The 72,089-nt window shown below is 46.2% G+C and overlaps 1 long non-coding RNA gene across 1 annotated transcript; it reads right to left on the bottom strand.

The window, feature by feature from the left end:
• Nucleotides 1–10,735: 10,735 nt before the first annotated feature.
• LOC148516945 (uncharacterized) lies at nucleotides 10,736–57,583 on the bottom strand. The gene is made up of 3 exons (XR_015879337.1): nucleotides 57,502–57,583; nucleotides 55,500–55,577; nucleotides 10,736–10,886 (listed from the first exon to the last, which is right to left on the bottom strand). It is a non-coding gene; the product is annotated as an uncharacterized LOC148516945 (long non-coding RNA).
• Between the last annotated feature and the right edge of the window lie 14,506 nt (nucleotides 57,584–72,089).

The following is a 72,089-nucleotide window of genomic DNA, read 5'->3' on the forward strand; positions in this document are numbered from 1 at the left end:
TAGATTTCCAAATATTACTGCCACACAACAATAGGGGGCACAGTATTACTAGCATGCATAGTATTACTGCCACACAACAATAGGGGGCCCAGTATTGCTAGGATGCATAGTATTACTGCCACACAACACTAGGGGACCCAGTATTACTAGATTTCCTAATATTACTGCCACACAACACTAAGGGACCCAGTATTACTAGGATTCCTAATATTACTGCCACACACACTAGGGGGCCCAGTATTACTAGGATTCCTAATATTACTGCCACACAACACTAGGGGGCCCAGCATTACTAGGATTCCTAATATTACTGCCACACAACACTAGAGGGCTCAGTATTACTAGGATGCATAGGATTAGTGCCACACAACACTAGGGGACCCAGTTTACTAGATTTCCCAATATTACTGCCACACAACACTAGGGGACCCAGTATTACTAGGATTCATAATATTACTGTCCCACAACATTAGGGGGCTCAGTATTACTAAGATACATTGTATTACTGCCACATAACACTAGGTTGCCCATTATTACTAGGATACATAGTATTACTGCCACACATCACTAGAGGACCCAGTATTACTAGGATGTATAGTAATACTGCCACACAACACTAGGGGACCCAGTATTACTACATTTCCTAACAGTACTGCCACACAAAACTAGGGGACCCAGTATTACTAGGATTCCTAATATTACTGCCACACACACTTTGAGGCCCAGTATTACTAGTACACTTAGCATTACTTCCACAAACACTAGGGGTCCAGTATTACTAGGATACATAGTATTACTGCCACACAACACTAGGGGGCCCAGTATTACTAGGATGCATAGTATTACTGCCACACAACACTAGGGGACCCAGTATTACTAGATTTCCTAATATCACTGCCACACAACACTAGGAGACCCAGTATTACTAGATTTCCTAATATTACTACCACAGACCACTAGGTGATCCAGTATTACTAGATTTCCAAATATTACTGCCACACAACACTAAGGGGCCCAGTATTTCTAGGATTCATAATATTACTGCCAGACACACTAGGGGCCCAGTATTACTAGGATGCACAGTATTACTGCCACACAACACTAGGGGACCCAGTATTATTACATTTCCTAACAGTACTGCCACACAAAACTAGGGGACCCAGTATTACTAGGATTCCTAATATTACTTCCACACACACTTTGAGGCCCAGTATTACTAGGACACTTAGCATTACTTCCACAAACACTAGGGGGTCCAGTATTACTAGGATACATAGTATTACTGCCACACAACACTAGGGGGCCCAGTATTACTAGGATGCATAGTATTACTGCCACACAACACTAGGGGACCCAGTATTACTAGATTTCCTAATATCACTGCCACACAACACTAGGGGACCCAGTATTACTAGATTTCCTAATATTACTACCACAGACCACTAGGTGATCCAGTATTACTAGATTTCCAAATATTACTGCCACACAACACTAAGGGGCCCAGTATTTCTAGGATTCATAATATTACTGCCAGACACACTAGGGGCCCAGTATTACTAGGATGCATAGTATTACTGCCACACAACACTAGGGGACCCAGTATTATTACATTTCCTAACAGTACTGCCACACAAAACTAGGGGACCCAGTATTACTAGGATTCCTAATATTACTGCCACACACACTTTGAGGCCCAGTATTACTAGGACACTTAGCATTACTTCCACAAACACTAGGGGTCCAGTATTACTAGGATACATAGTATTACTGCCACACAACACTAGGGGGCCCAGTATTACTAGGATGCATAGTATTACTGCCACACAACACTAGGGGACCCAGTATTACTAGATTTCCTAATATCACTGCCACACAACACTAGGGCACCCAGTATTACTAGATTTCCTAATATTACTACCACAGACCACTAGGTGATCCAGTATTACTAGATTTCCAAATATTACTGCCACACAACACTAAGGGGCCCAGTATTTCTAGGATTCATAATATTACTGCCAGACACACTAGGGGCCCAGTATTACTAGGATTCCTAATATTACTGTCACACAACACTAGGGGGCCCAGCATTACTAGGATTCCTAATATTACTGCCACACAACACTAGGGGGCTCAGTATTACTAGGATGCATAGTATTACTGCCACACAACACTAGGGGACCCAGTATTACTATAAGGATACTGGCTATATACCTTCCTACCTATACCTTCTAAAACCTGCCTATAACCTCTAAGATTTATGCTATTTGCGTACGCAGTCATACAGTAAAATAAAGACCTTAGACCTTGAACATGTGTTTCCAAAGAACAAAGTATTATTCAACCAAGGTACAGATAATACACGCTGTGATCTAAGTACAATTTAGCGCAAAGAAATTATACAGACCCAAGATACAGTCATACATACGCAAGCGCTCTGGAACCAGATTCCGGCATCAGCAAGAGACCTCCGTCAATCAGCAATCAGCAGAATAGACTAGAAACCCAGAGTCAGAGCACACATATTTATCCCCCCCCCAGAAATAAGCTGAACAAAAGAGAGGTCTTGTTGCGATTCCATTGGCTCTCCTTCACGGTGTGTTTGTTACAAGGCAGTTAACAGGTTGATTCAAATGGCCACAGTCCAGCCTCCAACAGCTGGTTGCCTTCGTTTTCCCACCTCATGCAAATCTAGACTGTTGGTTTTACAAAGTACATTTTGGTTCTTTTTGTCTTTACGGTCCATAAGTTGCGAACGCATGTTCCGATCTTCACACCGATGATACCAAAAAGCTGTGCATAAAGTGCAGATCAGTATAATACCAAACACAGTTTATTTATCATGTATTAAACCTTAGATACCAAATAGTCTTTATTTCACAGCATTTGTAATAAATTAATAAAACTTTGATCTTTTACTTTATAGCTATGGAACCTTTTGTGTAAGTGTGCATTATGTAAGTATTAGGGATATAAGAAAAGACGCCAGTTAGGTTTATCCGATTTGGGGCAGATGTGCACGCATGCAGCTAATAAACAGCGTTCGCATTCAGGATATTGTGCATTCGCTACTGTGCGTCATGTGTGGTGTTTATGCATGAGATTCTATTTATGATGGATTTTATATATATATATATATATATATATATATATATATATATACACACACACACATATCTCATTCCTTACTAACAGTTTCAAACTGTAATGCAAATGTGTTATGGGCAGTGAGCTTCACTTCTCAAACAAGGTGGAGACCCCCAGCTATGAAGCTGGGGCCATTCTGTCTGGGAGTGAGACTAAAACCTGCTTAGGATTCAGACAAATTCAATTGTGTAGATCAATGTCTGGGTTATATTACAATTGCCACAACTATACTTGTCTATATACAGAGATTCCCAATTTGTATGTAAAACACTCACAGTAGTCTGGTGTATTGTCTATTCTATATACTTTTCTCAGGAGGCTGTTTTTCTAGTTGTTTTGGTATTTATCTATGTAAGGTTGTCCCTAGAATGGGCCTGTCATGGCTTCTAAAAAGATTATCAAAAACATTGCCATCTGTACTTAGCTCGTGAGTTGTAACTTAAAATGGCGCTGGTCGCAAAATGGCGTCTTGAAGATTCTTGTTTCTAAAATGGAGTCTAGCTGCCGTTCTCAAGATGGTGTCACGCACGCTCATTTTTTACGCTGATTCCGTCTCAGCCACTAATCCAGCTTCGACTATATGATGGTATTCCCAAGTTTTCTTCCACATATAAAATATACATTATCGGGGAGAACATAAGGGATAGAATGCATCATTAAACATATTTCCCTTGCAAACAGTCCTATTTCAGGCTCTTCCATCTGGTACATGCAAGTTTTTGGTTGTATTATCTTAGCACAATATCCAACTGGTACCTTACCAATAATTTCTTTGGTGGAACTCAATGTATAACGATACCTAAAGCTTCTCCCATTAGATTTAATTGAGCGTAACAGATCATGATTCGTAGATTCATTATCAGCTCTCAGTGAGAAGGTCATCGTCTGATTATTCCCCGTCACTTCGCAATTCCCTGGTTTATTGGGGTTGGTTATGTTCAAACACAAAAGTGATCTATCTGCTTGGAATTGATATAATTTGAAATGAGGTGGTTTGGATGAGAGGAATTTTCCATCCAAGGTTTTCCCTTTTTGCAATTCTAAAATTTCCGTGGTATTCAGCGGAAATGGCACCAACCCTACATTATGTTGACGCTGTGGCACATGTGAGCACACCCAACAATCAGTTTGATTTAAAACTTTGCCTATCATGCTATGATAATCCTCTAAAGGATACCTACCCCAGTACGGGTTATATTTAGGTTGGCACATTTGGATACAGTTCTCATCAACTAGGGACCCACAAAACTCACAAATACAGGAATCTTCAGATGATAAACCTCCACACCGTTCCCGAGTATCTGAAATAACAGCTCTTTTAACAATTACAGTACTAAGATTGGTCAAACACTCCCCTGATTGGCATAGCACTCCTCCTAACTCCACTCCATCAGCGCTGCCATTAGCTCCCATCTCCTCTATCGGTCCCCCAACACAGAAACCGGACATTCCCGAACCAACCAGGATGGTGAACACTCTAGAAGAGAATATGAAAATGAACACAGCAGACCAGTCCATTGTCACAACAAAGACCTGCAAATTTCTTTTAGTTCAGGTATCTCACTACGACCTTTTCAATCCTCCCGGAACAAGCTTGCGATCGACAGGTCCATGTTATCAGCCTTGTCTCCGCCATGTTTCTCCACCGGTTGGTTGACCTTTTTGCAGTGAGTGGAATGGACCCAGGTATCTCTCTCAGCCACCTTCAAAGATATAGTACTTGTCAGCAGCACCTGGTACGGACCTTCCCACCGATCAGTCAAACAACCTGAACGCAAGAAATTTCTGATCATAGCATATTCTCCTGGTGCAACATCATGACAGTTTCAGGCATATCATGGGACAACAATTTCAGTTTCTGCTGTTGCTGTTTTAACTGTTGACTCATTGATATAAGATACTTTACAGTTACCTCGTTGTTACTCTTCAAGTCCTCCTGTAGACTTATAATCAAATGAGGTTGTCTACCAAACAGTGTTTCAAAGGGGTCAGATTTAGAGGGGGTCTAGGAGTGGTCCTTATACTATGCAGGACCAACGGTAATGCTTCGGGCCATCCTAGTCCACTCTCTGCCATGATTTTACTTAACTTATTTTTAATAGTCCCATTCATCCTCTCTACCTTGGCGCTGGCCTGCGGTCGGTAGGGGGTGTGAAGTCGACTATTGATACCCATCAGTTTACACATATTTTGAAAAACATCACCTGTGAAATGGGTACCCCTATCACTCTCAATAATTTTAGGGATACCATATCTGCATACAAATTCCTGTATTATTTTCTTGGCAGTAAACGCAGCAGTATTAGTGGCCGCTGGGTAGGCCTCGACCCAGTTAGAAAATACGTCAGTACACACTAATACATACTTGAGATTCCTGCAGGGTGGTAATTGGATGAAATCAATTTGTATTACCTGGAAAGGTCCATCAGTCGGTGGAATGTGGGATGGTTCGGTAGGGATCACTTTCCCTATGTTCTTCCTCAAGCAGGTCAGACAGGACATTGCTCTTTTCTGCTTGTGAAGAAAAACCCGATGTGCACCAGTATGCTCTCACCAATTTGCACATACCTTGCTTTCCCAGATGAGTCAGACCGTGTGCTGCCTCAGCTAGGCTGGGGTAATATGCTTTGGGGGCTACTGGCTTACCTTGTCTGTCCCTCCAGAGCCCGGAGGACTCTTGCCCACATCCCTTGGACTTCCAGATGGACTTTTCCTGGATTGAACACAAATTTTGCATCTCAGTTAGTTTCAGCATATCAATTGTTTGGAAAAGACATAATTTGTTCTGTTGGTAAAACCATTTTTAACCCTGCTGCCCATTTTGCAGCTTCATCGACTTTGTTGTTGCCTAGTGACACCGGGTCACTCTCACATGTATGGGCTTTGCACTTAATTACTGCCACCGTTTTGGGCAGTTGGATTGCTTTTAAAAGATGTTTTATGTATCTGGAATGTGCAACTGGTGTGCCTGCTGCTGTCATAAAATTTCTCAGATGCCATAGAGCTCCAAAATCGTGCACGACTCTGAATGCGTACCTAGAGTCAGTGTAAATGTTAGCAGATTTGCCTGCTGCTAATTCACACGCTCTTCTTAGTGCTACTAACTCTGCCACCTGGGCTGAGTGAAGAGGACCAAGAGGTTCAGCTTCTATGATGTCTGTGTCATTTAGAACAGCATAACCTGTACATAACTCACCTGTGTCTGTTTGTCTATGACAACTCCCGTCCGTGTAAAATGTCACATTCACATTCTCTTTACGGTGTGTCATGTATGTCAGGTCTAGCATACAATCGTGTGTATCATTGTGTCCGCTGAACTCACTTCCCACCAGCAACCCATCTCCTTCCAACATTTGTACATCATGTTGTACATATGGTAAATACGTTGCTGGATTCAGCGTATTGCATCGTTTAACAGTGATGTTTGCAGGTGCAATTAGATCTAGTTCCCATTTGGTAAACCTAGCTGAAGAGACATGTCTGGTTTGGGCAGAGTTCAGCAGAGCAGATACAGCGTGGGGAGTGTAGACAATCATATCATGGCCCAATACTACGTCCTCACTTTTACTCACCAATAGAGCTGTCGCTGCTACACTTCTTAAACACGTTGGGAGTGATCTTGTTATAGTGTCCAATTGGGCACTGTAGTATGCTACGGGCCTACTGGCATCACCATGTTTTTGTGTGAGGACACCTGCAGCACAAACATCGGCTTTCGTACAATACAAATCAAAGGGTTTTTCATAATCAGGTATTCCCAATACAGGTGCTTTTGTCAGACTATCCTTAAGATTAAGGAGAGCCTGCTCTGATTCCTCTGTGTGTATGACATGGTAGGGCTTTGAGGAAGAGACTAAGTCCTGTAAAGGCAAGGCCAGAATAGAAAAACCTGGGATCCACATTCTACAGTATCCACACATTCCCAAGAAGGTACGAATTTGCTGTTGGTTCTGCGGCAGTGTCATGTTTTGTATGGCCTGGGTTCTGTCATTTGTGAGATGTCGTAACCCCTGAGTTAGGCCCAAATACTTTACTCTGGATTGGCATGGCTGTAGTTTGTCCTTAGCAACCTTATGTCCTGTGTGCGAGAGGTGAAGCAAAAAAAGTTTAGTATAATTTAAACATGACATAAACGAATCAGAACATAGCAATAAATCATCCACATATTGGATTAGAAGAGACCCATTGGCAGGTTGAAAAAATTGTAAACAGTCGTGCAATGCCTGGGAGAAGATACTGGGGCTGTCTATGAAACCCTGGGGCAATCATGTCCATGTGTATTGTACACCCCTATATGTGAAAGCGAAAGGGTACTGACAGTCAGGATGAAGAGGTACAGAGAAGAAAGCAGAACAGAGGTCAATGACAGTGAAATGGGTTGCATTTGGTGGGATCTGCATAAGAATGACAGCTGGATTTGGCACTATGGGAAATTGGCTTTCTACCACCTTATTAACACCTCTAAGGTCTTGTACCAGCCTGTAACCCCTCCCACCACTCTTTTTCACCAGGAAGATGGGACTGTTGGCTAGACTAGCTGTACGAACTAAAATTCCCTGTTGTAATTATCGTTCAATTATTGGATAAACTCCTAATTCTACCTCCTGTTTTAGTGGGTACTGAGGAATTTTTGGAGCTTGCCTACCGCTTTTTAAGTTTACCATTACAGGGCTTACGTTTTCCATTAATCCAGTGTCCTGTCCGTCCTTGGTCCAAAGTGAATCTGGAATTTGGGATAACATTTGATCTACCTGAGATGGGTTTCCATTTACACTGGTAGAGTGATACATTATCCTTTGGGGAGTGTCCAACATATCCCTCACCTCATGCGCAACTCTCTCTGGGATATCTAGAAATACACCATCAGGGGTGCAATATATGACACATCCCATCTTACATAACAAATCTCTTCCCAGTAGGTTAGTAGGAGCAGCAGCAGCCAGAAGGAAAGAATGCCTGGTATGCAACGACCTGATAGTAACCTCTGTGGATTTTGTTAAAGGATAATGTTGCACTTTACCCATTACGCCCATTGCTGGTACTGTCTTGTTGGTTACCTGTAAATTAATGGGAGATTTTATCACTGATCTGGTCGCCCCTGTGTCTACAAGAAAAGGATATTTAGTATCAGCTACATCAACCATCATGACTGGCTCTTCCCTAGTACCTCCCATTAACCTGACTATCTGTAGACTACAGGTATGACCTGACCCCTAGCGTTGGCTCCCACTCTTCAATAAAGCATTAACGGCCGCGATTGGAGCTGGTGCCTGTTGGACAGTTGCTGGTCTCTGTGCATATTCCTTATGGGGATATCCAGGTTTTCCCTTTTTTCGGGGTCCTACCCTTTTTGCCGTACAGTTTCTACTTACATGTCCTGGCTGGTTACAATTAAAACACGTTTGGATGAAGAAAAGGGTTGTTGATTGGATGAAGAAAAGGGTTGTTGTGCGACTTGTGCAGAAGGAAGAGGTGGTGGGTACTAGTAAGGATATTGAGGGAAAGGATATGATTGGGGATATGTAGTTTGTGGATAGTATGGGACTTGTGGTTGTGCAGGGTAAGTGGGATAGGGTTGTGTTTGCAGTGGTGTGGGACTAGTGAGGGCGTGTTACTGTTCAGGTGTGTGTGTGGGTGCAGGTGTATCTGCTGGCTGTGATGTTACCGTCATTCTTTCCAGAGCTTGAATACTGACAGCCATTAGTTTCTCGCTCTTGGTCTCTCTCTTCTTTGAGATGTTTTTATCATGTTCTATGGTGGATTCTATGAGGGTATCTATTGTGACTCCCCTCCAGCCAGGCTGTGAGGTCTGAACCCGGGTTTTTGGGTTCTCATTAAGGCCATCCATGAGTATGGTGACAATCATTTCCCTGTGGTGAAGGCTATCTTTAATATCCTCTAACCCAGTGTACTGGGTGATAGCCTGCAGAGCCCGGTCGCAATAATCTTCTGCAGAATCACTCTTCTTTTGCTTTATGGTGAAAATTTTGTTCTAGTTAACTACTACTGGAAAATATATACCCAATTGAGTTATAATGCGGGAAATATTACCTTGGTTTACATGGTCTGTTAAAGGAACGTCACCATCCAAAACACAATCCGTGATAAATTTTGTCACGTCGATATTGTGTGGTAAACAGGCCCTTAACACCACCATGAGAACTACCCAAACTTCTCAAAAATCTTTGACATTTGGCTAATTCCTTTTTGGGATCAGGGAAATCATTTATAATGGAATTTAGCTCTGCTCTTGTCCTAGGACAATGCATTACCACATCCCTTGTAGGTACAACTCCGTTTGCGTCCGCATTCCCATTCGGAACAGTGATTGTCCGAATGGGATGCAGACTGGCCGCAGTACCATCTTTGACCTTATTACCTGGCTGGGGGTTTAATCTGTTGCTGCAACATATAGTATTAACAACTTCCTCCACGGGTGCAGAGGAGTTTAACACTTCCCGTGCTGTTACAGCTGGAGATGGTGGCACCACTTGAGCTTGTCGTGGTGTCGCATCTAACATGTGCACAGCATGGGAAACGGCAGACATAACAATAGGCTCATCATCCACATCATAAACATTTTCTTTATGGTTACTTAAAAGAGGGTACAAGTTGCTTGTTACATTTTTATGAGTTTTTTTCATGACTGTGGGGTAGAGGGTGTGGAGGGTGCGCTCGCCCTATGGGTGTAATGCTGGAGTAATAGTGTGTTGTGGTCTTTTGTGTTCGATGTTGTGTGTGGAGTGATGGGGTGTAGGGAGGGAAGGGGGTCTAATGGACTGGAGGTGGTGGGTGAGGAAATGAAGACAGAGGCAGAAATGGGGGCCAAAGGGTTTATTGGAAAAAAACAGTACTAATCCTGTTCGGTCCCAGGCACCCAGGTGGGGTGAGCGATCCACTTGGGGGTGTGCGTGGGTGGAGACTGGGGAGGTGAGTGGACCCCTTTTAGGGGGCTCCTTTCCATGCAGTTCAATAGACCGGCACGTTACCCCTGCTGGACCTTTGGTCAACAGTCTTAGGATGTCTCGGGGGGAGGGGAGTGGTGGGTTGGCAGCGGGTCTGGCGGTTGAGGATGTACACCCTGGTGGCCATCCAGCGCAGGGGTATAAGTCTCGGAGTCACTTACCAACCGGTAGGATTTGTTGGTGAAAAAGGCTTGGGCTGCTGGTAGCTGGTGTTAGTTTCCTTTTGCAGATGCGGTGTTGGATGGCTGCTGCGGTGTCAGCAGTTGGAGGAAGCTCTGTGTGTGGTAGTGGCTTGCTGGTGCACTGTGGGGCTTGGTGCACCGCGTTGCTGGCGTTCTGTTCCCGCTGCCTGGTGGGTGCCTGCTGGTGTGGATCGCTTAGGGATTGCAGCTGGACGAACAGCTGTGAGTGGAGCTGGTGTTGGTTGCTCCCAGGGGCGGTGCGTGGTCGCCTGGGTCTAGCAGGTGGAGTGGTGATCAAGAGGGGTGCGAAGGGCTTTGTTAGGTGTGATGCCCAGCGCGGCCCTGCGGGTGGTGGGTAGAGAGGGTTCTGGAAGCATCCAACGCGTTTCGGCAGGGGCTCTGCCTTCTTCTTCTACCTCCTTGAAGAAGGCAGAGCCCCTGCCGAAACGCGTTGGCGACCCCCTACATTCTGACACCACAGCCAGCTTACACCAGAGCTCTTCATTCCTGCGGAGAACTCGGTCGAGCCTTGCTGCTTTACGGTCCATAAGTTGCGAACGCATGTTCCGATCTTCACACCGAATATACCAGAAAGCTGTGGATAAAGTGCAGATCAGTATAATACGAAACATGTATTAAACCTTAGATACCAAACAGTCTTTATTTCACAGCATTTGTAATAAATTAATAAAACTTGGATCTTTTACTTTATAGCTATGGAACCTTTTGTGTAAGTGTGCATTATGTAAGTATTAGGGATATAAGAAAAGATGCTAGTTAGGTTTATCTGATTTGGGGCAGATGTGCATGCATGCAGCTAATAAACAGCGTTCGCATGCAGGATATTGTGCATTCGCTACTGTGCGTCATGTGCGGTGTTTATGCATGAGATTCTATTTATGATGGATTTAACATATATATATATAACACACACACACACATATCTCATTCCTTACTAACAGTTTCAAACTGTAATGCAAATGTGTTATGGGCAGTGAGCTTCATGTCAAACAAGGTGGAGACCCCCAGCTATGAAGCTGGGGCCATTCTGTCTGGGAGTGAGACTAAAACCTGCTTAGGATTCAGACAAATTCAATTGTGTAGATCAATGTCTGGGTTATATTACAATTGCCACAACTATACTTGTCTATATACAGAGATTCCCAATTTGTATGTAAAACACTCACAGTATTCTGGTGTATTGCTATTCTATTTACTTTTCTCAGGAGGCTGTTTTTCTAGTTGTTTTGGTGTTTCTCTATGCAAGGTTGTCCACAGAATGGGCCTGTCATGGCTTCTAAAAAGATTATCAAAAACATTGCCATCTGTACTTAGCTCGTGAGCTGTAACTTAAAATGGCGCTGGTCACAAAATGGCGTCTTGAAGATTCTTGTTTCTAAAATGGAGTCTAGCTGCCATTCGCAAGATGGTGTCGCGCACACTAATTTTTTACACTGATTCCGTCTCAGCCACTAATCCAGCTTCGACAACTAGATTTCCCAATATTACTGCCACACAACACTAGGGGGCCCAGTATTACTAGGATTAATAATATTACTGTCCCACAACACTAGGGGGCTCAGTATTACTAGGATACATTGTATTACTGCCACACAACACTAGGTGGCCCAGTATTACTAGGATACATAGTATTACTGCCACACAACACTAGGGGACCCAGTATTACTAGATTTCCTAATATTCCTGCCACACAACACTAGGGGACCCAGTATTACTAGATTTCCTAATATTACTGCCACACAACACTGGGGACCCAGTATTACTAGATTTCCTAATATTACTGCCACACAACACTAGGGGGCCCAGCATTACTAGGATTGCTAATATTACTGCCACACACACTAGGGGACCCAGTATTACTAGGATTCCTAATATTAAGGTCACACAACACTAGTTGGCTCAGTATTACTAGGATTCCTAATATTACTGCCACGCACACTAGGGGACCCAGTATTACTAGGATTCATAATATTACTGCCACACACACTAGGAGACCCAGTATTACTAGATTTCCCTATATTACTGCCACACAACACTAGGGGGGCCAGTATTACTAGGATTCCTAATATTACTGCCACACATCACTAGGGGACCCAGTATTACTATGATTCTTAATATTACTGTCACACAACACTAGGGGGCCCAGTATTACCAGGATTCCCAGTATTACTGCCACACAACAATAGGGGATGCAGTATTACCACACAATACTAGGGTGCAGAGATTAGTAGGATTACCTACTGAAATGCAAATGCACTTACATGAGCATATGGACCTGTGTTCAACTGTGCATAAGTCCCTTGCTCTTTAAAGTGAAATCCAATATTCCTATATTTCCCCATGTAATCTCTGCTGTCCATGACTCTTACTGTCACTTTGTCAATCACGTGTAATATTTTTTTTTCTTATATATCTGTCACAATAGCTATTGTGTTTTTCCATTGCACTCTGTACTCTTGCACAACAAATGTGACTAGTCAGGAATTTGCAAAACAAGTTACATAGCTGAATGTGGCTGAGGTCAGGCTGTCGTATGTTGTATTATTAATATCATGGGATACAACAGAAACATTCCTAGCTTCAGGCACTGGAGAAACATTAGAAAATGTGTCATTTAAACTGTTAACATTTATTTTATGTTTTGTGTGTTTTTTTTTTTCAATTATTTTTATGTTGTCCATTACAACCATTTGTGATACTGATAAACTGGAGACCACACCAGACACTGACATGGAGAAACAGCACAATAAAGATGATGGGAAGGGACTACACTCCTGCACAACCCCCTTTGTCAAACCCTATGAAAGTCAATTATATTTGTCCTATGTATTGACAGGGGCACTAACCATTGCATCACACTTACCTACTCATTCGGAATTTACGGGAGACTTGCACATTTTGAGAATCTCTCACAAGACACTAGACTAGCCTCCTGAATCCTGACCACTTCACTAAGAAAGTAGGCTGCCGGCCACCTGATGGCGCTATTCAAGGTGAAACGCGTCAATACAGCTCTGCTACCTACTGCACAATGGCGTAACTCATGGCATTGTTCAACGAGGTTCATGGCCACGATGATGCGTTTCACAGCACACCCCTTCCACCTGGATGTCCATTCAGGGATCTGTAAAAGGTAGGCTAGTATGATTTCTACTAAACGCTTCCAAATTTGAACATTGTTTGCACAACAAGTACCATAGTGTCTTTCCATTCTAAAGGGAAGTTTTGGTCCTGTCATCATGCAATATCAACAGGGACCACCCCCCCATTGATTGGTAAGTCTATGTACTTGCATGAGATGGATATGCTAGGTAGCTCATGCAGGACATTACTAATAGATTACATGTATGCAGATGATTGCTGTTTTAATCACCATTACAACCACTGTGTACTGAATCTATGTTGATGAAAATAGGGGAGTCCTAATTGAGAATCTGGTAACTTCTAACAGTTACTAAAATAACACAAGGAAAATGAAATATAAAACAGGTAAGAAAACTTACCCTGATTGTATAAAGACCTTTAGTAAAGTGCACATGTGGTATGCCTATAATATTTCAGAGTAATTTATGCATTTTATGCAGGAGAGGAAATCATGGCAAATCGTGGCAACAATTATATAGAATGATGTATAATCCAACGGGGTTGGGCACTGTTCTGGACACTATTTCCCAAAACTCCAAGCTGACTTGCCATAGATATAATCACGAAGAACAGCACTCACACATCTTATATGTCCCAAATGTACTGATTTAGATGGGGCAGTCCTGTTTCTTTGGGATTGTGTTGCAGGGTCACCGCCCAGAGGTTGAACACTTTTTCTAAAATGATATCACCATGGTGATCTGGAGATGCTGATGTGTGTGGCAATTTAAGAGTAGGCAGCATCCTACAGTAATAGACACGCCCCTGGGGTATGTGACACCCCCCCATCTATTATGACCACACCTCACTTAAACTGACATGGTCAGGCTCACTTGTGCCGATCCCAGCCAGAAGAGGCAAATGTTGTGAGATATGCTAACTTGTATTTTTACCATGACAAAGATATTATAAAAAACACATTTGTATATATCAGGATAGAAAACTCACATGAACATCATTGATGGGGGTCACATCCTGTCAAATGCAGCCTGTGCCCCCGCCCCTATCACTAAGGAGGAACATGACTAAAACCAAACAATATAAATATTAAATATATCATGAAATGTATTGAAAATCCAGCATTTTGTTACGTAATTATTAATTTTGCAGGTTGTAATCATGTATCTACTGTATGCCATTTTTTTTCTGTGTCTGTCTAATATTGTTCACTGTACTATATACATATGTAATCATGTATGAGAGAAGAGGTGCGGATAGACAGAGGAGACAGTGGGCAGGTACCCAATAGAAATAAATCAATTTAATTTGCATGCCCCTTGAGTCTTGGGAACTAAGGGCCTAATGCAGACCCACTCGCGAGCGCATAGTACTCGCAAGCGGGTCGATGGTCAGCCAGTGCGCACGCGCGAGCCCCGGAGCGAGTGAGAACCACTCGCTCCAGGGCTCGCTACAAAACGGGGCGGCTGTCGATGTTGATCGACAGCTCGCCCCGTTTTGTAGGCGGGGAGGGGGTTGGCTGGACAAAAGGAGGCGTTCCCGATGGAAAGCCTGCCATTTGTGGGCGGCCCTACTGACATCATTCATGATGTCAGTAGTGAACTTCCTGCTCTATTAGAGCAGGAAGTTCACTCGGGCTTGCGGGAACCGAGACCCTACCACAAGGATCTCGGCGAAAGCCTGATGGTCGCGATAATCACGACCATCGCCAGTCCACTCGCAAAAGCTGTGGGTGATCACCCACAGCTATGTGAGCGGCCTGGAGGCAGATTTTTTTTTTTTTTTAAATCCGCCCTGATTCAGAGCGAGCGCTCGCAAATAGCGATCGCCTCTGAATCAGGCGCTAAAACAATATTTGTCTTTAGCCAGATTGTATAGGTATAATAATGGTATAATCCAGTATGAGCTCATACAGTGTTGGACAACAATGCATTTTGCAGCTTTTTATTCTGCAAAAACTGTCTATTTTCCCTGCACATGAGTACATATGCTCCCGCTGTTTGCTGGAGTAAAGAGATACCATTTGCCAGGCATGCCGAACACGACGCATCGCAGGCAGCTCTGAATAGCTGGCAATTTTCCCGTTTTTTTGCAGCGCATTTTACATTTGTATATAGCGTCCGACTCAGCCTGAGCGATCACTATTAGCATGTACTATTTTATAGCTAAGACATGTGGTTTGATTCATTTTGTCAAAGAAAATTATGGCTGAAAATATAACTTTTTGTGCAGGTCCCTGGTCTCATAAACGGCATGGCGGTCTTTCTACTTTTTTTTATTAAAAACCCACTCAGAAGTGTTGCTGTGAAAAAATTTTTTTTTTATATTGGCCCACAAATGTTTAGTTATCACTTTTACATGTTTCACTAGGCATTTTTACAGTTATGTTTATTTTGTATTTACTGTATGTGATTGTATTTTATTTTTTTTGCATTTGGTTTCTTTTTACATTTCTGCATCATACTGGCCAATAGATTTAATAAAAAAAAAAATAATAAATTGATTGACAGGTGTGACCCTACAACAGTTTATGAGTAGACAGCCCAAAATGTTGACGACTTTGATGACTGCCGGCTAGAGCCGGTACAGTCAAGTGGTTCTGTTTACAATGTAACCAAAAGTTTGTTACAATTAAATATGCACAGTTTATTATACAGAGTAATTATGATTCTTTACTGTGACAGAGTGCAATATAAATGCAGAAGGTAAAGAATAACCTTTAATCTCTGTATCTCTGTGCTTTACTCCCTCTTTACATTGTGTATACATAAGTGAACACTGCATTTCTCTGTGTAAACACTATGTAAATCTGCTAATACAATCTACATTAGCATCTAGAACTGATGTTAATGCGCTTTGACAAATACATGCATTATGTTGATCTTTGTGTTTTTATATTGTCACTCACCACAGGATCTGCACTGGATATACAACATCAGTCTCTTCATATAAACTAACCACAGACTCATGTGTCTTGGAAAAACACTTAGCAGCTATGTCATCTCGCTGATATTTATGCAGTAGCTGGGAGCTATGTCTGTCATGTTTGCTGGTTTGTTTAAACGGAACAATGTACTGATCACTTAATTAATATTTTATATTATGATTTTTACTTAATGCTGCTTAAAATGTGGGTTCTCTTATGTGGCCATGTGCCCCTTTGGAGAAGAATACTATATAAATAAAATTAATATTATTATTATGCCTGAAGATTGTTGTATGATATTATTATTATAATAATATTTTATTTATAAGATGCCACAAGGTTTCCGTGGTGCCGCACAAGGGGCACACTCTAGTGCGCTGTCGGCAGCAGGTCTGAGAGGAGGTGGCCCGTGACGGAGACTGCACACGGGCCCCCTCCTACTCATGAAAGGCCCCTGTGCTGGGTACACACTTAACGATATGTACCCAGCCGATGTGTCGTGCGGCAGGTCCCAACACGGGTGCGTACACACTTGCCGATGCCGGGAGAAACGCTGGGGCCATGCTGCAAACTGGAGCGTGGATCGTCAGCGACATAGCGTGTGCACACTGCCCAATGTGGACGATATGTGATCCAATCCTACCGGATAGGACAACATATTGTCTGGTGTGCAGTGTGCACTCGGCTTAAGTGTTGCCACTAGGATTTTGATTACAAGACTGTATTTGTATTTGTACACGGCACTTACCTCACTTTTGTGTGTTATGTTTATGTATGATGTTCAGTTTTATGTGCTTGTTTGATAAATGTAAGTATCCTTGTTACACATGTTTCCAACTTGACATTATGAAGGTTAATAATATCCATATATCCGAGTAAGCCATGACCACAACACTGTTCACCACGATGTGAATGTTACAGCCTTGCTACTCCATTGTTCAATCGCCCACTGTACCCTCAATAGTTGCTTAGATACAAGATTTTTGTAATTTTGTATATTTGTTTTGTTTGAAAAAAATCTGAAATAAAGTAAAAAGATTTCTGAAAAAAAAAAGCAACAAAACAAAACCCAAGGTGTTTTTGCGCAGTGAACTGCAGCTCTCTGGATGTATTTTGCTTTGTGCACCAGTTTCTGGGATTTTGAAATCCCACTGTCTGGCAGCAATATTCTACAGACAAAGGCCCTGATTCAGAGCCGGACGCTCTGACCAGAGCGCTCGCTCTGAATCAGGGCCCACCTCCATAAATATGGAGCGTCCTCCTGGACGCTCGTATAGCTGTGGGTCACCACCCACAGCCTATACGAGCGTGCAGGATGATGGTCGCGATGGTCAAGACCATCGCGACCATCGCCAGTGCGAGCAGAAGCCTGCGGTTGAGTTTCTCAACCGCAAGGTCAGGAGTGATTTTGGCTCTATCAGAGCCAAAATCACTCCCACTGGCATCACTAGTGATGTCAGTGGGGCCGGCTTCAGACGGTAGGCGTTCCCTTGGGAACGCCTCCGTCTGGCAGGCACGCCCCCGGCACGCCCACCAAAGGGGGCGTGCTGTCAATCAACATCGACAGCACGCCCCCTTTGATCAGACACAACGAGCGAAGGAAAGTCCTTCGCTCGTCGCGTCTCGCGCATGCGCACGACGGAGCTCCCTCCGTCGTGCGCATGCGCAGTGCACACCATCGACCCACTTGCGAGTGGACAGCCGCTCACGAGTGTGTCTGAATCAGGCCCAAAGTCACTTAAGGAGCATACACACGGTCAGATCTGTCAGATGAACGATTTGAACAATTTTATCAAAGATTTGAACGATTTGAACGATTCTTGACTGCATTAAACTGAATGGAATCATCCAAGTCTGACTGCAAACACATCAGATGTCAGATATCGTTATCTGACCATCGGGAACACGCATCGTTCAAATCGTTCATCTGACAGATATGTCAGATTTTCCTTCAGATATGAACGATTGAATGATTTTTAAAATCATTATCGTTCAGATCTGAAGAAAAATCTGACCGTGTGTATGTTCCATTAAATCATATCCCTTCCCCATTCTGCTGTATGCTCTGGACAACAGCTGAACCTATTGGATTTGTATGCCTGCTTGTATGCATTGATTTGATGCCACATGATTGGTTCATGAGATATTTACACATTAATGAGCAGGTGAATTTGAAGATATAATTGACTGCCGAAGTACTAATTTCAATAACCCTACATCAATACATACAAATGTATGTGAATAAGCCATAGCACTAGTGGTGACCTATATCAACCATTTACCTGGATGCTAGTGATTTCTTTGTGGAACTACCTTCACTCAGTACCATACTCCAATCTATGACATAGGAGACGCCTTCTGCAGGGGTAATCTCCCGTGTCTTCTAAAGAGACATTTACACTGTATTGAACCAGTCTGCAATATATGTTTGTTTTTATTTTCTTTTTTTCTGTGTGTGGTTTTTTATCTAATTTTAGATTTACATGTCTACTTTTATTGTTGCATATTTACATGTAATAAATTGTTTACATAGCACTTTTTGTCTGGTTTAGTCAGAGTTCTGGAATATACTGTTGGGTCAACAGATATACATACCATTTATCGACATCAGATCCAGATTTCTGTGTTATCTATCTATCTATCTATCTATCTATCTATCTATCTATACATGCCCCTGCTCACATTTGCTCTTACTATTAGTGTCTTGGGGAGACAAGTGTTGAAAGCTTCAATCCACCGCCCTACCGCCAAAATGCAGATTATGTAAACATCATTTTTCTCATTTATAATAATATATTTAATAATATGTGCATTTAGGTTTTCCTGAAATACGAACACACCCGAACTTAGGGGTTCCAAGTGGAATCGAGTCAAAGTTCGAAATCACTTTGCAGTTCGGAGTCGAACCGAGTCCCGGTTTGGTTCTGCTGTCAGTTCGGAACTCCGATTTAAAAACCGAACTCAGGTTTGGATCGCATGTAAACAGGTCCAAATTACATGATTTTAGCTGTTTTATCGATTTTTCTCTATCGATTTTTAAGGACTCCAAAACCGAATCCGAACCAAAACACTTGAGGGTGGTTTTGTCAGAAACCAAAACACGATAATGAATAAATAGAACCAAAACCAAAACACGGGAGCCCGTGCACATCTTTAACATGTATTGTGTAGCATAGTCCCCTATACGGTAATGCTAGTGTTAAAAAAAGAAGTGTAATTAACAGAGAATTTGTCAACATGGTCTTTAAATTGCATTTTTTCTTTACTGAATGTCTCCATCCAATTGCCTTTGACTTAAACCTAACAGTGAGCCATTTATGGGCCCTGGGTAGAATGTTACATCCATTATGTCTCCTGTTTTATTACTTAGTAAAGGTGTATCTTAGTAACTCCAAGGTCAATCTGTTGTTAAAATACCAAAGTTAAGGAAATTATACTCTCACACTGTAAACAGTAAACTATGTTTGCAGATATAATTGCTTAATGGTTCTAGGTGAATATCAGGAGTCAGAAAAGGGAAGAGAGACATGCGTAGAGGAACAGTGTACAAGTAGAACTTTTTCTCACTGGAACTGTATGTTATGCTGTAAAGATGACCCATTTAGAAGGTTTTCTTTACTCTTTCACGATGCTTAAAAACCAATAAATAACCTCTGAACGTTACATAAAGAAACAGTTCCTGCACATTTCTGTTCAGAGGATTTGCTCGGTACTTTAGAATGTAAGCTCTCACGAGCAGGGACCTCTTCCCTCGTGTGCTTCTCTTTACATTTTCTTCTACTCCTTACTCCCCATAAGGGCACCTAACACATGACTGCCAACTCCCGGCTGCTTATTGTGAGTGCTTTAATCGCTATTGCAGCAATGTATATAAATCCTGTCCTTGTCTTGCACTGTAATGTACTGTAAGTTACTTGTTTCTTGTTCACTTATTAGTTCTATGTACTATGTAAGGCGCTGCGGAACACTTGTGGCGCCATATAAATAAAGGATAATAATAATAATAATAATAATAATAATAATAATACTTCTTTGCATTACTGGGCAAAAAAAAGGAACCAGTTCTAAAAAGGTACCAAAAGTGAGGGATCACGGATCAGGGACACGATGAGGGATGTGCGTCCTGTGCCGCTTCCCAGGGTATAAGGCCTAAGGGGCAAGCATTGTCGCTGCCCTAATGGCAACCTTTTCCGTATTGCCCAGTTCATTGACAGCAGAAGCAACCCACTACATAGAAATACGTAGGGGGCATCGTTCGAATTCGTCCGGCACACATCTTTCCTATTCCTCCAGCACTTCCTTGTAAAGTACACGGGGCGATGGGAGTGCCGACCCAGGGCGTCTCTGCATCCTGCTACGGCTCTGGCAGAGATGGGCAATTATTTCATCAATATATTACCCTCGCAGAGTTCACAGCTCCTATATTATGCACTGCCTTGCAACTCTCTTATCTATTTATTACCAGTTATTTATATAGTGCATACATGTTCTGCAGCGCATATTTGTCCATTCACATCAGTCCCTGCCCTAGTGGAGCTTACAATCTAAATTCCCTACCACATGCTCACACACTTACACATTATGATTCCTTTTGTTGGGACTCCATTAACCTACGTATATTTTTGGAGCATGGGAGGAAACCGGAGCACCCGGAGGAAACCCTATGCAAGCACAGGAAGAATATAAAAACACAGTTAGAGCCGTAGGGAGTAACAAGGCAGTGTGGATCATTACCAACTGTTTGCCTTTCTCATTACTGCTTATAGGTTGAGGTGGGATGATAGGCAATGGGTCGGAACCAGTTGCCTGGCGGGGCCACATATGTCGTATGTGCTCTAGAGCACTGGTCGGGGAACAGGGGTAAATTACCCCAAATGGGGTAAAAATGAAATTCCTAGGGGTAATGGACAGGCAGCCGGGCATGCATATTAATCATTGCATGCCCGGCTGTCCATCCATTACCCCCAGGAATGGAGGTCACTGGCGCCGGGTGCGGCGCCAGTATCCTCCAGCCCGGCGCCGCAGGGAGGCTGTAAGCCAGACGCCCGCTGAGATTTTATTACCAGCGGGTGCCCGGCGCCTTCCATGCAGCACTGCATTAGCTGGAGGCTGGAGTTCTCTTCTGAACTCCAGCTTCAGGCTCTCCCCATGCGTACTGTGGGAGAGAAGTCATGATGTTTCTCCCATAGTTCCGAGGAGCTGGCGGGCGGACAGGATGGCGGTGGATGCAGGAGCTGGGATTAAGGCAAGTGTTTTTTTTTCTTTGTAAAAGCGGCACTACAGGGGCACTATATGGGGGCACTACTAAAATGGCCATTATATGGTGACACTGCTAAAGGGACATTATATGGGGGCACTGCTACAGGGGAATTTTATGGGGGCTCTACTACAGGGGCATTATATGGGGGCTCTACTACAGGGGCATTATATGGGGGCTCTACTACAGGGGCCCTATATGAGGGCACTACTACAGGGGCCCTATATGAGGGCACTACTTGAGGGCACTACTACAGGGGCCCTATATGGGGGCACTACTACAGGGGCACTACTACAGGGGCATAACTACGGGGGCACAACTATGGGGGCACAACTATGGGGGCACTACTACAGGGGAATTATATGGGAGCACTACTATATGATTTTCTTCCCTTCAAATCAAGGGGGTAACGTCGGTGTAACTAAATATATTTTGGGGTAAAAGGCAAAAAGTTCCCTGACCCCTGCTCTAGAGTGTGGAAGTAGAGAGATAGGAAAAGCAAATTTTACTTTTCTAAAAAGTCTGAAAATAAGTTACAGACTATGAGGAAGATGTACAGAGAGGTGATAAGTGTCAAATGCACTTTATTACAACCATCATCATGTATGAAAGCAGATACTGTAGAGTTTCTCTCAGAACTGTTGATATGTGTGTACTATTCTGTGATGTACACAAGATGATAATTAGTGGACATCAGCGGAAATAACTTTTGGAGCACAACAGCCATAGAGACTTAACCATGAGTTTTATTTATTGCACAGTAATAGTACAGCCGTACTCACAGATACACATATGGGTAGTGGAGATGAAGCTGAGCATATAGTAGACCAGCAAGTCATGTGCTGTAGGCACTGGCAGCAGGATTTGTAGAATTCCCCATAGAGCCAAAATGGTACCCGCCATGTACTGCTGTGGTGATCAAACACAAGATGGCACCCCGCATGCGCAGACTAAGGTATGGTGGCCATCTTGGTTAGGTATGGGCAAATGCTTCAGGTGTGAAGCAATATAGAGGGAAGAACCTCCACATGACTGGTGCTCTGATTTTACTATATGTTCATCTTGAAGGAAAGAACTACTGGTTCCTACTCCCCTTGCTAACAGGTTTCTGCTGGTGGTCTATGTAATGAGCCAGTGCAATGTTGAGTCATTGGTGTGATGTGGTTGGAAATTAGAGGGAGGTTTCAATCAAAGTGCAGATCTGATGCCTGTTTCTGTGCTCCTGTTTTATTCCTCTGCACCCAATTAGTATTAATCCGGTTGGGTGATAAAAACACCCAAAGTACAATAATTGTTTAATTTCCCTGATGTGACCAAAACTGCATTGTGTCACAAACTATCAGGTGGATAATGAATGCAACTTGTATTTGGGGATTGACGAGACCTATTTCTGGTTTTAGGTGTGGAGTCTAATGTGCCGACGGTATTCACCAGGGACCCCTCACAAGAAGGTATGGACTGGGCTGCATCCAACACACAGGTCTCGGCACCTGTATAGGGGAACCTCAGGCTAGGTTCCCCTATACAGGTGCTGATAAACTCTGGATGGAGCAGAGAATACTTTCAGCGTAGTCAACAGCCCGGGTCAGAACCAAACGGACAAGATGGTACCAGGGAGCAGACATATGCAGGTCATGGAGGATAGCCAAAGTCAGAACCAGATTAATATACTGTATGCAGTACAAGGAGTTAGACGAAAATCGGAGTCACAAACAAGCCAAAGTCAAGATCAGGTAACAGGATATTAACTGGAACGCTGGAGTAAGGTAATGGAGCCTGTTACAGAGCCGCCGGGGGGAGAGAGCAGTTGACAGCAGATGCCGGGGATCTCCCATCTGCTGTCCTTCGCTAGCCTGGACCCCAGCGCCGCTAGACCCGGTAAGTGGCTGCATAGTGACATTACCCTCCCTTCTATGGGTGGGCACCGAACACCCCACAAACGGCTTGCCAGGGAACTTTTGATGAAACTTTCGAAGGAGTTGAGGTGCATGAATATCTGAGGCCTTATCCCAACAATGTTCTTCCGGATCGTATCCTTTCCAATCCACCAGGAATTGAACTGAACCTCGGGACATTCTGGAGTCCAAAATCTGTTTAACTTCATGCTCCTCTTGGTGATCCACTGGAATCACAGAGAGAGGTTTGCAATATCTCGAAAAATCTATTGAACACCAAAGGTTTGAGGAGAGAGACATGAATCACGTTGGGAATCCTGAGAGTACCAGGAAGTTTTCACATTTTTGCAACCTGGACTATAGGTAATATTCAGGTTAAAACGATAGAAAAACAGCGACCATCTGGACGGGCGATAATTCAGGACATGAGCAGTTTTGAGATAAGTGAGATTCTTGTGATCTGTATAAACCGTCACAGGAAATTTTGCCCCTCCCAGCAGATATCTCTATTCTTGCAAAGCCAGTTTAATGGCTAGTAACTCTTTAACCCCAACTGCATAGTTCTTCTCTGATGCAGAAAATTTATTGGAAAAGAAACCACAAGAGTACCATTTGCCCCCTTCCTCATTCTGGGACAAGACCGCCCCAACACCAAGTTTAGAGGTGTCCAGTTCTAGGGAAAAAGGTTGATCAAAATTGGGTTGTCTCAGAATGGAAGCTGAAATAAAACACTGCTTTAATTTAACAAATGCTTCCTCTGCATCCTGAGGCCAAACCCTGGTGTCCTTGCCCTTCTTGGTGAGTGCAGTGATAGGGGCTGCAATAGATGAATAGTTTCTGCTAAATTGACGATAAAAATTGCAGAAACCAAGGAAACGTTGTATTGCCTCTAGTCCTGTCGGACGCCGCCAACTGACGATGGCAGAAATTTTCTCTGGATCCATCTGGAGACTTGAACCTGAAAATATGTAACCCAGGAACTTCAACTCTGTTTGGTCAAAGGATCATTTCTCTAATTTGCTGTAAATCTGAATAGCGTGAAGCCGGGATAAGACTTCACAGACGTGCTTGCGATGACTTGGAAAATATCAAAATATCATCAAGATATACTACTGCATACTGGTACAAGATGTGGTTCATGAACTTATGAAAAACCGCAGGTGCGTTGCTTAACCCAAAAGGCATGACCAAATACTCGTAGTGCCCATCTTGAGTGTTAAAGGCAGGCTTCCATTCGCCCCCCGATCGGATTCTAATCAGATTGTAGGCCCCGCAAAGAACTAGTTTAGTAAAGATCTTCGCACCTTTTTTTCGATTGAAGAGCTCCGATATTAATGGTAGGGGATACCGATCCTTGATAGTAATGGCATTCAAACCCGGGTAATCGATGTACAGTCTCAAGCCTCCATCTTTTTCTTGACAAAGAATAGACCAGCACCTGCAGGTGACTTGGATTCTCTGATAAATTAGAGTTTGAGATTCTCCTTGATATACAGCCATGGCCAAAAGTTTTGAGAATGACACAAGTATTGGTTTTCACAAAGTTTGCTGCTTGTTTTATTAGACCTTTTTGTCAGATGTTACTATGGTATACTGAAGTAAAATTACAAGCATTTCATAAGTGTCAAAGGCTTTTATTGACAATTACATTAAGTTTATAGAAAGAGTCAATATTTGCAGTGTTGACCCTTCTTTTTCAAGACCTCTGCAATTCGCCCTGGCATGCTGCCAATCAACTTTTGGGCCACATACTGACTGATGGCCACCCATTCTTGCCTAGTCAATGCTTGGAGTTTGTCAGAATTTGTGGGCTTTTGCTTGTCCACCCACATCTGAGGATTGACCACAAGTTGTCAACGAGATTAAGGTCTGGGGAGTTTCCTGCCCATGGACCCAAAATGTCAATGTTTTGCTACCGAGCCACTTAGTGATCACTTTTGCCTTATGGCAAGGTGCTCTGTCATGCTGGAAAAGGAATTGTTCATCACCAAACTGTTCTTGGATGGTTGGGAGAAGTTACTCTTGGAGGATGTTTTGGTACCATTCTTTATTCATGGCTGTGTTCTTAGGCAAAATTGTGAGTGAGCCCACTCCCTTGGCTGAGATGCAACCACACATATGAATGGTCTAAGGATGCTTTACAGGTGTTGGCACTTTTTGTACAGCACATAGCTTAATGTGAGCTCTTATGAGCAGGGCCCTCTTTCCTTATGTGCTTCTCCTTTACCTTACTTATACCATCATATACTTCCTGAAACTGTACCTAATCCATGGTTGCTGCTGCCCTGCTGCATATTTCAGTGTTATAATCGCGGATGCAGCATTGTTTATAAACAATATCCTTGTTCTGCACTGTTTTGTACTGTGTCACCTTTTTCTTGTTTTGCTCATTTGTAAGGTACTGCAGAACCCTTAAAGGATAATAATAATAATAGCTTGCAATAAGGTACACGGAGGTGTTGTCACTGTGGGAACATCGCTTAGCCTGCAATGAGAGGCATGGATGTGTTGGCACTGTGAGAATATCCTGTAGCTTACAATGAGATACATGGAGAACATGCAATAACACTGCAGCTCAAAACCAGACAGCGAGTGTATCAGAGTAGACACATGCACATACTTTAGATCATAAACAGGTGAAATAAGAACCACCAAATACAGTGGCGCGGAGTCTAAGACCCCTACTGGACTTAACCAGGGATCTCCGCAAGAGGATATGGACTTTACTCAGTGAAGATCCAGGTGGCGGGTATGTATGTGCTGCTGTTGAGGAGACCGAACACTGGAGAGCTTTTATGGGGAGTCTGCCTGGAAACATCGCAGATGGAAATGCGGGTATGGATGTGCTGCTGAGGAGACCGAACACCAGAGAGCTTCTATGGGGACTCTGCTTGGAAACATCACAGATGGAAATGCGGGTATGGATTTGCTGCTGTCGAGGAGACCTTACACTGGTGTTGAAACAACACTGGAAGCAAACAATACTGAAAAGTATAGTTCTGAAGCAGGAGCATCTATGTTAACACAATTGATATTCAGGCACTGGAGAAATGCACTGAGCTGGCTTTTATAGTGGTTGGCTGATAGTGCTGGAGGTTTGTGGTAACACTTCAGACGTTATATGTCATCTCTAGCTTGAGGCTGAGCCCTGCTGGGTTCTGTTGATGATTCTGATTGAGAAGGCCAGCAATCAGTGACCTGCTGAGTGTTTTGAAGCAGACCAGTCATGTCCATGACTGCTGGTACTGACATAGATAATTGTGTCTTAATGCCCCATTGCCCCACCTCAATTTCACTGGTAAGCACTGGGGACCGTGTCCTTGCAGGAGAATGACCCACTTTTCTGGGACCCATTAGACTCTCCTCCTATTTTGAGAGTCTCCTAGATGATCTAGTAGATGGGCAAGTCTGATTTTGAGTCTCACGCATCTATGCCAACAATTGCGAGATATGGCGGCATTTGGACTTATGTGCAATGCAGAATTGGGCCCTCATTGCACATAGCCATTATAAGGCTGGGGACTAGCTTGAAAATATCCCTAACCTTAGTTTCCATGCAGAAATCTCTTACATGATCTGTAAGTGAGATGGTTTAGAACTTCCTGCATCATGTTCTGAAAACCAAGCAGGTAATTCATTGGCTGCAATATACACGTTCTCAGGAAAGACATACAACTCTTCTTAACTAGTGAGATCTTACTACCTTTTTAGGCATATGAATAAAAACGGATGGGGTTTCCTACTTTAGGGACGGAGTAGGAGAAATACAGGAATGAATCAGAGCCAAGAACTTGTAGCATTTGGCATTTTACTGACGATCACAGATTTCTGACCTTTAAACCTTAAAATGTCTCTCTGTGAACCTCTTAATATTTTATAGCTGTGCCTGGAATATTTCATCCTTATACTATTGATTCACAGATTGTTACACTTGACACCTCGTAAATGGGAGATAATTACAAGTATGAAAACACTATTATTTTGCTCATAAACTCAGGTTTTAGTGTTTAGAGACAGTATTTATGGCTTTTGTGTTTGTTGTTGTTATTTTAATGCTTGCCATACGTCTTACCAAGTTACCCATACCTCCATGACTGTCTGAGTTAAGTTAGTTTTTAATGATGACCCAAGCCATGTTTACCAGCTGTTATATGAGAAATACAAGCAATAGATCTAAAGTACACAAATACAAAAATCTAAATTATACAATGGACTGAAAGTGCATCAAAACACAAAACTATACTGTATATAACACAGTAAATACTATCTCCCATTTCAACTGAAAGTATCTCCTCCAGTGCCTGCTTTCACCCTTCCTGTTGTTCAGAGATGTTTAAAATCATCGTTATAAGAATGCTATATAAATTGCATCACATTATATTAATGGTGCATTTTCCAAACACCCTGTGCAGCATGTGAAACAAACACTGTTGTCAGTCGGTATTATTAATTGTTTATCCCATCTATGACGCTCTTTTAGTTAAATAGCGCTAACGTATTCCACAGTGCTGTTCAATTAAATGATCTTATTCAAACACACATGAGCCTGACCAGTGGAGCTTGCATTCTAACTTGCTGAACCACAGGCTCAGAAAGCAGTAAAGTTAAAATACAATTCAACTATCTTTTGGTAGAGATGAAATGATTATAAGTTTGGATGAAACAAAATGAATATATATATTTATTTCTAGAAGAGGAAAAATAGCTACCATACAAATATTATCTGAATACTGCTTGCCTGTTAGGAGATCTGATGTTGCCTGCGCGAATCGCTTCATCAGCCCGCTGTGGGAAAGGGCGGGGGATGTAGGGGGGTTCCGGGGGTAAGCGGCTGGCTGGGAGTCTTGTCCGCTTCTCCGGACGGCCGGGACCACATACATTTTTCGGCAGCCTCCTGGCCGTCCCGGGAGAGTAGGCAGGTATGCAAGATGCGATCATAGCGCTGGGATGTATCATCTGGCACATGCAGGGACAGGGGCTTAGTAAGGAGCCCATCCCTGCTATGTGCCCGGAGTGCTGTCAAAGCTACTGCGCATGCATAGTCCCACTGACTGCACATGCGCAGCCGCCATTGCTGGGGGTAGAGTTTGCAATATGTTGCCCATTGGAAACAATAAGCTGATGGCGTTAGCCGCGGATGCCAAATACTGGAATGCATCACATTCCAGAAGTTGGTAAATTTGGCAGCATCGCATCCCCCATAGAAAACTATGGGGGAAGCGGCTGCCAGCTGGAAGGGAGAGATCGCAGAAGCTATCGGAGATATCTCCTGCGATCTCTCCTCATACATCTTGGTGAGACGGGTGTTTTCAAGGATTAAGCTGCAAATATACAATGATAAATGGGCCCCTTAGGGGATGCGATCAAAATGCCGATGGCCGGGACGCCGTCTGACTAAATCCCGGCGTCTAATTCTCGACGCGGGACTAAAGACAGGCGGAATCTAGACAGACAGCTTCCCGAATGAAGGTAAGCCGGTCAGTGTTAGTGCTATTAGGTTAGGGAATTTAGGAATTAGGGTTAGGCACCACCCCTGGAGGGTTAGGTTTAGGGTTGCGGGGAGGGGGGGGTCAGGTTTAGGCATTACCGGGGGGAAGTTAGGGTTAGGCACCACCGGTGGGAGGTTAGGGTTAGGCACCACTAAGGGGGGGTTAGGGTAAAGGGGGGGGGAGAGAGGAGAGGGTTAGGGTACTTACCAGCCTCTGTCGGGATCCTGACTGGTCGGGCTTCCAGCATCAGTATTTAGTCCACTGGCATTACATCCGGCGGCATTACATACCAATTCCGCTCCTTAGTATTATCCCAATATAATACCAGACTCCTCTGTTCCCTGCTGTGGGCCAGCTCTCATGATACTGGTCTCCCCCATAAAAACTTCTGGGTCCTTTTAATCAGACTCCATACATCATTTTGTTTGTAGCATCCACTTTGACTACCCATACAGCCTGTCCCCCAAACCCCCGCCGGGCATATGAAACTTAACTGCTGGGTGGCAGTCACTGCTGTTGTCTCCTTCCCGCGTCTCCACCAGCTCACAGGGAAGAGGAGACCTTATTTTGAATCCAAGATGGGGGATGTAAAATTGCTCTGTTAGGATAAAGCACTTTCACATCACCCATCTTGGATTTAACAGAAGCTGACTCTTCCCTGTGAGCTGCCTGAAATTTGCACGCCTATGCATGTATTTCTGCTGTCTATTTGTCTGTATATTATAAATGTACAGTATTGTTCCTTTTAGCTGGTTTCATGTCACCCTGCTGAACTGCCATGTGCACACAACTATATTTTATTTATTTCCCAAATCTTTTCTGCTCAAATAAAATTTACAGGTCCATGTAATAAAATTCAGCGACAATAGCTGTTCTATTGCAGGGATAGAATATTGATATCACCACAATTTACCATTTTGTCTCCAGGGCAGCTGAACTTAAAGCTTGACCAGAGCAGTGTGGTGGCAAATTCAAGACCAGCTTGCCAACTCAATTGGCAGCTAGAATGGCCCAGAATGGCCCAGCCAATCACCTGACTTGAATCCAATTGCAAATCTATGGAAAGAACTAAAGATCAGAGTTCATAGAAGAGGCCCACAGAACCTTCAATATTTTAAGACTGTTTGTGTGGAAGAATGGACCAAAATCACACCTGAGCAATGCATGTGACTAGTTTCTCAATATAGGGGAGTCTTGAAACTTTCATTAGACTCATAACCAACAAAGGCTTTTGTACGAAGTATTAAACACATTTCAGCAAGCGTGTTCAATACTTTTTGCCTGTGTCACTTCACATTATTACACATAACTTCATTTATGGACATCTATGGTTTGATTTCTTTCCATGTGTGGATTGCATAGGTTGTTGCTGACATTTTGGTGAACATTTCATTACAATAGCCCCTTTACAAATACATTTACTGAGAAAAATGATGATGTGTTCAATACTCGCTGTATATACACACACACATATATATGTATACACATATATACATATGCATTTTTTTTTTGCAAGTACAAGGCAACAATAACCTGCATTTGTTTTTTTTTCTGTTCTAGTGCTAATTTCCCTATAATACCCAATATGTTTACAGCATAGCCATCTGCCATAGTACACAGATGAATATGTCACAGTACTGACTGTGGGCCTGATTCAGAGCCGGACGCAATTAGCGCTCGCTCGTCCAGAAAATAGGGGTGGCTATTCAAATCAACCGTTCGCTCTTTGCGGTCTGTTCACGCCTCTAGGTCTGAATGAGCGAACAAAACTTGGTCGTTTTTTGAAAAAATACGCCCCCTGGCCGCTCGCATCCGACGTCATGTCCGCTATTTATTAGATTAATCGAGTACATCGACCAGGGTATGAACTGCTCGCTATTCTTGTGGTTGGTTTTTGCTACCACAATTTTGCGAGCAGTTCTGACTATAAAATAACCCAGTGACGTGGTCAATGACGCTGCTGTATTAATTATGCACACCCATAAAACGCCCGTTTTGACGCCTGCGTTCTGATCTCCACTCCCCGTTTTCAAGCACCTTCCCCCGTTACCACCCACATACGCCTCCTCCTGTCACTCAAATTATCAGGCATTCGCTATTTTGCGAGCACATGAATTTCGACCGCACTGACGATCCGTACGCATGCGCAGTTGGGTAAAAACATCGCTCGGAGCGAACGAGCGGCCGCTTACGAGCTGCTCTGAATCAGGCCCTGTATCTCCAGTATATAGTGTTCAATGCTACTGTCATGTTAGGTTCAACATCTTGGACGCTTTGTGATGTTAATGAGAACAAGGACAAATTAACAGTCATTTGTAAATCCTCCTGGGAGAATAATCACTCACATTTGTTACTAGCATGCCCGCCGACACAGATTTATTGTGCTAATTACCAGATCGTTTAGGTCCTTACAGTCCCATTACTTTGGGATAGAGTGGAGTGGCAGAATGCTTACTACATTTTATCACACGAGCCAGTGACTCTCAAATGCTGCGGCTAGGAACCCTGGAGATTTACCATTCATCCTGGACTCAATCTATTGTACTGGGATCCTGCTGCATCATACTAAATAGGATACTAATCTCAGATTGTTTAAAGGGAGAGTGTAGGAATAATGCAAACAAATGCTATCCACATACAATTACTTTTTTGTCACTTTTATAATTTCCTATTCATTACAAAGGAATGTTACTAACAACATGAAAAATAAATGAATAAATGTTGGCTTTATCCTGAGTATCAGGTTTCATTTTATTTCAGCAAAGAAGCTCACAGATATCATAATTACAATGAAATGTTATTATTTTCTTAATCAGAAAGCCATAAATTGTGTACGCTGAACATTATACTGGATTATTTCAGTAAGGTTACTATAATACAGCCATTTATTTATATGCCAGAGGTTCCCAAACTCGGCCATTACAGAACGAGTTTTAAGGATATCCATGGTTGATCCCAGATGGTTAAATCAAATTGACTGAGGTACTAATTAAGTCACCTGTGCTCAAGCATGGTTAGACTTAAAATTAGGATTGTAATGGCGGTGTTTGGGAACCACTGTTATATGCTATATTATATACCTGATGTAGGGTGATTGCAAAGCTTTTTATGTGATACAGAAAATACACATTACATTTAAAATATGATGTCATTATTGTTATACATTAGGCTTTGGAAACGTGCAATGGTTGAGGGAGGATTTATTAAGGGGCTTATTAAGGGGCGGTGTTTGTGGGATTTGAAAACCGCACATGCATCTCGATTTTGTCCGTATAGTCGCAGAACAGATTTAGATGCATGGTAGGAGAAATGTGAGGGGCGTTCCTGGATGGTGATGGGGGGGTTGGGGGGTGGCTGAAAAGAGGTACAGAGCTGTTGAGTCTTATTGCAGTGTTGTAGGCTTGTCACTGAAAGCTGTTTCATACAGAGATGCACAGCCGTGCACTTTAGAGGCCGTATTCAGAATCAGATGGAAAAACTGCATTTATCAATATTTATAAGTGCAATTAAAGGACCACAAAATGAAATTCTACAACTGTAAAGCTCTACTTGAAGCCCTAATATGTATTTTATAGATGCATCTTGAAGATAAAACACATTTAATCGCTACCCGTGCATCACACTGCCATTTTGTTTTTAAAAAGTCACACCTTTGTTCCCCAAATTAGTGCATGCAACGCTAAGGTACAACAGCGTCACTTGGGTTGGTGTCACCCAGTCTACTTACTGACCCTTTGACTCCCTCTGCTGTGGTCTGCTTGCGCACGCCGAAGGCCCCTGTTCTTGTTACACTGGGGGCTTGTTCGGTATTCCGGGAGCTGTTAAGCAGCCCCCAGCCTCTTTTGACACAGTGTGAATGACGTGTGCATACCCGCATCATTCATCACCGTTGTCACTGCTACTTGGTGACACCATCTGAGGGGGTGACACCAGATAGCACAGCAGCTCATGGAAACATAGAATTTGACGGCAGATAAGAACCACTTGGCCCGTCTATTCTGCCCCTTTTCATTTATCCTTTTGGCAACTTCAACGCAATTTGCTCCTTAGGTCTTTCTTAAGGATATTCTTATGCCTAGCTCAAGTATGTTTAAATTGTACAACAGTCTTAGCTTCAACCACATCTGATGTGAGGCTATTTCACTTGTCAACTACCCTTTCTGTGAAGTAGTCTTTCCTTAAATTTCCTCTGAGCCTACCTCCCTCCAGTCTCAGTGCATGTCCTCGTGTACTTGTACATCTCTTCCTTTGAAGAATGCTTCCCTCCTGTCCCTTGTTAAAACCCTTGATGTACAGTATTTGAAAGTTTCTATCATGTCCCCGCTTTCCCTTATCTGCTACAAACTATACATATGAAGATATTTTAGTCTTTCTGGGTAAGTTCTGTGCTGTAGGCCATGCACCATTTTAGTTGCCCTTCTTTGTACTGTCTCTAATGTGTCTATATCCTTCTGGAGATATTGCCTCCAGGACTGAACGCTGTATTCTAGATGAGGACGTACCAAGGACCTATACAGTGGCATTATCACTTCTTTTTTCCTGCTACTGATTCCTCTCCCTATGCAACCAAGCATCTGACTTGCATTCCTCATTGCTTTGGTGCATTGCTTGCCTGCCTTCAAGTCATCTGAAATGGTGACCTCTAAATCTCTTTCCTCCTCTGTATTTTCTATTATAGTGTCCTTGATCCTATATTTAGCATTTAGGTTATTGAGATCCAGTGGCGGGCTGGGCCGGGGGGCAGGGTGCCATGTGCCCCCCGGGCCGCAGCGTCATGCGGGCCGCGGGCCGGTGCAGTCTGTGTCACTGTGACACAGACTGCACCGCGTGTGTAGCGCTGACCGGACGGAGTCCGGTTAGCGCTACACAGCACAAACACACAGCCACCGGAGCCGGCAACTGTGTGTTTGCTGTAATCAGCAGCCGCTGAGAGTCTGTCAGACTCTCAGCGGCTGCCGCTGCTCCCACTGCGGGAGCCATCTTCCGGCTCCCGCAGTGGGTAATGGGAGAGACGTCGTCATGACGACGTCTCTCCCATAATGCAAAGCGGCCAGAGGAGCCGGTGGAAGCGTCGGGACCAGGAGCGGGGTTTCAGGTAAGTGGTTTTTTTTAATTTTTTTATTAAGTCTCTCTCTACAATGGGGGCACTACCAAGTGGGGGGATTACTATGGGGGCACTACCAAGGGGGGGGATTACTATGGGGGCACTACCAAGGGGGGGGGTTACTATGGGGGCACTACCAAGGGGGGGGTTACTATGGGGGCACTACCAAGGGGGGGTTACTATGGGGGCACTACCAAGGGGGGGGTTACTATGGGGGCACTACCAAGGGGGGGGATTACTATGGGGGCACTACCAAGGGGGGGGGTTACTATGGGGGCACTACCAAGGGGGGGGATTACTATGGGGGCACTACCAAGGGGGGGGATTACTATGGGGGCACTGCCAAGGGGGGGTTACTATGGGGGCACTACCAAGGGGGTGATTACTATGGGGGCACTACCAAGGGGGGGATTACTATGGGGGCACTACCAGGGGGGGATTACTATGGGGGCACTACCAGGGGGGTGGATTACTATGGGGGCACTACAAGGGGGGGCACTACTACTACTGGGGGCACTACAAGGGGGGGGACTACTACTACTGGGGGAACTACAAGGGGGGACTACTACTACTGGGGGCACTACAAGGGGAGGGGACTACTACTAGGGGCACTGCATAGGGGGGCGGGGACTACTACTAGGGGCACTACATAGGGGGAGGGGACTACCACTGGGGGCACTGCGAGGGACCACTGCTGGGGGCTCTATATAAAGGGCAATACTGGGGGTACTGCATAGGGGGAGACTACACCTGGGGATACTATTTAAGGGACATTGCATAAGGGTTACCACTATTGGGGGCACTGCATGGGGGGGTGGACTGCTACTGGGGGCACTGCATAGGGGGTACCACTATTGGGGGCACTATATAAGGGGCCTACTACTGGGGGCACAAGGGGCACTGAACAGGGGGGACCACTACTGGGGGCACAAGGGGCACTGCATAGGGGGGGATCACTACTGGGGGCACTACTGGAGGCCTGCATAAGGGTGTTATCTCCTGTGGCACACGGGGGCACTGCATATGGGCACTACGACAGGGGGCTGCCCATAATCTTTATTTTTACCTTACATTAATCCCATATGGACCCGCCTCCTCCCTGAAACACTTGAGGGGGGGCGGCGCCGTAGCACGCACGTTCTTCGGGCACCGTAGCTACACGCTACTCCTCTGCCAGGGCCGCCTGCATGCATTTGCCCCCCAGGCTAAAAGTTGCCAGCCAGCCCCTGTTGAGATCCAAGTGCATTAATTAGCATTTTTTTATATGAAACTGTAGCTGTCATGTTCTTGCCCATTCCTCTAGTCTACCCAGATCCTCAGTCATTTGTTTTACCCCTCCTGGTGTGTCTACCCTGTTGCAAACTTTTGTGTCATCTGCAAAAATGCATAACTTCCCTTCAATACCATTTGCAATATCACCAACATAGATATTAAAAAGCACTGGCCCAAGTACAGATCCCTGGGGTACTCCACTGGTAACCTTTCCCTGCCGTGAATACACTCCATTTACTACAACTCACTGTTACCTATCCTGCAACCAAGATTTTATCCCTTCAACAGTCATAAAATCCAATCTCACGCCCCCTTAATAGAAATAAAAACACTTTTGCAGTGCTCGGGAGGTGGCGCTGTGAGCCCCTCAGCCCGGTGCAAAGCCAGAGGGGGGGCGCAATCAGTGTGATCACTCCCCCGCACAGGCATAGGAGACTGCTGCGGATGCTGCTCAGCAGCTGCGAGCAGTCTCCCACTGCAGCTGGGCTGGAGTGTGGGTGGGAGGAGTGAGGGAGGAATGGAGGGAGGGGGAGGGCGGCGCCGGACCTGGGCCCCTCTAGCAAGCCCGGGCCTAGGTAAATAGTACCCGCTCCCCCCCTTCTCGGCTGCCTAGTGCATACAACACATAAAACTGAGATTTCAATGCAGTTAAGCTGCTGTGACATCACCGGCCCTTCCCCTGTGTATAATAAATTAATGAATGCATACAGTGTAATTCTAATGAGCTAACACAGAAGTCTGTCACTTTCGCTCAGAATACGTAATGCCCGACAGACACGCACATTCCCCCCTAACATGGCAATGGATTGAGGGAGAGAAAGATGAAGATATGTAGTTACGTTACTTACAATAGAAACACTTCTGTGTATATTATTCTGTGCAGTCTTATTATATAGCCTTAGATATATGGAAATGTAAATCATTGGCTTGACATGCCCTTTAATTAATGCGTGTTTCTGAGCCACAATAAACATTAGGTTAGTTATTCATATGCAATGTAAATATATTACATTTTCAAGCAGGAAAATAGATAAATAAAGGAATAGCATTGTTTAATAACCCCACATTATTTTTGGTGAACAATTGAATAGATTATGCTGCTTATTTTTCTATGTTCATTTAATAATGCAAACATTGAACACTTATTTTGTTATGCAGGGGTCACTAGTATCTTGTAGTTAATAAAAAAAATAAAAGAAATACATCTTACATTTTTATCAACAGGTGTGAAAGGTCAAAGACATTGCATTGGTTTGTGAATGTACATTATGCTGGAGAATAGCATACATGCTAAATCTATAAACGTTTGCGTATTATATTTCTAGAAGTGTGGGAGGCTTCATAGAAAGTTGTTGTGTGGCTGGGATAATATGCTTTTTCTGTACATGTAGTGGTACAGCAAAACAAACCACACAAAGTCCTTCATAAAAATTGAACTTGCAACCTACAAATAAAACAATAGGATACTGTTTTCGGGTATAGAACAAAGGGAGAGCTGTATAGGAATACCAATTGCCATAAACTATAGGCTGGCGAATTGTTTTGAGAATGAACAAAGAAAAGAGAACATTGTAAAGAACTCAAGTGATATATACACAAAAGATGAGCTGTTTAAATAATGTTCTCCACACTGTCAAATAAAAGGAATTGTGACTGCAGTTGATGTGTGTAGCCTGTGCTGTACATATATATATATATATATATATATATATATATAGTGACACAGTAGGGATCGGGGCCCCTCTCCTGGGTAGATGGGTTCCCTCCTTCACACACAGCAGCCAGAGAAACAGGACACAATTCTGGGGTTCTCGTACAAGCTGGTCGGAGCCAATCTTTATTGTACAGGGCACATAAATAAAACAAAACAAAATCCTAACCCGTCTGGGCTCTAACTAGACAGTAGATTCCCTCACTATCAGGAGACTAAATAAGTTCACGTCCACAGTACTTACAGGTTGTATCCAACAGTGTCTCAGCGCAAGCTAGCCTGCGGGCCTGCTCTCCCAGGTGTGAGACACTCAGCCACAACTAAACCTAGCTTATCACAGCCATTTCCAGGTGCAAGCCCTAATGAGCCTGCTACCAGGCTGAAAGGCCCAACACCCGGAGTGGCCTGTGGATGGAGCCCTCCCTCTCCTCACATCCATCCCCCAGGACCCATTCCGGCTTTTCACCAAAGCTGACAACTCTAGTCTGTTTTCCAAACATACTTCTCCTGAGGGTTTTAAAACACATAGGACAGAAACCTAGGACACACATAGTAGCCATACCAAACTTTTCCAGTGCTTTTATCACATTATATATATATATATATATATATATATATATAATATGAGATATGGTAAGAACTTACCCTTGTTATCTCTATTTCTACGAAGTCCATAGGGTTCCACAGGATACCTTGGGGTATAGGTGTGACGTCAGTCGCAGGGCACCAAAGAGTTAAGCTTTCAGCCTCCCAGGATGCACTAGGTCCCCCTCCTATACCCCGCCCCCGGGCCAAGGCACCTCAGTTAGTTACCAAGCCATAGGCCGGAGGAGGAGAAGGAAGAGAGAGAACAAAGATCTGGACACATACAAGAATCACATTCTCACCAGAGGGAGACGGAAAACCGGTGACCAGAGCAAAGCCCATCTGCAGCACAGGTGCGACAGGGCGGGAGTCCTGTGGAACCCTATGGACTTCGTAGAAATAGAGATAACAAGGGTAAGTTCTTACCATATCTCATATTTTCTACTTCAGGGTCCATAGGGTATCCACAGGATACCTTGGGGATGTCCCAAAGCAGTATCCTTTAAGGGTGGGGGCGCTCCTGTGCAGAAAGGAGAATCCGCCGCCCGAAGGAAGCATCCTGAGAGGCGAAGGTGTCAAACCTGTAATACCTCACGAAGGTATGGACAGAAGACCACGTAGCAGCCTTGCAGATCTGAACTGCCGAGGCACCACGTCGAGCTGCCCACGAAGGACCCACAGACCTAGTGGAATGAGCCTTCAGAGAAGGAGGGACCGGTAGGCCTTCATGAAGATAAGCTTCAGAAATAGCCATACGGATCCAGGCTGCCAAAGTTTGCTTTGAAGCAGGCCAACCCTTTTTACGGAAGCCAAAGAGGACAAACAAAGCGTCCGACTTCCTAAACGAAGAAGTGCGGTCAACATAAGTCCTTAAGGCCCGCACAACATCCAAAGAGGCCTCACCCACGGAAAGACCCGGTGAGTTAAAGGCCGGAACAACTATTTCCTCGTTAATATGAAACTGGGAAACAACTTTGGGAAGAAACTCGGGCCGAGTGCGGAGCACTGCCCTGTTCCCATAAAAAACCAAGAAAGGGGGTCTACAAGAAAGAGCCCCTAACTCAGAAACACGTCTGGCCGAAGCAATGGCCAGAAGGAAAACAGTCTTAGCTGTTAGCCATTTAAGATCCACTGAGCCCAGTGGTTCAAACGGCGGTCCTTGGAGAGCCCTCAGGACCACAGCCAAATCCCAAGGCGCCACAGGTGGAACAAAGGGCGGCTGAAAGCGGAGAACACCCTGCATAAAGGTGCGCACATCCGGGATTGTAGCAATCCTACGGTGAAACCAGACAGATAGGGCCGAAACTTGTACCTTCAAAGAAGCAAGGCGAAGCCCATGATCTAGTCCCGCTTGCAGGAAGGCGAGAATCCGAGACAGACGAAACTCCCGCGGTGCATAACCTCTCGGTCGACACCACTGGAAGAACGTATGCCACACGCGATGGTATATCCTCGCGGAAGACGGTTTCCGAGCTCGTAACATGGTACGCACCACAGAGCTGGAAAACCCCCGGGACCTCAGCATGGCCGTCTCAACAGCCACGCCGTCAAAGACAGCCGAGTCAGGTCCGGGTGAAGGCAAGGACCCTGAGACAGAAGGTCCGGTCGTAGCGGCAACCGCAGAGGAATGTCCACGGACAGACCCTGAAGGTCTGAGAACCAGTGCCGTCTGGGCCACGCGGGAGCTATCAACAGGAGCGTCCCTCCTTCCTGTTTGAATTTCCGGATTACCCGTGGAAGAAGGGAGACCGGAGGGAACAGGTATGCGAACCGGAACGTCCACCGGACGGACAGAGCATCCACCAGAGACGCCCCTTCGTCTCTTGTGCGAGACCCGTACACCGGCAACTTGTTGTTGTGCCGGGACGCCATGAGGTCGATTTCTGGAAGACCCCACCTGTCCACCAGTAGTTGAAAAACGTCCGGGTGCAGGGACCATTCCCCCGGATGAACGTCCTGGCGACTTAGAAAGTCCGCCTCCCAATTGAGCACTCCCGGGATGAAGACCGCTGATATGGCCGGAAGATTGCGCTCCGCCCAAACCAGGATCCGAGAGACCTCTACGAGAGCCGCCCGACTGCGAGTTCCTCCTTGCCTGTTTATGTAGGCCACGGTGGTAGCGTTGTCCGACTGGACCTGCACCGGGCGACCCTGGAGAAACCGCTGTGCCTGCTGGAGAGCATTGAAGACCGCACGGAGTTCCAAGATATTTATTGGAAGCTCCGCTTCTGTCGGCGTCCACCTGCCCTGGAACAAGTGTGGACCCGAAACTGCTCCCCAGCCCCGAAGACTGGCGTCCGTTGTCAACAGGACCCAATTTGGAACCCAGAACGGACGTCCCTTGTTGAGGTGGGTCGTCTGTAACCACCACGTAAGGGACAGGCGAACCTCCTGGGTGAGCACAATCGTCTGGGACTTCAGAGACTGAGTCAGCCCGTTCCACTTGGACAGGATCAGGTGCTGCAGAGGTCTGGAGTGAAACTGGGCGTATTCCACCATGTCGAACACCGACACCATGGAGCCCAGTAACCTCATCGCCGAGTGTAAGGACACCCGGCGGCTGTGCAGACAACTGCGCACCCTTGACTGTAAAGCAGAGATCTTGTCCTCCGTCACGAAGATCCTTTGCTGTCCCGAGTCCAATAAGGCTCCAAGATGCAGAATCCTCCGAGACGGGATTAGAGTGGACTTCTGCCAGTTGATTAGCCAGCCGTGCCGTTGCAGCAGTGCAATGGTCAGGTCCAAGTGGCGTAACAGGAGCTCTGGAGATCCTGCCACCAATAACAGGTCGTCCAAATACGGCAACATGCGGACTCCCTGCAGCCGCAGAGAAGCCGCCATGACCGCCATCACCTTGGTGAAAACACGTGGTGCTGTTGCCAGGCCAAAAGGTAACGCCCGAAACTGGAAGTGGTCGCTGCTGATTGCAAACCTGAGGAACTGTTGATGGCGCCAAAGAATAGGGACATGCAGGTAAGCGTCCTGTATGTCCAATGACACCAAGTAGTCCCCAGGTTCCAGCGCCAGAATGATGGACCGTAGGGTCTCCATCCGAAACTTCGGGACCCGCAAAGACTTGTTGAGTGCTTTGAGGTTGAGAATCGGACGATATGACCCATTGGGTTTCTGTACCAAAAATAGATTTGAATAGAAACCCTGGCCCCTCTGGGAGAATGGAACCGCCACTATAACTCCAGCCTGGAGCATAGTGTGCAATACCTTCCGCAGCTCCGTAGCCTTGTTCCGGTCTGATGGGAGACCCGTGGTGAAGAAGCGAGCCGGGGGTCTGTGCCGGAAGGAGAGGGCGTATCCGTGGGAAACCACCTCCAGAACCCAAGTGTCTGTCGTAGTGGTCGACCAACACTGGGCGAACTGTAGCAGGCGGCCTCCCACCCTGGGATCCCCCAAAGGGAGGCCCGGACCGTCAGGCCGCAGGCTTGTCATCTGGCTTGGGGGCCGGACGTCTGGTACTCCATGCCTGCTTCCGGGGCTTGACCGATTTCTTAGGGCCAGCCTGTCGAGGAAACGACTGTGGTTTGGGCCTGCCCTGGGCCCTAGATGACCGAAAGGACGATGGTCCCGAACCAGAAGGAGCAGCGGCCGACGGGAGACAGGCAGATTTGGCTGCCGTCAGCGTGGCCACAATCTTATCCAGATCCGGACCGAAGAGAACTTCTCCGGTAAACGGCAACGCTTCCAGACCTTTCTTGGAATCTGCGTCCGCCTTCCAGGATCGCAGCCACAAGGTGCGACGAGCAGCTACTGCTGCTGAAGAAATTCTAGACACCAGAGTACTAATGTCTAGAGCCGCCTCGTTGATGTAGGTGGCCGAATCACGGAGATTGCCAATCAACTCCGCCTGATCGGCCGGACAGTCGGATTCAAAAGAAGCCTCTAATGAATCCGCCCAGCGCTCCATCGCTCTGGCAACCCAGCAAATGGCCATAGCCGGCCGTGCTGCCCCCCCTGCAAGGGAATAAGCGGACTTCAGGCAGATTTCTACCTTGCGGTCCGTAGCATCCTTAAGGGAGGGCATGGATGGCATCGGCAATGTGGCACTACGGACAAGACGGGTCACGTGAGAATCCACCTGTGGAGGGGATTCCCACTTCGCAAAATAATTATCCGCGAACGGATAAGCCACCGCCAGGCGTCTCTGCGGCTGGTATCTTTTGCCAGGTTGTTTCCACGCCTCCTCTAAATGGTCCACCAACTGACCCGAAAGAGGAAAGACTGTGGCATCGCCCTTCACATCTTTGAAAAAGGCATACTTAGATTTAGCCGCTGGGGGAACTTCGTCCTCAATCACCAAGGCTGTGCGGACCGCCCGAATAAGTCCAGGAATATATACTTTGGACTTAGCATCAGCGTCCTTAGTATGGAGAGGTTCCTGATCGTAAGGATCTAGAATCTCCCCATCATCAGACGTCCCTTCGTCATCCTCATAAGGAGCGGACAGAGACGCCACCGGCCTTTTATGAGACCGCATCACAGACTCCCCTTGCAACACATCCGACAAGTGCTGTACAGAACTCGTCAGGGAGTTAACCCACGCTGGCTCCTGAGAACCCGGGAGCGGGGAAATAGGGAGACTGTGGGGTACCACCAATTGTCGTGGGAACCCCTGCATGGGTGACGACACCACAGACTGCTGGGACAAACCCATCGGAGTAAACGCGGGCTGCGGAGCTGACTGGCCCACTAAAGCTGTTAACGCCTGAGCGAAACAAGCCCAGGGCGGCTCCTGTACCGGTGCTGTAACCGTAATAGGCCGCGCCATGGACAAACACTGCCGTCAAAGGCCCTCCGCGCTACCCTCCCCCTCCGCTAACGGTACTTTGCACGTGGTACACTGTAGCCGGAGGGGAAAATCACTTTCAGACATGATGGCACCACGTATGTGACCTCTCTCACCAATTAAGTATTAAATAGGCGAGAGACCACCCTGCAGCACCGCACCGCAAGGGCTTTAGCAGAAAGAACAGGGACAGTAATAAAGCTGACAGTTTAGAGAAGAAAAGATTACAGGCAGCAGCGCTAGCACAGTCACATACAATGCAGAAAAATAACAATTCCTGCACTAACAGCGCTGATCACTCAACTACACAGACACAGGGCCTGGTAGGACACAGCGCTGCATACACAGACCTGACCACAGCGGAGGAGAGGTATGCGGGGGGACCCAGACCACGATGCTTCCGTCCAGCGCTTCCAGCAGCGTTCACCATGCGTTCTGGAGAAGATGGCCGCCGAGGAGCAGAGAGGAGGCTGGCCTGGGGGAGGAGCGCTGACACAGGACCAGTCAGCACAGTGCAGAGAGGGCTGTGTGCAGCGGGGGAGGCGCCGGCTGTGAGACAGGGAAGGTGCGCTCCCCTGGCATGCATTTAACCCCTGGGACGCCGCAGCGCTACCGCTCTGCTGCGGTCCGCTGTCCCAGGGGGTAGTGGAAGCGCAGGTTGGTCGCCTGGCTCCACGCTGCAGCCAGTCCCCAGGGAGCCCCCTGCCTGGGGACTTAGGACCATGTGATCAGCGGGGACCCACCGCGGGACCCCGCTGCTTACCTCTGTCCCCCTTGAATCCGGCCATGGTCCGGAGCATCTGGGGTCACCGCTAGTTGTGACCCCAGACGCCCACCAGCATCCCCGGATCAGTACCGGCGTTCTGGTACCGGCGGGGTGTAGGGAAGACAGCATGGACGTCATGACTGACTGTCCATGCTGTTCATCCAGTTGTGCAGCCACAGCTGCATGAAGAATAAGCTTCAGGGGCTCTTCTAGCCCCCACTCCAACAGGTGCACCCGACTCCGGCCGGGCACCAAACTAAACTGAGGTGCCTTGGCCCGGGGGCGGGGTATAGGAGGGGGACCTAGTGCATCCTGGGAGGCTGAAAGCTTAACTCTTTGGTGCCCTGCGACTGACGTCACACCTATACCCCAAGGTATCCTGTGGATACCCTATGGACCCTGAAGTAGAAATATATATATATAGGTTTGGCTATCTAGAAATCCGAATTCTGTGGATCCAGACAGATCCAAGTTGCTGTTCTGATCTTCCCGTGGTTAAGAATTCAGACTTCAAAACCTAAATTTCGGATTTTGGATTGCAAAGATTACATGATTTTAGCTGTTTTTTTTTAACTTTTTATCAATTAAAAAAAAACAGATCCAAAACCAAAAACAAAACACACTTGAGGGTGGTATTGGGTCAACGCACATCTCTCTCTCTCTCTCCCTCTCTCTATGGGGACTATTCATCATCGAAGGCCATATGGCCTCCGATGATGAAGTATTGGACTCACTGCCAGGGATACTTAAGTATCCAACTCGCAGCAGGGTAACCGTGAAACCAGAGCAATTAATCATTGCTGCGATGAGGGGACAACTGCTCCGAAAAGCAGTTGTCCCCATGGTTAGTTTCACAGCTACTTCTGTACTTGCGTTACTTACCTGCTTCCCGTCGTCCCGGCTACGCATGAGTTACCTCGGGTCAAGCATGCGTTTCCACATGGTTACCGGGCCATTTATTATTTGATGAATAGGCCCCCATATCACACTTACTTTCACAGGACAAATGTTGATGGTGAGGCCTGGTAAATGTAATCACTAGTCCCCTGCCCCTTTGCTGCATAATGGAGCGCTTTTTGTATGGGGGATGGAGCCAAAATGACACGCACAAATCATGGCATTATGCTGTGAAGGAGGGTAGGGCTCCAATTATGGTCAATCAGGGGGGTTTCTAGGTACTCAGAAGTTTCCTCTCTCAGCATGCACCACTGGGCTTGGGATTGGCTACCATTAGGAAGGATTGGATTGCTAAGTAGTATAACTGTTTTAGCCATATGGAGCAAAATCATCGTTGGTGGACGCAGTTTAGGTGAGCCAGGGGCATATCTATAATGGGTGCAGGGTATGCAGTGCACACCGCACACCCTGCACCTATTTATTCAATACTTCCAGAGTCCCGCGTCGGTGGTAGCAGCACTGTACAAAGCGACAGCGTTTTGTGCTTGTGTAGGAATATCGCTGGGAGAATGGTTACCCCGCCATTTTCCCGGTGACCTGTGCATGCGTAGTAGACTCTGGCACAGACTGGTGCCCAAAGTCTACTGCTGCATTCAGTGTGCTGCTGGCCACTGGGTAGAGATGAAGAGGCCCCGGACGTAGACTGCACATGGGACCCCTCCTCTCTTAATACGCCACTGAGGTTAGCTGATTTGGAGTTTATCTTCTTTTGCATTGTTAATGATGGCTGTTGGAATGATGGCTCATCTTGGGCCTGGTGCAGTGATGAATGCAGTTTTCACAACATATCTTGTGAGCGCATGCTCTGCTGCTAAGCATAAGCAAGTACGGGCAGGGACGTATCTATAATGGGTGCAGGGTGTGCGGTGCATATGGGCCCCCGGGTCCAGGGGGGCCTGCACTGCACACCCTGCACCCATATTATCTAAAACCTACCTCTCTGAGGTCCCACGTCGGGTCTCTTAGCACTGCTCAAAGCGGCAGAAAATGGCCGCCGCATCCATTTTTGCGCTTGCGCTGTAAGGAATTAGCCGAGAGAATGGTGGTCGCGCCATTTCCCTGGCGATCTGAGCATGTGCAGTAGGCTCTGGGCACACTCTAGTGCCCAGAGTCTACTGATTCTGCGGCTGCCGGCCGCCGGGGTGAGAGGAGGGGCCCCGTCTCTAAAGACGCCCCTGAGTGCGGGTGCAGCAGAATCATATGCAATTCAGTCACTCTCCTGTAGTGACAGAAGAGGCATAACTGGACTGTAATGGAAGTTCCAGCATGGGCAAGGTCATCCGTAAGCGCTAATGCTCCTGTTTCCAGACATACATTTTGCACCAAGGATACGGGCACTGATGATCACAATGATGATGATGGGTATGATGAATACAATTCTGCATAGAGACAACAATAGACATTTAGTTCTGTACACGCAATGTGGGAGCAATTACAGTGAATTGCATTTAGCCATTGTAAATCCAGTATTTTTGATAATGTTCTCTTACTTACATTTTTTCTTTCTTGCCAGCTAAATGTGGATAGCTGCTGACCACAGCTGGTTTCGGTCCGATCTACCCACATGCCCATTGCTCTCCGTTGACCAGCTGTGTATAACAGATGTATTTAATGTTTATTTAATTTACATCTGTATAGTTATGCTAATTATAATTTTAACATGCAGACAAGCATTGTGCTAGAACTCGCACACAGGGTGTTCTCCCTGCAAATAAAATGTATTGATCCTAATGAAGAAAGAGTCAACAGCACACGCAAACATTAATAGTGAACACAAGATAGACAGGAATTCAAAATGTCCTACTGTCTTGCGTCCATCCACGTGTCACTCTGAACATTTGTATATACTGGTGAACAGTGGCGTAACTAGGGCAGGGCGTGCGGGGTGCGTGCCCTGGGCGCCGTGGGACCAGCGGAGCGGGGGGGGCGCCGTCGGCCACGGTACCAGCCCACCCGCTCTAGTTAGCCAGTGTAGCAATGAGTGCGGTCAGCGTTACACATTTACACAGGACCGGCGCTAGGACCGGCGCTAGGTTTCCAGCGCCGGTCCTGTGCTGCACAGCTGAGCCCGTTCCCTCCCCCTGAGCGCTTGCCCAATAGCGCTAGGAGGCGGGCTCAGGCTGTGCATAACACACGCATCGCCGCCAGCGTGTGTTAAACAGCAGCCAATGAGAGTCAGATAGACTCTCATTGACTACTGCAGCAGTCCGTCCGGCTCCTGCAGTGGGTAATGGGACAGACATCATGACATCATGATGTTTGTCCCATAATGCTGAGCGCGCCAGCCCGGGAGGACTGGCGGGCGGCGGCGGCGGGAGCGGTGTCGCGGACCAGAGCAGCAGCAGCGTGGATTCAGGTAAGTATATTTTTATATATAAATTTTTTTAAACCTGTCTGCACTATTGGGGGCACAACGGGGGAGGTGGGTACTACTGGGGTTAAGGTGCATATGGATAGGAATGTTCAGTGTGAAAATAAAGGGGTGTGTCATGTCGACACGCCCCATTTTTAAGTGACCACGCCCATTTTTTTTGCCGCACGCGCACATCGGGGGGGCTCCCTTTTCAAATTTGCCCTGGGCTCCAAATACCCTAGTTACGCCACTGCTGGTGAATCATTTTGATAAGACTCAATCAGTTGCAGTGCCAGTTGGACTGCGTTTAGGGAGGGTGGCTATGGGAAAGCTGCCCATTTATGAGCCCATAAAAAAGTTGTGGACAATAAAAATATTTCGACTTCTATTTATTGTTTATAGCAGTATGTCTTTTGTGTGCATTTATTTTTTTTTTACCATATTTTACCTATTTGTTTAATTACCTTTGGTTTTTTTTTGTGGGAGAAGCTTTAATTTTAACATTTTGGCAGTTTTAGAAACTCAGGGCTTTATTCAGAGGCGGCAGTGCGCATGCGCACGAGGGAGCCGGCTCCTTCGTGCGCATGCGTGAGACCCGCTACGACCGACAGCGCCGGTCGTAGTGGGTCTCTTTCCAAAGGGGGCGAGCTGTTGATGTTGATTGACAGCTCGCCCCGTTTGGAAGGCGGGCCGGGGGGGGTGGCAGCCCAAACGGAGGCGTTCCCATGGGAACGCCTGCTGTTTGGGGGAGGCCCCACTGACATCACTAGTGACAGAGCCAGAAGCTCTCTGGGGCTTACGAGAAGTGAGACCCTACCCTAGGGTCTCGTAATCCCCGATGGTCACGATGGTCAATGACCATCGCGACCATCACCCTAGTGGTCGTTAGAGCTGTGGGTGTTAACCTAAGTAAGTGGCATTGGGGAAAAACTGTAGCGTTACAAATAATATATATTTTGAACAGACTGCATTATAAATGTAAAAATAATAATTATAATAAAAATTAATATTATTGATGACTTTGTTTTACCCTGGGAGCATCTTTTTTCATAATTTTTTTTCTGATGAAATTAAGTAAAATCAGTGCAGCCAACATACAATTAAATTAGCTCATTTCTAGGTGCGAGCTAAGATGTATATTGAGTCATCTATATACTGTATCTATTACATATGTTTTCCTTCCACTGTATCCCCAGACAACTACCTTCGGGTTGGGTACGGGATGCCGGTGCTCAGGTTCCCGGCGGTCAGAATCCCAACGCCGGCATGCCGACAGAGTTAGGATACCAACACTTGTCGGTCGGTAACCTAACCCTCCCCCTCTCCCTACCCCTAACCTCCCCGGTGCCTAAACCTAACCACCCCCCCTAGTGCTTAAACCTAACCCCCTCCCTGCACCCTAAACCTAACCCTCCTCCCTTAGTGCCTAACCCTAACCCTCCCCCTAGTGCCTAACCCTAACCCCTAACCCTCCCCTAACCCCAGTACTTACCATCAGGATGCCGGCGCCAGGATTCTGGCAGGTGTCAGGATTCCGGCGTTGGCATCCTAAGATTTGTACTCCTGCACCTTCCTTTAATGGCATTTGCTGTCTCTGCTCCTAATGAATAGCACACTGCCCATTTTATACTCAACTGTTATGCAAATTGTTTTGAAGCCTCTCCCCATAGTATCCAAGGGCGCCAAGAGAAGGGACAGGGCCAGGTATAAGTACCAGGGCCAGGCCTGTGCTGAATGGTGTCTTATGATTTTTTGTCAGTTTTTCTCTTTAATAGATGATTTTATTTTTTTATCCAGTGGGTGTGCATCTCCATGCGCGGGAGGTGGTCGGCTTTTGAGTTCCGTGACAGACTTCCAGCCAGCCTAGCAGCAAATCACACTAACTGTCTCTCAATGAAGAGCACGGGCTGTGATGCAATTAGTTTAGGTACAGTAATCCTTAGATCTAAAAAAAAAGAGATTTTCTGCTCATTCCACAGTTCCAGCCTATCTGCACAGTGGGCTGTGGGTAGGGTTGCCACCTATCATGTATTATATACGATCATCCTGTATTTGAAAGGGACATGCTACATCCTGTATTGACTCAATATGGGACATAGTTTGTCTACTTTTCAGGACTGGTGGCTGGTGGTGCTGCACTGCAGGCAGGCGCTCTCAGTGTATGTGTGCTGCCACTGCTGAGTCACGCAGCATGGCCACGCAGCAGTGCATAGACAGGCAAAGGCTGAGGATGGAGCACCTATGCAGAAGCAGCAACACCCCTGCCTTTCCCTACCCCAATGGCATGGATGGTCCCCTGGTTGCCAAAATGGTGGGATTTGTATTACACACACACATACCCTGGAAAGACGGGGCAGAAGGCTGGAGAGACATAGGAGGCTGGAGTGATGGGGCAGGAGGTTTGTGACAGGGGGCAGGAGGGACACAGGGACCAGGAGGCTGGAGAGACACAGGGGGGGCAGGAGGCTGGAGAGGCATGGGGCAGGAGGCTGAAATGACTGCACAGGAGTCTGGAGTGACAGGGCAGGAAGTTGCATTGATGGGACAGTAGGCTGGAGTAATGGGGCAGGAGGCTGGAAAGATGGGGCATAAAGCTGGAGAGAAACAGGGGACAGGAGGCTAATGTGATTGGGCAGGAGCCTGGAGCGACACAGGAGAAGGAGGCTTGAGACTCATGGGGTACGTGGCTGGAGAGACACAGGGGACAAGAAGCTGGAGTGACGAGGCTGGAGAGATACAGTGGGCAGGAGACTAGAGTGATAGGGCAGGAGGCTGGGGCGACACAGGGGTCAGGAGGCTGGAGTGTCATGGGGTTGAAGGCTGGAAAGACAGGGAGCAGGCGACTGGAAAGACAAGGGGCAGGAGGCTAAAAAAAACAGGGGACAGGAAGCTGAAGGGAACACAGGTCTGGTTTAATCTTTTTTTTGTCTGATGATTACATTGGTCATATTCCTACAAAATGATGTGGCTGGGTAGAGCATGGAGTGGCTGGGGAGGCTTGTTAGAAGGCAATGCACTCCTGTACTGTCTCTTCACTGTGCATACATGCTGGGCACTAGGACCCAGGGGCGTATCTACCCCTTGGCCAGAGCGGCACACGCCAGGGGTGCTGGCCAATGGGGGGATGCTGTCCAGTGGTGCCACCCATGGCCAGGAAGGTAGAATCAGGATGGGACTGCCAGGACTGGGGCCGCCAGCACTTGCCGGCGGCTGCCTAGTAAAATGAATGAAGTTTTTTTTGTCTTTGAGACAAGGCGCATGTGACATCATGACACTGAGGAGCTTGACACAGTGTAATCGAGCGGCAGGGTGACATCTAGATGCCCAGACATTATAAGAATATGTGGCTGTGGGGGCTGCATGCGTGGGACCAGGGGCTGGAGAGACAGGGGGGTTTGGAGCTAGAGACACAGATGGGGGGGTGGCTGATGAGAGAGAAGGGGGGCTGGCTGGTGAGAGAGAAGGGGAGCTGGCTGGTGAAACAAGGGTGGGTGGTTGATGAGATAGAAGGGGATGCTGGTTGAATAAATAGAAGGGGGTGCTGGCTGGAGACAGAAGGGTGTGATGGCTGGAGAGACAGAAGGAGGTGTTGGCTGAGTAGACAGCCTGGTGATACAGCGGTTACTGGCTGATGGAGACCGAAGGGGGTACTGGCTGATGGAGATAGAAGGGGGTGCTGGCTGATGGAGACAGAAGGGGGTGCTGGCTGATGGAGACAGAAGGGGGTGCTGGCTGATGGAGACAGAAGGGGGTGCTGGCTGATGGAGACAGAAGGGGGTGCTGGCTGATGGAGACAGAAGGGGGTGCTGGCTGATGGAGACAGAAGGGGGTGCTGACTGATGGAGACAGAAGGGGGTGCTGGCTGATGGAGACAGAAGGGGGTGCTGTCTGGAGAGACAGAAAGGGCTAATTATTATATCCATCATCATTTTTTTAATATTAAATGAATCTTTATTTTAAGTTTTTATTTCTTAACGTTATAAGTACAGAGTGTAATTGCTTAGAAAATATGGGGGGCACCCCATTACTTTTCCAGGGGTGCTCAGAACCTTAGATACACCCCTGCTAGGACCCAGAGTTTGTAGGGAGGTAAAACCTCTAACCTTATGTTTCCTACACATGTGACTGCAGCCATCTTAGTACTGTGTGTGAGAATGACATGGTGGGAGACAGAAGTCTCCTGTTTAGTTCCATGTGAGAGACCCCAGTGTACTGTATACCCACATATAGCTGTTCCAGCATCCTGCACAACTACCCATTTGCAGCATACACACACCGGCTGCTGAGCTGTATAGATCCTCATTCCATTCCTTTAGCAGTGTACATGTTAATAATGAGATTTCATCAATAAATGCACCAGTTTGCATGTGGAGAAGATTCATCATGTAACAATAAGGACAATTTACAAAACTGCAAAATTGTTGCCTGCAGTGCAATTAAATGAATTGGTATGTAATACCGACAGATGGGATGCAGACAGTCAGGAACCCGACGCCTGGATCTCGACAGGGTTAACATACCGACACTTGGTGGTCGGTATGCTAACCCTCCCCCTCTCCCTACCCTAACCATCCCTCCCTGGTGCCTGAACCTAACCTGCCCCCCTAGTGCCTAAACCTAACCTCCTTCTCCCCGCACCCTAAACCTAACCCTCCCCCCTTCATGCCTAACCCTAACCCTCCCCCTAGTGCCTAACCCCTAAACCTACCCCCCCACCTTGCTACTTACCTTCGGCATCCCGGCGGTCAGGATGCCGGCGGTCGTGGTTTTGACTGGTGTCGGCATCCAGACGGCCGGGATGCCGAACTCATACCAAAATAAAGTCTTCTAATGTAATACATTTACTTTTACAAAAGTGTACATTTTTATGGGACGTTTGTACATTAGGCAAGCTGTAATATATTTTAGTACTGCCATATTTATTGTTTTTACCATAGTATTTGGACCACAATCCTGCAAACTGTTGAGTTTCTAAATTGAAACAGGGAGAGCCAGTTGGGAGGGGCAGGTGTGGCCCAGCAAATTGCACCATGACTGCCCTGCCTACTTCAGCAGTGGTTGCAGGGGGATTGCCTACTTTCTGGGAGCCCATAACTCCCCCACAATTTGGAAATTCAGTAAGAGTAGATAAGGGGGAGATTTATCACTCCTTCTAAAGAGGACAAAATTGAGAAATTTCCCATAGCAACCAATCAGATTCTAGCTATCATTTTATAGAGTGTGCTAGATAAGTGATAGGTAGAATCTGATTGGTTGCCATGAGCAAATTTTCCACTTGTCCTATTTGGAAGGTTTGAGAAATCTCCCCCCTTTCTCACAACGGATGATGAATGACGCGTTTCTCTGTTAACCCCTTACAGCTTTCTCAAAGGTACATTTGAGAAAGCTGTAAGTGGTTAACAGCGAAACACGTCAGATAACCTGTTCTGACAGCAGATTACGTTATAAAGACTTTTGTGGTAAATACTGCTACTAATATGATTGGTTACCTGGAGTTTCCAGCACATCATCATTCACAAGGGTACAAATCCATAATGCCATTGCAAAAGAGGACCCCATTATTCTTCATACGGTATTGGTAAAGATGACCTTAGCTGGAACTAACTGGAATTATCTCAGACTGTTCTTAAAGAGTCATTATGCCCCGTTGAGCACTGCTATATATTTTATAGATGCTGGGCTGCCCTTGGAGTGAAGACATTGGGATCCCCAAAGAGGCCACGCCCTTTATTTTAGGTCACACTCCTTTTCAGGTGCTGGCATGCCTCCGGAGTGCAGGGATAGTCAGAGTGCGCTATGGGTGTAACCAGACCTGGTGACGCCTCTGTTCTGCTGTCAGTATTATTTATTTATAAGATAGATGTACATCAGACATGTCAAACTCGCTGCCCGTGTGCCGCATGTGGCCCCAAACGCATATTTTTACGGCCCCACATTTACTATTGTAAAACAAGTGGAATGCAGCCCGCCGGGAAGCTGGGTGAGTTCCTGCTGGACCAGAACATTCACACTGCTGCGGGGCTGGCTGCCGCAATTTGGAGCTCAGCTCCGATCGGGCAGCATTCACCTTACTGCCTGCGGAAGAAGATTTTGCACATATGCAGAAGCTATGTGTAGGAACGGTAAAATGTCTGCAGGGGGAGCTGCTGTGTCTGCGCATGCCCGGCTGCAACAGCTACTCCCATGGGTATTTGCAGTTCCGACTTCACAAACCTCTGCCCCCCCATCGCAGCCAGCCAGCTCAGGACCAGGAGCACTGATAATAATATCATGCTGTCCGTGCCCTCAGTGGGTGCCCAGCTGTCCACGAAAAGCAGGAGGACTCATCTGCATTCTGCAAGGAAGAGGAGCAGACGACTGTCAAAAAAGAAGGTAAATTGGAGGGGGCTGGCACAGCGGTTGGAAGCTGAATAGACAAGGACAGGAGGCACAAAGGGCTTGTGGCTGGAGGGGACACGGAGCAAGAGGGGACACGGGGCATGTGGCTGGAGGGACAGAGGGGGCTGGAAGGGACACATGTTCCACGTTAGAGAGAAACCATGATATACTGTAGCTAAGCTTTGCCTATATGGTGGTTTCTCTCCAACGTAGAACATATGTCCCTTCAGCCACATGCCCCCTGAGTCCCTTCTACCTGAGACTGGAAAATTGGTGACAGCAAAAAGATATCAAAAATCGGGAAAAAAACATTAAAGCTAATATTTTCTTCCCGATACTTGACATCTCTTTGCTTAAACTAAAAACTTTCAAAATTGCATAATACACTATTTTTTTTTCTTGCAGCCCACACACTCTTACACCTTGAATATTTGGCCCGGTTGGGATTTTGAGTTTGACCTGCCTGATGTATATGGTTTACAGTACATTAAGTATATGGTTGTATGCATGTACAATATTTTCATTTAATGTGTGAAATATTAAATGTGTATTTTTTTTTATTTCTCTATCCGCATTTTGATTCAGTGACCCTATTGAAGTTCACTAATTATGTGTGTGCTGTATTTTATTGTTTTTAATTATTGTTATACTTTTTGGAGAGTGACGAGCTCGAAATTTTATACAGCTGCCTTGGATAAACCACCCTAACAAATATCTATTTTTTATTTACCAGTCCCCCTATAATGCTCCAACATTAGTGAAGCACAGTTCAATTTATTTCTACTTATTGTGAGTTTAGAATAAATGTATTCCATGCAAGAGATTGTAATGTGTGTAACAGGCAGAATAGATTTGCGGAGATTATATAAATGGAAAAAAAAAAAAAAGATGACTTAATTATTGAAAGAACTATGAAGTGATTAAGTCCATTCAAGGCCAGCAGATACGGCAGGCCTTGTCTCTTGTGTTGCTGTCTGAAGATGGGTAGCTATATTTTGTGTACTTCTTTGAATTGGAAGGAGTAACCATTTAAAGAAAACAAATCTAAGGCTCAGTTGTTACCAATGAGAACAACTTTTGATCTCTGTTTGAGTCGCTGTTTCTATAAGTAGTGTGCCTATGTGTTTACCAAAGATTTTTATTCTCACCCATTACTTTGTGCTGTCTCTTTGTAGCACACAAAAGCCTTTTCTCTTCACTCTTTCTGTGTGGTCTCAAGGGGTACATGAGAAGTGGGGTTTTCTATAGGAACAGTTGATTTTTAGCTATCTGCATTAATCCAGTGGCTGTGAAGTTCAATTAGTAGTTAAGTTTTGGGACCCCACACGTTTGTGCGGAGCTTGTCATTATTAAGACGTCTATGTCCCCACCTTCCCTACAGAGAGTGCTCCAACTCTGGGCATTAGGTCAGCCTACACTGTGTCCATCTACATCACACAGGGAAAAACCTACCGGCAAAATCTGTCTGCAATCTCTTTCCTAGTTCGCTTAAGCACATAAGCCTCTAAGTGGTCATTTGGAACCGTTTAGAGTTAGATACATATGGACTGATTTTTGGTGCTGGCTTTACATTTGCTCTTTATATTCTCCAGCTTAGTATTTTCTACTCTAAATGTACAACAATGAGATTTTGTTATGACAATGGGCCTGATTCAGAGCCGCTCGTGAGCGCACAGCGCTCGCAAGCAGCTTGATGTTTGGCCACTGCGCATGCGCCGCGTCCGGCATGTGCATGCGCGAGCCCCGCCGAGCGACTGAACTTCAATTGCTACGGGGCTCGCTACAAGATGGGCCGGCTGTCGATGGTAAGTGACAGTCGTTATGTAGGCGGGTAGGGGGGGTGGCTGCACAAACGCAGGTGTTCCCTTAGGAACACCTGGCGTTTGTGGGAGGACCTACTGACATCACTACTGATGTCAGTAGTGGACTTCCAGCTCTATTAGAGCAGGAAGTCCACTCAGCCTTGCGGAAGCCTAGACCCTACCACAGGGTCTTGTCGCAAGGCCGATGGTCGCAATAATCGCGACGGTCTCCAGGTCACTCGCACAAGCTGTGGGAGGTGTCCCATAGCTTTGAGAGCGGCAGGAGAAAAAAACAAAAAGAAAAACACCCACAGACCCTGCGAGCTGCCTGCGGCAGTGAGCGGGTATGAATCAGGGCCAATGTCAGGAACCAGCCACGTAACCTGATTCCCTGCTTCGATAGCACATCTATGTCTATTCAAAAACGTGAGATTGATGGGAATTTTTTTTTTAAATCATCTAGGTCTCTTGCTGGTAGATGAGAGCTGGTTGGGTACGGGATGCCAGCATCCGGGATCCTGGCCTTCAGAATCCTATGAGGGCAGATACATCTTCTTGGCATTTAAAAGGGTAAGAGGGAGCAAGAGTGAAATTAATATAGGTAGCCAAGGATATCCAATTTATACTGTAAACTGTAGAGAGAAGATCCATCTTAAAGTCTCTTTCAATGTATGACTCTGTACTATTACCAATGTGCGTTTCCTTTCGCTCCTGAAAAGTTTATTTCATTGATAAGCTAAAAACACAGTTTTGGGTAGAACTAAGTGAATAAATGAATACATGTAAGTTTACCTGAGCTCCAGGTACTTGGTCGGTCCATCTATTCATCCATGCACCCAGTCTATAGATTCCTCTTCTGGTTGGCCAGGCCTAGAGAGACAGGTAGATTATTTTAAATTTTTTGCCCAAAATCCTTAAAGACTTTAATAAACTTAGATGTACTACCTGCGCCATAACAGCGGAGTACTCCCTCTCCCTATCAAACTCTCCCCCTCTCTACAAATCTTCAAACTGGCTCTCAAGACCCACTACTTCATCAAGGTCTTCCAGCTCTCGTCCTAACCCACTTCATGCTCTTTCCTCCCTATCTTCCCCTTCTGTATCACGCCTGTCTGTCTGCCCCTCCCCTTTAGAATGTAAGCTCTCTCGAGCAGGGACCTCTTCCCTCATGTGCTTCTCTTTACATTTTCTTCTACTCCTTACTCCCCATAAGGGTACCTAACACGTGACTGCCAACTCCCGGCTGCTTATTGTGTGTGCTTTAATCGCTATTGTATATAAATTGTATCCCTGTCAGTGGCGTAACTTCATCCAAGGTGCCCGGAGTCAAGATAAATGTTGGTGCCCCCGCCAAACTACAATGTACCACCCCCCCAGCGCCTATGCCAGCCCCAGCTGCCGCCACCCCCCTTATGCAGTTCCTTTTATATAATGCCCCCAGTCAGGGCTGTCTTAACAACAGCGTGGGCCCTGGGGAAAGCAATGCACTGGGGCCCCTACCACCCATGATATGGTATTATTGCAGCAATATAGGATTGCGCAGTGATTTGATTCATGCTGCGCAGCTCCGCCCTTATCTTTGCAGTGCGGGTGGTGACACCCCAGATACATTACTATATCCCCCCCAGATACATTACTATACCCCCAGATACATTACTATATCCCCCCCAGATACATTACTATAACTGCCCAGATACATTACTGTACCCCCCAGATACATTACTATAACTGCCCAGATACATTACTATATCCCCCCCAGATACATTACTATATCCCCCCCAGATACATTACTATATCCCCCCCAGATACATTACTATATCCCCCCCAGATACATTACTATATCCCCCCCAGATACATTACTATATCCCCCCCAGATACATTACTATAACTGCCCAGATACATTACTATACCCCCCAGATACATTACTATAACTGCCCAGATACATTACTATACCCCCCAGATACATTACTATAACTGCCCAGATACATTACTATAACTGCCCAGATACATTACTATACCCCCCAGATACATTACTATAACTGCCCAGATACATTACTATACCCCCCAGATACATTACTATACACCCCAGATACATCACTATACACCCCCAGATACATCACTATACATCCCCAGATACATCACTATACACCCCCAGATACATTACTATACACCCCAGATACATCACTATACACCCCCAGATACATCACTATACACCCCCAGATACATCACTATACACCCCCAGATACATCACTATACACCCCCAGATACATCACTATACACCCCCAGATACATCACTATACACCCCCAGATACATCACTATTCCCCCCAGATACATTACTATACCCCCCAGATACATCACTATACACCCCCAGATACATCACTATTCCCCCCAGATACATCACTATACACCCCAGATACATTACTATACCCCCCAGATACGTCACTATACCCCCCAGATACATCACTATACACCCCAGATACATTACTATTCCCCCCAGATACATCACTATACCCCCCCAGATACATCACTATACCCCCCCAGATACATTACTATACCGACCAGATACATCACTATACCCCCCCAGATACATTACTATAACTGCCCAGATACATCACTATACACCCCCAGATACATCACTCTACCCCTAAACACACCTCACCCACCTTATACATTACCCCCCCAACCCACCACACACTCCAGAAAATATGTTTACATCCCCCTGATACATTACACCTCCCCCCATGTAATATAAGTATACACTCCCACCTAACATGGATACAAAGCCATCCTTACCTGTGTTTGCAGCATTGTAGGCAGCTGTTGCTTCACACACCGGACTCTGCAGGGAGATTCCCTAGGAGAAGGATAGCTAGCCCGGGCAGGAAGGGGCGGGACTTGGACAGACCAGGCAGAGCATGAGGGGGCGGGGACTTGGGGAGGGACAGGGAACTTGTCTTAAAACAACAACTGTAGTGCAGACAGGAGATCAACTGCAGATAGGAGAAGGATGGACAGACTGGGCAAATGCAGCACAGCACAGTCTAAAGCCACGCCCTCCTCTGCTTTGCTCTTCTATGACAAGGGGGCCCGCCCCGCAGCTGCTGCGCTAGTCTGTAGATACAGTGACTGACGGGGCCCGCAGCGCACCGCTTATTCTATTACCAAACTACCCACTGCAGGGGGGCGGGTTGGCGGGCCCCTAGAAGCTTTGGGCCCTTGGGCAACTGCCCAATAAGCCCAATGGAAAAGACGGCCCTGCCCCCAGTAGTGGTCCGCCTATGTAGTGCTCCCAAATATTGGTCCCCCTATGCAGTACATCCAGTAGTGAGCCCCCGGTAGTTGCCCCCAGTAGTGAGCCCCTTGTAGTTGCCCCCAGTAGTGAGCCCCCAGTAGTGAGGCCCCTGTAGTTGCCCCCAGTAGTGAGCACCCTGTAGTTGCCCCCAATAGTGAGCCCCTGTAGTTGCCCCCAGTAGTGAGGCCCCTGTAGTTGCCCCCAGTAGTGAGACCCCTGTAGTTGCCCCCAGTAGTGAGCACCCTGTAGTTGCCCCCAGTAGTGAGGCCCCTGTAGTTACCCCCAGTAGTGAGGCCCCTGTAGTTGCCCCCAGTAGTGAGCACCCTGCAGTTGCCCCCAGTAGTGAGCCCCTGTAGTTGCCCCCAGTAGTAGGCCCCTGTAGTTACCCCCAGTAGTGAGGCCCCTGTAGTTGCCCCCAGTAGTGATGCCCCTGTAGTTGCCCCCAGTAGTGATGGCCCCCACCACACGCACACACAAAAAAAAAAAAAAAACACTTACCTTTATCCCCGCTCCAGTGCTGCTGCCGTCCATCCCCGGCGTCCGCTCCTCGGCACTATGGGAGTGACGTCATTACGTCACTGCGGGACCCGGAAGACGGAGCTCACTCCTGAGCTCCGTCCCTGGCGTCCGCTCCTCGGCACTATGGGAGTGACGTTATGACGTCACTCCCATAGTACACTGAGCTGCCGCCGGGGGTTTGAATAGGAGCCGGGTGCCCGCTGGTAACACACTCAGCGGGCGCCCGGCAAATGGAGGATGCAGGGGGTGCGACCGCACCCCTTGCACCCTCCGTAGTTACGCCAATGGAGGTGGAGCGCTGATCAGCGGCGCTCCTTCTCCATGCAGCTCCCGGGGACAATGGAGCCAGGTGCCCCCTTCAGGGCTGACGCCCGGCGGCAAATGACTCCATTGTCTCCGGGAGTTCCGCCACTGATCCTTGTCCTGCACTGTAATGTACTGTAAATTACTTGTTTCTTGTTCACTTACTAGTTTTATGCACTATGTAAGGCGCTGCGGAACACTTGTGGCACCATATAAATAAAGGATAATAATAATACTGATAAGTATGCTTATGCATTTGAAATAATTCCAGTTTACTTTCTCACTTAAACTAATTGTGTAGTTTCAGGTGAAATTAAATTCTAAGGAGCTCATACATAGTTAGTATGTACGATGGGTTACACGGTGGCACGCTGGACGGCATTGCTGCCTGAAAGCAATGGGGACTTGGGACCTCATTCAGAGTCGGTCGAAGCGGCCGCACGGTCGTACGGGAAAAGGGGCCGGAAATGCTAATGATTCCCTCGCAAGTTGCGTCCCTAAGTTCGGATCGGTAGCTGGCCGACCAAGGGGAGGAGGCGGCCGGAATTCAAAAAAATACGCCCCCTTCTCATACGCATTGCACGTCATCTCCGGGCATATAAGGATTAATCGAGACCATCAGGATCCATCGGAACTGGTCGTAGAGCTTAAGGTTGACCATACCCTCTCTTAAGCTCTACGATCATGTCAGTGTTAAAACCTCCCATGTCACATGTGCCATGACGCTACTTTGTTAATTATGCACTCCCATAAAACCGTAAGCACTCCCATAAAACACTGTTCGCATAATTAGGCACGCCTGCGTTCGGATCTCCACTCCCCCGTTTTCAAGCACCTTCCCCTGTTACCACCCACAAACGCCTCAATCTGTCACTCAAACAACCGACCTGGCTGTGTTCAAGGAGAGAGAAATTTCTGATCGTAGCGGCTAGTTTGCGCACGCGCATTGCGAACTTTACGCATGCGCAGTATAGCGAACATCGATGGCGTACGACCGTGCGGCCGCTTCGACCGACTCTGAATGAGGTCCTTGGTCTTTATTCCAAACAGGGCTCTATACTGTATGTGTGAAGTCTGAACTCGTAAGAGTTTTCCTGTAGTCCATCAGCCCTAGTAATGTCATGGGGCTGCCAGAGGAGCCATGCAGTCTAGAGAGGAGTCATGTAGGTCATGCAGATGACCATATAGGTAAGTGTAAATGTGTCAGACTTGCATTTTTTCCCTAACATATCAGCCATTAACACCCCCCACCACAACCAATGTTTGTGTGTCTTGTCAGTATCCTTTTCCCACCTGGAAAGGGTATAGAGAGGTCAGTAATGTAGTGTAGGGTATAGGAGGGTCAGTAATATAGTGTAGGGTATAGAGGTGTCAGTAATGTAGGGTATAGAGGGGTCAGTAATGTAGTGTACGGTATATAGGGGTCTGTGAGTTAGTGTCAGGTATACAGACGTCAGTGATGTAGTGTAGCAGGGGTCATCAACCTTTTACACAGTGTGGGCCACATTAAAAAATTCAACGAAGCCCGAGGGCCACTAAGCTATACGCCACACAGTAGCACAATCTTGATTCACCTAATTCACATTACACCACAATAGGCGGGTCCCTTATTCATTTATGACACACAGCAGTGCCCCTTTTACACAATGTCCACATTTGTGCCCCTTATACACAATGTCCACAGTGGCAGTGCCCCTTATACATTGCCCACAGCAGTAGTGCCCCTTACACATAATGCCCACAGCTGTAGTGCCCCTAATGCAATGCCCACTGTAGTGGTGACCCTTATGCAGTGCCCCCAGTAGTGATAGTGCCCCTTATGTAGTGCCCCCAGCAGTGGTGCCCCTTATGCCATGCATACAGTAGTGGTAGTGCCCCCATGTGCAGTGCCCCCAGTAGTGGTAGTACCACATATGCCTTTTCCCAGTAGTGGTAGTGCAGTGCCCCTTATGCAGTGCCCACAGTGGTAATGCCTCTTATGTAGTGGCCCCAGTAGTGGTAGTACACCTTATTCAGTGCCCCCAGTAGTGCTACCCATTATGCAGTGCCTACAGTGGTAATGCCTCTTATGTAGTGCCTCTAGTAGTGGTAGTACCCCTTATTCAGTGCTCCCAGTAGTGCTGCCCCTTATGTTGAGCCCACAGTGGTAATGCCCCTTATGCAGTGTCCCCAGTAGTGTTAGTGCCCCTTATGTAGTGCCCCCAAGAGTGGTGTCCCTTATGCAGTACTCCCTATGCAATGCCCATATTAGTGGTGTCCCAGTATTAGCGCCCCCAGCAGTAATGCCCCCTAGTAGTAGTGCCTCCAGAAGTGAAGCCACTTACAAAAAAAAATACTACTACTTACCTTAAACCCCGCTCCCGCGTATGCTGCCTACGGTCCGTCCGGCTGCTCTTCTGTATGATCTATGGGAGAGACGTCATGATGTGTCTCCCATAGTGCACTGCTCACACTGCAGGAGCAGGAAGCCGTAGCTCAGGAGTGAGCTCCAGCCTCCGGCTGGCGGTGCGGTGCAGGCAGGAAGCTGGGCGCCCACTGGTAACAAAATCTCAGCGGGCGCCCGGCAAATGGAGCCTGTTGGCTGGCCAGCTGTTCCCCGGTTGGCAGGCCAACCAATAGATCTCCGCAGGCCACGGGTTGAAGACCCCTGTAGTGTAGGGTATAGAGGGGTCAGTGATGTATTGTAGGGTAAAAAAGGGTCTGTAAGTTAGTGTAGGGTATAGAGAGGACAGTGATGCAGTGTAGGGTATAGAGAGGACAGTGATGTAGTGTAGGGTATAGAGGGATCTGTAAGTTACTGTAGGGTATATAGGGGTCAGTGATGTAGTGTAGGGTATAGAGTGATCTGTAAGTTAGTGTAGGGTATAGAGGGGTCAGTGATGTAGTGTAGGGTATAGAGGGGTCTGTAAGTTAGTGTAGGGTATAGAGGGGTCAGTGATGTAGTGTAGGGTATAGAGGGTTCTATAAGTTAGTGTAGGGTATAGAGGGGTCAGTGATGTAGTGTAGGGTATAGAGAGGTCTGTAGTGTAGGGTATAGAGGGGTCAGTGATGTAGTGTAGGGTATAGAGGGGTCTGTAAGTTAGTGTAGGGTATAGAGGGGTCAGTGATGTAGTGTAGAGTATAGAGGGGTCTGTAAGTTAGTGTAGAGTATAGAGAGGTCATAAATGTAGTGTAGGGTATAGAGAGGTCAGTGATATAGTGTAGGGTATAGAGGGGTCTGTAAGTTAGTGTAGAGCATAGAGAGGTCATTAATGTAGTGTAGGGTATAGAGGGGTCAGTGATGTAGTGTAGGGTATAGAGGGGTCTGTAAGTTAGTGTAGAGTATAGAGAGGTCATTAATGTAGTGTAGGGTATAGAGAGGTCAGTGATGTAGTGTAGGGTATAGAGGGGTCTGTAAGTTAGTGTAGAGTATAGAGGGGTCTGTAAGTTAGTGTAGGGTATAGAGGGGTCTGTAAGTTAGTGTAGGGTATAGAGGGGTCTGTAAGTTAGTGTAGGGTGGTGAGGGGTCAGTGATGTAGTGTAGGGTATAGAGGGGTCTGTAAGTTAATGTAGGGTATAGAAAGGTCAGTGATGTAGTGTAGGGTATAGAGGGGTCAGTAATGTAGTGTAGGGTATAGAGGGGTCAGTGATGTAGTGTAGGGTATAGAGGGGTCTGTAAGTTAGTGTAGAGTATAGAGAGGTCATTAATGTAGTGTAGGGTATAGAGAGGTCAGTGATGTAGTGTAGGGTATAGAGAGGTCAGTGATGTAGAGTACGGTATAGAGGGATCTGTAAGTTAGTGTAGGGTATAGAGGGATCAGTAATGTAGTGTAGGGTATAGAGGGGTCTGTAAGTTAGTGTAGGGTGTAGAGAGGTCAGTGGTGTAGTGTAGGGTATAGAGAGGTCAGTGATGTAGTGTAGGGTATAGAGAGGTCAGTGATGTAGTGTAGGGTATAGAGGGATCTGTAAGTTAGTGTAGGGTGTAGAGAGGTCAGTGATGTAGTGTAGGGTATAGAGGGGTCTGTAAGTTAGTGTAGGGTATAGAGAGGTAAGTGATGTAGTGTAGGGTATAGAGGGGTCTGTAAGTTAGTGTAGGGTGTAGAGAAGTCAGTGATGTAGTGTAGGGTATAGAGGGATCTGTAAGTTAGTGTAGGGTGTAGAGAGGTCAGTGATGTAGTGTAGGGTATAGAGGGGTCTGTAAGTTAGTGTAGGGTATAGAGAGGTAAGTGATGTAGTGTAGAGTATAGAGGGGTCAGTAATGTAGTGTAGGGTATAGAGGGATCTGTAAGTTAGTGTAGGGTATAGAGGGGTCAGTGATGTAGTGTAGGGTATAGAGGGATCTGTAAGTTAGTGTAGGGTGTAGAGAGGTCAGTGATGTAGTGTAGGGTATAGAGGGGTCTGTAAGTTAGTGTAGGGTATAGAGAGGTAAGTGATGTAGTGTAGAGTATAGAGGGGTCAGTAATGTAGTGTAGGGTATAGAGGGATCTGTAAGTTAGTGTAGGGTATAGAGGGGTCAGTGATGTAGTGTAGGGTATAGAGGTGTCAGTAAAAATACTAATTCCAAGTACTTAGTACAGTAATTGAATTAAGATGCACAATGCAGGCCAAAAAATGCAATCTGGGTAAAGTAAAGCTAATATCTGAGGCCCAGTATGAGTACCCGCGCCATACCTTGCACCACATAACATTATGCTTACACTGAAATATGGAATTTTGTCTGTATGGGTGGGGGAGGGGGGGGCATTGTCGCCAAGGGAAATTTCCACCCTTGTCTCCGCTTGGTCTAAAATTGGCCCTGGAAGTGACTTAAGAGTGTCCTGTAGCCTAATTTTCATGCTTGTTTGAGGCGTATGGACAGAGATGGGATGGCTGTTTCAGAAGACTCTTATGCACCCAGCATGAAATGGGTGTAAGTGCCGATACTGATGATGATGACTACAGGCAGAAAAACAGCAGAGCGACCATTTGCATGATGATAGATAGATAATCGCATTGACGGCCAGATACTTGCTTCAGCATAACACAGCAAGTCTGGCTGCTGCAGAAATCCGCAGTGGTGGCCGCTTTGTGTCTGACTTTGAATCAGACGCAACGTGTGTAAGCCAATGATAAAACTCTACTAGCTGGGTACCTCTTAATGCTCACTGGCGGGATTAAGCTCTAAGCACTTAAAAGATTTTGGTGCCCCATATAAATTTTTCTCACCCCAAAAAATCTCAAAATTTGGAGAAAACCCCTTCATTTGGCAACACTGTACTGAGCGCCGCTGCACTCACTCTCAGTGGACGACCGAATGGGACAGCCGACGTGACCAAGACAAGAACGATCACGTGAGCCTCGGTGGACCGTGTGGCAGTTTACCAGTTACCAGATTCTAATTTTGTTGTATTCCCAAGATTAATGTATATCACTAATCTCTATTATTACTATTTTATTATTATTATTATATATAGCCCCTTTTTGCACCATATGATCAATGGTAAATTCGGCAGTGGAATTTTGCACCATGTGGTCAATGGTAAATCCGGCAATGGAATTTCTGTGGTGCCCCCCTTCCCTTGATGCCCTAAGCATGTGCGGTGGCTGCCAGCAGGGCCGCCATCAGGGGGAACTGCCAGGTTTGGAGTCCTGGGCCCGGACAGAGAGAGGGGGCCGTCCAGGGATGGACTTACCGATGATCAGGGGTAGGCTTGCATTAATGATTCGGGGCCGCCTGCTTGAGATCTGGCAGGCTGAGGCTGCACGGCAGGGGTTAACAGAAAATGGCTTCCCCCATAGCAGACTACGGAAAAATGGCAATGGGGTGGGGCTTATCGTTGCAAAGAAGAAGATGAATAGGTGAGTATGAGGGAACTATAGGACATAAATCTGACAGGCAGATTGGAATGTGTGTGTGGAGGGGTCACTGACAGGCAGAGGGAAATGTGTGTGGGTGGTTGTCACTGATAGACAGGGGAATGTGTGTGGGGGGGAGGTGTCACTGACAGGCAGACGGGAATGTGTGTGTGTGTGGGGGTTAACTGACAGACAGAGGGGAATGTGTGTGTGGGGTGGTGTCACTGATAGGCAGACGGGAATGTGTGTGTGTGTGGGGGTTAATTGACAGACAGAGGGGAATGTGTGTGTGGGGTGGTGTCACTGACAGGCAGACGGGAATGTGTATGTGTGGGGGAGTTGTCACTGACAGGCAGAGGGGAATGAGTGTGGGGAGGTGTCGCTGACAGGCAGAGGGGAATGTGTGTGTGTGTGGGGGAGTATTTGCTGACAGGCAGAGAGGAGTGTGTGTGTGTGGGGGGTGGTGTCACTGACAGGCAGACGGGAATGTGTGTGTGTGGGGGAGGTGTCGCTGATAGGCAGACGGGAATGTGTGTGTGGGGTGGTGTCACTGACAGGCAGAGGGGAATGTGTGTGTGGGGGGAATTGTCACTGACATTCAGAGGGAAATGTGGGGTGGATCATTTACACACAGAATGGAATGTGGGGGGATCGGTGAGAGAGAAAGGGGAATGTGGGAGAGATTGCTGAGAGAGGGGATTATAGAGGGGATCACTAAGAGAGTGCTAAATGTGGAGGGGATCGCTGACAGGGGAGTGTGGAGGGGATTGCTGATAGAGAGAGAGGGGAATGTGGAGGGGATCGCTGAGAGAGGGGAGTGCGGAGGGGATTGTTGATAGAAAGAGTGGAATGTGGGGGGGATCGCTGCGCTGAGAGAGAAGGGAATGTGAAGGGGATCACTGAGAGAAAGAGGGGAATATGGGGGATCGCAGAGAGACAGGAGAATCTGGGGGGGTCGCTGAGAGAGAGGGGGAATGTATGGGGGTGTCACTGAGACAGGGGAATGTGGAGGGATTGCTGAAAGATGGGAATGTGAAGGGGATCGCTGAGAGAGAGAGAGAGAGAAGGGAATTTGGAGGGGATCACTGAGAAAAAGAGGGGAATATGGGGGGATCGCAGAGAGACAGGAGAATCTGGGAGGGTCGTTGAGAGAGAGTGGAATGTATGGGGGTGTCACTGAGTCGGGGGAATGTGGAAGGATCGCTGAAAGACTGTGATGTGGAGGGATCACTGAAAGACGGGAATGTGGAGGGGATCGCTGAGAGAGAGGGGAATGTGGGGGAATCGCTGAGAGAGGAGAATCTGGAGGGGATCATTGAGAGAGATAGAGGGGAATGTATGGGGGTGTCACTGAGATGGGGGAATGTGGGGGAATCGCTGAGATAGAGGGGAATGTGGAGGGATCACAGAAAGAAATCTGTGTGGGGGAGAATTGTGGCTGCCTGGTACAATAAAGTAATTTTTTTTCTAATTGATACAAGACGCACGTGATGTCATGACATCACGTGCGCTGCACCACTGACAGAGGAACCTGCAGTAGCGTGAAGAGAAGCAGCCAGAAGACACAGAAGTCTGTGGGTTGTAAGGGCTGGATGCAGGGGCTGGCTGGAGAGACAGAAGGGGTGCTGTCTGAAGAGACAGAAGGGATGCAGGCTGGGGAGACACTGTGGGGTTGGAGATGCAGAAACAGGTGGGGGGGCCTGCTTATTTTGTCAGTCCTGGGCCCCACAATTTCTGCTGGCAGCCCTGGCAGCCAGACTTGCCCTCTCTTGTGGGGGGTCGGGAGTGCCACACGATTTTTGGGAGCCTCCTCGGCCATTGCGGGAGAGTCAGCAAGTATGGTTCATATTCTGTTTGGAATCCAAAACAAACATCTCTGGATGGCCATTTGGTGGCAGCAAGAGTAGGGTGGACACTGCGAGGGTGCATTCATGTATAATATTATTAGTTGTCCCTTTTAAGAGGCAAATGCCTTGCAGAGACTGTAAGACTTGAGCAACAATCCGCTATGATGGCGACTATCAGCAGCGCCAGCTAACCGCGCCTGACCTTCCAGCTGGTAGAATGTACATCATTAGGGTGCAGCTATATCACATGAAGTTGAGCCCATCTATTTGCATTACTTTATGGACATTTCCCTGATTTGGTCTTGTCCAGGAAAAAAAGATTCCCACTTGATTTCAAAGGAAAAACAACATATTTTTAATTTAACAATTTAATTTGTATTTGTGTTTGAATCTATCTATATTAAATATTGAAAAAGCATCTTGCGCATATTTTATTAACTCAAGACAAGAATTTCTCTTGTATATATGACACTTTATTTTACATATGACATTGGGGGTGTGACATAATATCTCCTTTAGGGGACACGTCGGGGAATCTAGCATCATCTGGCAACATCGAAGAACGTGTAATAAAATCTTATTTCAACATACATTGATAACATTGTAACAATACATAGCAGTTATTGCAATATAGGTTGAGAGGGGGTGCAAATCAGGATTATCCCTTACTTTCAACATACCCAGAACATCGCTCTCACCACAGACGCATCTAGATCAGGATAATACTGAACATATTCATGAAAATAGATTTTCTTTTTGGTGCATGTCTATTTCTGCATACACTCTGACTACCACTAAATTAACCCCATACAGTTCGGTATTAATATTCACACCATGTTATTAAATAAGTCCCTAACATTATATATCTACTCTGGTGCAAAAATGTGATCTTAAGGCCCCTACAAACTACACGATATTGCTAACGATTTGGCCGATTCCGACGCATCGAGAACGACAATTTGTCAATATCGCGCAGTGTGTATCAACTACATCATGTAGTGCGCGCTCTCATGGGGTCGTCAGCCGCATTGCCTGATCTTTTGTACATGCAGGAAGATGTGGCTGACGATCTCATGCAGCGATATGTGGCAGGGACCGGCATATCGGGCGGTCTGGCACCGGTTTGACCCAGTGTGTACAGACTGTTTGATATGTCGCCCCGATGGCGCTGGAGTTGTGGGTCGCATCACTGGGTACACAATCTTTTAGTGTGAGCCCAGCTTTACACTCAACAAACAGCTCCTGTTTTTCTATTATAGTTTAGAAACGGGATGCAGTTAATAACGAAATCTCAGCACCGGAATTTCGATCACCGAGAGAACACCGGCGCCGGAATCCCAACATTACTGGGGATGCCAACTTCAGAATCCCGGCAGCCAACATCCCGATCGTAAGGAGACTGGGGCAAGGTAAGTATCAGTGGCGTGGGGGGGTGGAGGGTTAGGTTTAGCCACCCCAGGGGGACTTAGCATTAGGCTGCGGGAGCTGGGTGGTTAGGGTTAGGCTCCAGACAGGGGGGGTTAGTTTCGGGCACCACCAGGGGGAGGTTAAGGTTAGTTAGGCACTAAGGGGGGAGGGTTAGGTTTAGGCACTTACCGGGAAGGTTATGGTGCATGGTAGGGAGGGTTAGTATGAGGGTACAAAAAAGGAGGGTTAGGGGGGGTAAATAGGACAGGGGGGCAGTATTCGAACCATCGGGATGCCGCTGTCAGTGTACTGACAGCCGGCATCTCCTCCGTCTGTATTTCATACTGATTCCCTAAGAAACATCTGATTGGTTGCTAGGGGCCAACACCTTTTTTTTTTGCACCAGTTTTCATCATTTCAGTTTGTTGCAATTGAGTGTAATTTTTTTTTAAACTGTGTATGGTAATTGGTATCTTGTGCCTAATTATTTGTGGAAGCCTGTTACATGTTATAGTCAAAGTGTATCCAATCACACAATATTATTTCCTTCTTTGGTCATTTGAAGTTTTTGCTTGATGCAGGTAATCTGCTACTGCAACACATAACTGCGTTCAGATTATAATAAAGTTTTAGTTATCATTTCTGGCGCTATGCAAATAAATGTTAACAATATTAAGGAAAAAAAACACATTTGTTTTGCATAAGACAGCCGCAAAGTTACAACGGTAAAAGCTTTCCCGGTGTGGAGACGCCGCTATTAACTGGCAACTTTGTCCTGTGAGCGGTTTTGTCGGTCATGAGTGATCCGGCAGAAAACCTTGAAGTGCCAGCTAATGTATTATTTATGAGATCTTGGGAGAGGACGAAACAAGGCTTCCCACTTCCTTCCCAGATGAAAATAATTTTACCTTCCCATTAGACATTAAGCTTCAGCGTCTTTTTCCACCATTGTATCCCATCTGCGCCTTATTTGTACAAATGTTCTTATGTCTATAGAAATTGTCTTCAAAACCCCCCAAAAAACCCATATTGTGCCTTAAACATTTGTTAAGACTTTCCCCTCAATATGGGAGAGAAGAGGTAGAGAGAGGGAGAGAGAAAAAAAAAACTGATTGCGGGAGGGGGGCTCTTGCAGACGAGTGTTATTCACTCCACTGAACCCTCTTTACTTTTCTTTTTAAGACCCTCTAAGTTGGGCAAACTGAAAAGAAAAACAATAATTAAAGATAATTGCTTATGTCCAAACATAGGCATCAAAGCCTCTGGCTCTCATTTATGCCGGGCCGTGGTGTGTGATCCAGCAAGCTGACCCTTATTTTATATATTGAGTGGGAGCAACAGAGAGAGTGGCAGATGGAGGAACCCTCTGCACCTTCTACAGGCTCAGCCTTGTGTGTGAATGGAAATAGACGCAGAGTCCATGATAAAGAAGGCAGAAAAGAAAGGTCACAAGAGGTTGCATAATTACAAGGGTGCACGCAGGAGAGAAAACCACTGGGGCACTAACCACCACCAGAGTTTTTGATGCAGGCACATTTACAAAGCTATTGCTTTGGGGCCCAAACATTTACTCTTGTAAAGCTTGTTTTCTTCCCCTGATTAACCCATCTAGGACAAGGAGGATCGCTGCCAGCAACAATACAGCGCACACGTTACATGGATATATGCATAGTTTTATGCAAATAATATTGTATTAGTGATTTTGTGATGTCATCAGTTGGGGTATATAGTAATGTTCTGCTTCAGTATTCATTAGGGCCACAGATAACTGGTAAGAATTCTCTATTGGGGATTTGTAGTAAATTGATAGTAAAATGGAAGTCACCTCCCATTGTTGTATTCTTTCTGAAAAAAAATACGATTCTGCAGCTTTCTAGTTTTATGTACTGTACGTAGTAACAGAATTCCTCATGGGGTTGCAGTAAAAAACGGAAAAAAAACCCAGGGTATATTATGAACTTACAATAGACAACTGATGCTAATGTAAGTGCACACTCATTACATCTCTATAAATGATGAGTTCTGGCACCTTCATGTAAGCTTCATTTCATCCTTTCGCCTTAAATGGTCCCGGAACTCCAGAATCTAGAAAAAAAGATATTGTGAAATAGAGTAAGGACTGACGTGAGAATTCTCTTCTTATTCTTGTATGCATGACAACTACTCTTGCAAACGTTTTGGTTCAATATCATAATTTTGGTCAGGTATTTTGTAATAAATCAGCACAAGTCCTGTTTTCTCATAGGGCCTGTTATTGTCCCATTGACCTTCTTTCCAGATGTACAAATGCTGTCACCCAGCATTTCTGGGTAGCTATTTCCTGCCCTCTCTGGAGGTCCCTTATGCACCATTCTATTCTCATTATAAGGACGGGCACTCGGCACTCTCTTAGATTTATTCTTGCATTCATATAACTGGGGATATTATAGAGGGCACAACATTCTAACAGCTATATGCAGTAAAACCATCTCAGGCTGCTGCTCACAACCTTGCTCCAGCTTCCTAGCTAGTAGTTATTGTGCTATTCTCCTGTCTATGATACTTGGCTTGTTCCAGAATGCTCTCTGCATAATCCCAGTGACAAATCTGTGACCTCTCTATGTATGACCCTTGGCTTGCCCCTGACTCTCCTCTGCATAAACCCTGTGACATGTCCAAAAAAGAGCTAAAAGGCCGCTGTCCACCATGTGAAGATAGAAGACCCCAGGAGTTCTGGGGATGCGGGAGCATGCAAAAGAGCGTAAAGGCTGCCACCCACCAGGTGAAGATGCTGGATAATGAATTACTAAAACATTTGGTATCTGTGTTCTGTCTTAGGGCGGTATTCAATTAATTTTGCGTCCGCAGAAAAGTTTTGCATGCCAGACTTTCCTCCTACATCGCGTGTTTTGGACGCAGAAACTTATGCACGCCCCCGCTATTCGCCGTATTCAATTCCAAACCAAGTGAAAACGGCAAGCCGCCAAGTCGGAACAGGCAGAAAGTGCTGTCAGAAATGGGGAAATCAGCCTGACCCCCCAGAAAGATGCACTAACATTCCTAATAAAGCTATTTGGGGTACTGAAGTTGTTTCAATAGCTTCTTATTAGTGTCTTTGCACAAGTGGTGAAGAATGTCATTAAGCAGTATTTTTTTGGTGAAAATAAATAGTCCTGTCAAATTTGGATTACTTGAAAATGGGTGCTAGCATATTTTAATGTCTCTAAAGTCAAGTTTTAATCAAAGTTAAATTCCTCAGTCATACAAGCACCTGCAATCCCAAAAACACTTGGGGCCTGATTCAGAGATGGGAATAGAGAGAGATATCTCTCTCAACTGATCATCTTGGTGAAACCATGCTGTACTGCAGGTGGGGCAGATTCCAAATGTGCAGAGAGATTATAGGCCCCCATACATCAGAGATGGATTGCAGCGATCGTGCAATTTGCAATCGATTGTATATAAAAATCTCTCCCTTTCTCAATCGATTGTGGCAATTCTGCAATCTGCAATCGGTTGAAAAAGGGAAAGATTTTTATACACAATCGACTGCAAATTGCACGATCGCTGCAATCCATCTCTGATGTATGGGGGCCTTTAGATTTGGGAGGGAGGTGTCCAAACTGACATCTAAATTGTAGAGTAATAATAAAGCTGTGCAGTATTTGTGGGCTACATGTAAAAGCAGCCAGTATTTACCCTACATACAAAAAAAAATAATATGTATTTTACACCCGTTGCATTGCAACATGGTTTGTCCAGGTTCACAGTTAAGTGCTATCTCTCTCTCTATTCCCAACTCTGAATCAGGCCCTTGGCCCCTTCTTAGAGCACTCCCAGAACCTTACTTCACTAGCAGAGCCGTAACTAGACTTTTTGGTGCCCTGTGCCAGAAAGAGCATTGGCGCCCCCCTCATTTTTCAAAGGGGCATTATGCACCCAAAAAATGGCCATGGCTTCATGGAGAAGGGCCAGGGAAGAGATAGGTGAGGCCAGGAGATGCTGGGGATGAAATAAGAGGAAGCTATAAGCAAGAATGATAATAAACAGAAATTTGACAGGCCCAAACAGCGCCCCCTGACCTGTGGAGCCCTGTGCGATGGCTCCGGCCGCATTACCCTAGCTACGGCCCTGTTCACTAGTTTTTTTAATTGTCCCCCCACTTTCTGCTTTTTCACCCCAAAAATGAAAGTACTTTATGGGGTGTTCTTAAGTTTTTT

This window comes from Taudactylus pleione, unplaced genomic scaffold (genome assembly GCF_031769625.1).
Source record: "Taudactylus pleione unplaced genomic scaffold, aTauple2 ptg000230l, whole genome shotgun sequence".
NCBI classification, from domain to species: Eukaryota; Metazoa; Chordata; class Amphibia; order Anura; family Myobatrachidae; genus Taudactylus; species Taudactylus pleione.